Consider the following 72,089-nt stretch of genomic DNA (forward strand, 5'->3'; position numbering starts at 1 on the left):
TGTTTAATATGTTACTATTGAGATACCATTATACAACCATTTGAGTATTTGACCCAACTTTCACCTACTCAGGTTCGTTAAAGCTATTCGATGATGATAGATTTGATCCAAAGTGTTCATATTTCAGACTTGTAATTCATGTTATAGGAATTGATATCATTGTATACGAAGCATTTGGAATGAAAATATTAAGTGCCATGAAATTCCATTGGATGAGAATAATATAATATGCAACAAACAAGATGAAAAGACAATAATCTAATCACTAGCTTACTGCATAGTGTTTAATATTTTCCCATTAAAGTATCCCACTAGATGTGAAGGTTGTCATTGGATTCAAGTCTCACGAGCATTTACTCTTTTTTATTATCAAAAATATGAGAATCCATTTACCACTCATAATAATTAATTTGCATTAGGTGAGGAAGAAGAAGATAAATATTTTTTTATAGTTTCATTGATCGAAGTCTTCTATTGATTGTTGGGATTGATTAAATCACAATGATAATATGTGAGGGATTTAATCTCTCCCCGCTCATTTCTGTAGAGTTGGAACTCCTCTTTCACAAATAATTATTACAGAAATGAAAAATAATAGGAAGAAGAAAGGGCTTAAGACAAGACTAGGCCTTAGGATAAATAAGAAAAACAAAGGACATCAAATAGGACTAGGGCTTATATATTTACATAAATATGGTATACATTAATACAAACCTGAATAAAATCATGAATGTTTATTGGATACTGAATCGAGATATATCCTTCAAAAAATATATTGACTATTCATAAATTGCAGTTTTCAATGCTATTTCTTTGGGTCATTTTGTAAACTGGTCTATAAGTGTCAAAATATATGAATATCCTTTACAAGGATTTGGATTTATTGGTCTAATGACATTGAAATCCCTATTAAGGGATTTTTGAGGTAAAAGTTGGGCCTAAAAACAAAAAATTTAATAAGAAAATCAAATTAAAAAAAAATAAAAAAATAAAAAATAGAATGTCATCTATAAGGTGAAATGTTTTGTGAAGGAAACTATTTTTTATTATCTTTTTGGCTTAACTCCTCATAGTTTTACACAAATGTCAAGTGTAGGAACCCATTGGATGTTATGCCACATATAACGAGTACACATTTTGCATGTTTTTTAGTATATGCGCACCAAAAAATATTGTAAACACATTAATGAAACATGTCTCTTTTGAATAACATATGTTTTAATGTATATTCAACATTTTTTGGTGTGGATCTATTCAAAAGTATGTAGAGTGGATATTCTTTGAGTATGGAATTACATTCTACATCCAATAGGTTTTCATGCTTGATACTTGCAAAACCTATAAGGAGATAAGCCGAAAATACAATTAAAATGTTTAGTTTTTTTTCTTTTACTTTAAAATTACATAACTCTTATTTTATTATTTTAATCGTTAATTTATCATTTTCCTTAAAATGTCCATTTTAGATCTCAAAATTCCCATAATAATTGTGAAAATGGGTTTTTCGGAGAAATGGGTTTCAAAGGCATTTTTCTTCATTTCATTTTTCTTGAAAATTTGTAGCAAGAAAGACATTTTTTGATTATCACATAAGCATCTTTAAATAATATCGACCATTAAACTAGTTAAGATAAATTTATGAATACTTACCAAAGGAGAAAAGTTTTCACTACAAACCCCTTCATGTGATTCATGAATAACCAGTTGATATTTCCTAGGATTCAAAAATGTTAATAACATTCCATCAAAATTTATTTTGAATAAAATTCCAAAACTTAAAAAAATGTTATTGCTTTTTATTTTAAATGTGCTTCTCTCTTTTGGAGCTATGGCTACTAAGAATTGCCTTGATTTTAAATAAAAGATAATATATTTGTACTAGACATGTTTTGTAACAAGTCCGTATAGATAGTGTTTCCTGCAGCTTAGTTTAATTATTGAAATTTGAAATGTATGAACCATCTCCTACATTTAAACAAGGGCTACAAAGTAGGGTAGCTAAATTGGTGATTACTTGTTTTATGTAAACCATGAGATTCAAAGCCATGTGGGCCGAACCAACAAAGAAAATAAACATTCTTAATTCATAAAATTCATATATATCATTACTTAGACACATCAATTAAGCAAACAAGTTTTAGATTCCTTATATTGAAATTTGCTCTCATTCTCTATATATGAATTAATAATACCTAATATAGTTGTTAGAATAATGTTTTTAGCAATATTTTTAATTTCCAAGTTAAGAGTGTATTTTTTTTTAAAACTCCAATTTAATTAGTATAATAAATATTTTTATTTATAGTATTTTTGTGAATAATAGTGCGGAAAGATGTTTTAATTCATTAAAAATTAAAAAGATATTTTTATTCATTCAAATTAAAAATAAAAAATAAAATAGGAAACTTCTTTAATATATGAAATAAAATAAAATAAAATAAAACTTTAATTTTAAGATTACAACCTAGTTGTAAATCAAATTGATGTATAATAATTTTTTATTGGCTAAAAAATAATAATGTTTTCATAAGACTTTTACTACATGAACTTTTTTGGACAAATGTATATAGCCACTTTATTACATGATAAGAAATTACACTAACTTTCCTACCCTAACAAAATGTTGTTTTTAATACTTTAAATGAAGTCGACATTAGATTTTAAACTTCTTTGGTGTTTTTTTGTAAAGAAAGAATTCATATTTCACATATGTTTCTCAGATATCATGAAGTATATAGTAAAAAGAAACAAAACACACTCCAACTAAATTCAAATCTCCTTTCCTTAAAAATAATTCTCCTTTCCACGTTTAAAAAAAAATTAGATGTTCTATGCTTTATATATATATCTAAATATCCAAATTATATTGTTAATTACTAGAAAATAAATTTACCAATAGGTGAGGTAGTGCCAAAAATATGTTTCTATAAACAAAAGGGAGAAACCAAGATAAGAATAGCTTTGGAGTAAAACCAAGATATAAATATCTCTAGAGTAGAACCCAACCGTTAAAATTGAGTTAGGTTAGTGGTGGTAAACTAGTAAACTCCAACCACTTTACTCCCTATAATAACATAAAATTTCTTTGAGGAGTGAAAGTATTGCCATGGAAAATATTTTTTATAAACTAGACTATTGTATAAAAACTATAAAACTATTGTAAATGAACTGAATATTCTTAAAACAACTTCACTAACGAATATTTTATTAATATAAATTTAAGCTTTAAGGAGCCGAAAATTTCAAATCAATCTCAATCATTTAAAAACTCATTTTTTACAAACATGTAAAGTTAATGAGTAGTAGTATTCCCCTTGTGTGTTGATTTGTAACAGAAACCAAACAAAAAGTCTTTATAATATTCTTAAACCCATTAAAATTAATTTAAAATTTTATAAAGTGAGAAAAGGTATATATATTTATTTACCATTAAAAAAACAAACTCATTAAAGTTAACTTAAAATTTTATAAAAGAAAAAAAAAAATATATATATATATATATAAATAACAAAACAAAAAGAAACCAAACCAAAAAATCTTTATAAGATTCTTAAACCCATTAAAGTTAATTTAAAATTTTATAAAGTGAGAAAATGTGTATATATTTATTTACAATCCAAGAAAAACAAACCCATTAGAGTTAACTTAAACAAACCCATTAAAGTTAACTTAAACTTTTATAAAGTGAGAAAAAATATATATATTTATTTACAATAAAAAACAAAACAAAAAATAACACTAATAAATTAGTGATACGCGTGTTCATTCCGATTATAAGCTAATAATTACAAAGATTTTCCTTTAGCTTTAAGGCACTAAAATATATCCCAAAATATTATAGTTATCTTAAGAGCATTTTTAAAATAGTTTAGAACATTTAATATATTTGTTTATTTGTTTAACAACCTTCTGTATATTCTTTACATCACTATATTTTATTAAAATTATTATATGTTCATATTGTGGGTTGTCGATGCATAAGAGAGCACAGGCTGCCTGCTCTGTATTCTGGTCTCCCCGTGCCTTGAAAGTTGAAAAGCAGATTAAATGAATGCAGATAAAGCTGAATCTATGACAGTGTAGTGGAGATTTACGACCAAAAAAATAAAAAATAACAACAATAGTAAATTAGTAATACGCACGTTCATTACAAATATAATCTAATAATTACAAAAAGAATTCCTTTAGCTTTAAGGCACTAAAATATATAACAAAATATTATAATTATCTTAAGAGTAAGAGCATTTTTTAAAATATTTTAGAACATTTAATATATATATTTTAACAATCTTATGTATATTCTTTACATTACTATATTTTATTAAAATTATTATATGTTCATATTGTGGGATGTCGATGAATAAGAGAGGACAGGCTGCGTGTTCTGTATTCATTCTAGTGTCCATCCACCTCCTAGAAGTACATGAAAAATAGACTCCAACAAAGAAGGATCAAAGGATACTAACGGAAGTGCAACTGGAGCAACAATTGAGCGAGTATCCTCATATCTACCAATCTATGAAGACACCAAGTTGTTTCTAGACAAGGACATCAAGCTGAAATGGCAAGAGGTCAATGATGCATTTGCATGCACTTTTGGGGAAGACCTTGAGGACCGCCAAGTATATGTGAACATTCACAAGTCTGGCTTGTACCGGATTGTATGCAGATACCCTGCATTCTAATGTGCGGACATGATACATTGGATCGTCTTGCACACAGATCCTCAGAAAATGACTTTGAGCAGCGTCAGCGGGATGAAGATTGCAACCTTATGGGCACACGATTATGATGAGATGTATCAAATGTTGGAGCCCGTGACTATCATGTAGACTCCCTTCAACATACTCAGCTGCAGTGCCAACTCTAGAGACATTTTGAAGAATTGGGTAAACGAGCCAGCTAGATTTAGGATTACACCTAACTAGATATATAAGACGAAGATACTGTAGAAGGAGTTTCAATTCTTGGTCATATTTTCATGTCCACTGTGTGGCCAAGAAAGAACAGAAACCTTCCCACAGACTTGGGTGATCACGCTGGGCCAATTGGTCAGAGAAGGAAAACCATGTAACTAGTCTGGCATGTTGGCTCATGAGTTGAAGGAACAGGTAACAAGGGCTCGACAGTTGCTCGAAGGTATGAAAGCAGAAATATACATGTCCACCTATATCTTGGATGAAATCTGTTCCCGACAGGAGTTCCTGGGCTTGAAGTGGGCATGGTCACCGGTGGAGACTTTTGTGAACACTTATTGTAAGTTGTTCTTCGATTGTAGCTTCAGAGGAGTTATCACACGTTTGTCTGATCATTTTGTCACCCCGGTTTACAAGATGATATTCGAATAGGATCCACCCTGCATGTCGAAGGCAACAATGGAGGCACTGATAAACATTGTTGATTGGTATGCATCATCATCCGACACTTTCATACGAATGTACAATGCAGAGAAGCTTTCGCATTTTCTACAGAAATTTTCCTTGGACATACTAATCGTGCAGGAAGTAGCATATCACATCTCGGCAGGATTGACAACTAGATTGCACTAGAAGAAGAAGGCACCTTGGCCCGCTCTTCCATTGTGGATTGGGTTACACGAGATCCAAATTTTCAAGTAAGTAGATGTCGAAGCAAAACAGATGAAGAAGTATCCATTCGACCTCCATAGTTACAATCCATATGACCCACATTATCTTGTGAAAGATCACTGCGCGAGAGTACAGTTCAACTGGATCCACGGGGCATGCCATTCGGTGGAGGAGGACCCATGGAGATATTGTTACAACTACTCTAGGCCCAATGAACTGGTCAGCTTTGTTGTGGAATGGTTGGTGAAGCAGCGTGAAGCATCATCTCAGAGAGCACTAAAAGCAACAGAAGTAAGTGTACCAGTGCACGATAAGGGAAAGAGGAAGATTTTTTATTGCATGGAGGAAGAGCAAAGCTGCAAGTTCCGAACAAATGCACTTGTGGAGAAAGTAGCTATGGATATAGAGACAAAGAGCCAATAGTGCAACAAGCGAATCACATAAAGGAAGAGGGAGAGGAGAAGAATGGAGGAAACAGAGAAGGAGTTGCATAAGTTGAATGAGCAACTCCATAAGGAACAAGATTTGTGCAAACAGGAGAGGGAAGTGCAGCATAAATAGGTACAGTAGGTGGCGCAACATGTGCAAATGGATGAAACAATGCCCGTACAAGTAGTGGACTCATTAGAATAGCTGGCATCAAGTAGATAGGGTGAACCATCGCAGGAGCAGGACTTTACTTGTGAGATAGAGCAAGCACTTCAACAGTTGGATACCAATATGGAGCAACAGGAATTGGAATAGGACATTGACCTTATGCCTCATCACCAAGGGGTCGAATTACTTGCTTCACTGCATCCAGAAGATGAGCAAGTCTCAAGCGACCAAGGAGGCATTGCGTTCCTTGGAGATCAGCCGGAAGGAGAGATGCACAATGTCTCATTCGACGCGTCTCAACATAGAGTTGTGCAGTCTCAAAGAGTGTCGACTCTAAATGATCATACATCTCCTGTGCAAGTTGAGGAACAAGTGATCATGTCTGATGTGCACAAACATCTAAAAGCCTTAGCCAATGCTATCAGAGTGTATGCCGAAGCCACTAGATTGAGTGTTCGCTTTTTGATAGCTGAGAATGAGTGAATGGCTAAGGAACTATAGATGGCCAAGCAAGGAGGAGAGTTGGTGATAGCATCCGCCCAAGATGAACTGAAGAAGAAAATACTAGGTGAAGTATTGTCCCTTGACATAGTTATGCGAACGTTGTATTTGAATTTTGGTGTCGTGCATAAGCTGTCCATCTCAATGGATGGCAACAATGATGTGCTAGAAGAGCACGTATCTTAGCGAACTTACATGCCATTGCTGATTACATGCAAACATGGACGATGAGATACAAGGGAACCTCGCTTCACTTGCCTAAGATGAGGGATTCTAGAGCAGTCAAGATGAAGGCACGTATTGGGAGTCAGATCTGGAACTATGAAGAGATCCCACAGCTCATCACTAGTCTACAGGTTTCCCATGCACATGTATTCAAGAGTATGGATGTTGTGGTGCACGCACATGCGATCCCATCTATTGGGACTCTCACCCATGCGAAGACAAAGGAACAGGTCCAAATAGATCTTGACTCGTACTTTGACGAGTTGATGCGCATTGCCACCAGCCCAGACTTGCCCATCAGTGCAGACATCATGCACAAGTATGTTGCTGACCTGACCACATTGAAGACAATGATACACATGCTTTCAGACGATTTGGAGAGAGGAGCCCGAGTAGTGTACCCAAATGCTATGGAGGCAAGAATCAGGTTCTAGAAAGATGTCACCTTGGAGCACACGGACACCATCGCAAACCACTGATCTTGGCATCAATACGCTACTGTTGATCATAATGAGGATGTTGAAGAGTTGGACTTCCATGGTTGTCTAAGTCATAGTGATGTCTAGCATGGCTTTCTCAAGCCATTTTGTCTCACATTGGTACATGTGCATTGTAATGTAACTTCTTGTCAAGTGTAAGTCAAGTGTCGATAGTTGGATGTAACAGTCATAGAGTAGATAAGGAGTCATGAGGGTAGATGAACTGTTAGAAAGGGGAATGTCAAGGGACACCCCACCCTTTGCTATAAATAGTCCTTCATAACTCATTGTAAAGGCTTTTGGTCAGCCAAGCTTCTGATAAGACTATCTTAGAGAGAGATTGGATAGTATTTTAATGAGCCTTGGCTTCCCCACTGCACAGAGCTAGTATATCTCTTTGGAGGAGCAGGCGGTTCTGACTGTAATGTTCCTTTCTCAGAAATAGAGGTTGGACATGGATGTATTATATGACTGGAACTTACACTTCTTAATATAACAAGATCCAACACGTTTCATGCATATGTTGTATTGTATTCTATGTTATCTGGTTTACTCTAAATGATATATGTATCTATTTACTTATGCATGCATGTGTAGCTATCTATGTATGTATGTATGAATCTTTCTGAAATGTGTTTTTGGTTTAACCATCACTTTCGATTGCTAGCTAACTTGCCTTCATGTTGTGATGCATCTTTTCTCATGTGTTCCCTTCTTAACTCCGTGCTATCACAGGTTTCCAAGGGGTGCACCCATCTCAACCCCCGTGTGTTATAACCTCTCATGCACCTTCCTTGGCTCACTCCATCTGTTACACCCTTTTTACCAACAGAGTTATCTTACTTGCCTCTGTGCGAAATCGCGATGAAGGCATTACCGTACGATCCATTACCGATACTCCTACACCAAACCGTCCGAGGTATAATTTGGACTTCTTAGTGGGGAGATCCCTTGATATGTTGGTGTGTCCAGCACCGTCAACAAATGTATATGTTATCTAGTAGTCTTGAAATTGATAATGAAAAATATTAATCATAGATAATAAGTTAATTATTAATTTATTGTGTTTCCATCTTGTCTATTGGATGAGAATAATGTGATATTTAAGGGACAAGATAAGAGGTAGTAAGCTAATTATTGACTTAGTGAGGGGTGTTTAATATGTTACTATCGAGATACCATTATACAACCATTTGAGTATTTGACCCAACTTTCACCTACTCAGGTTCGTTAAAGCTATTCGATGATGATAGATTTGATCCAAAGTGTTCATATTTCAAACTTGTAATTCATGTTATAGGAATTGATATCATTGTATACGAAGCATTTTGAATGAAAATATTAAGTGCCATGGAATTCCATTGGATGAGAATAATATAATATGCAACAAACAAGATGAAAAGACAATAATCTAATCACTAGCTTACTGCATAGTGTTTAATAGTTTCCCATTAAAGTATCCCACTAGATGTGAAGGTTGTCATTGGATTCAAGTCTCACGAGCATGTACTCATTTTTATTATCAAAAACATGAGAATCCATTTACCACTCATAATAATTAATTTGCATTAGGTGAGGAAGAAGAAGATAAAGATTTTTTGATAGTTTCATTGATCGAAGTCTTCTATTGATTGTTGGGATTGATTAAATCACAATGATAATATGTGAGGGATTTAATCTCTCCCCCCTCATTTCTATAGAGTTGGAACTCCTCTTTCACAAATAATTATTACAGAAATGAAAAATAATAGGAAGAAGAAAGGACTTAAGACAGGACTAGGCCTTAGGATAAATAAGAAAAAGAAAGGACATCAAATAGGATTAGGGCTTATATATTTACATAAATATGGTATACATTAATACAAACCTGAATAAAATCATGAATGTTTATTGGATACTGAATCGAGATATATCCTTCAAAAAATATATTGACTATTCATAATTTGCAGTTTTCAATGCTATTTCTTTGGGTCATTTTGTAAAATAGTCTGTAAGTGTCAAAATATATGAATATCCTTTACAAGGATTTGGATTTATTGGTCTAATGACATTGAAATCCCTATTAAGGGATTTTTTGAGGTAAAAGTTGGGCCTAAAAAAGAAAAATTTAATAAGAAAATCAAATTTAAAAAAATAAAAAATAAAAAATAGAATGTCATCTATAAGGTGAAATTTTTTGTGAAGGAAACTATTTTTTATTATCATTTTGGCTTAACTCCTCATAGGTTTACACAAATTTCAATTGTAGGAACCCATTGGATGTTATGCCACATATAACGAGTACACATTTTGCATGTTTTTTAGTATATGCGCACCAAAAAAATATTGTAAACACATTAATGAAACATGTCGCTTTTGAATAACATATGTTTTAATGTATATTCAACATTTTTTGGTGTGGATCTATTCAAAAGTATGTAGAGTGGATATTCTTTGAGTATGGAATTACATTCTACATCCAATAGGTTTTCATGGTTGATACTTGCAAAACCTATAAGGAGATAATCTGAAAAGACAATTAAAATGTTTAGTTTTTTTTTCTTTTACTTTAAAATTACATAACTCTTATTTTATTATTTTAATCGTTAATTTATCATTTTCCTTAAAATGCCCATTTTAGATCTCAAAATTCCCATAATAATTGTGAAAATGGGTTTTTCAGAGAAATGGGTTTCAAAGGCATTTTTCTTCATTTCATTTTTCTTGAAAATTTGTAGCAAGAAAAACATTTTTTGATTATCACATAAGCATCTTTAAATAATATTGACCATTAAACTAGTTAAGATAAATTTATGAATACTTACCAAAGGAGAAAAGTTTTCACTACAAACCCCTTCATGTAATTCATGAATAACCAGTTGATATTTCCTAGGATTCAAACATCTTAATAACATTCCATCAAAATTTATTTTGAATAAATTTCCAAAAATTAAAAAAATGTTATTTCTTTTTATTTTAAATGTGCTTCTCTCTTTTGGAGCCATGGCTACTAAGAATTGCCTTGATTTTAAATAAAAGACAATATATTTGTACTAGACACGTTTTGTAACAAGGCCGTATAGATAGTGTTTCCTGCAGCTTAGTTTAATTATTGAAATTTGAAATGTATGAACCAACTCCTACATTTAAACAAGGGCTACAAAGTAGGGTAGCTAAATTGGTGATTACTTGTTTAATGTAAACCATGAGATTCAAAGCCATGTGGGCCAAACCAACAAAGAAAATAAACATTCTTAATTCATAAAATTCATATATATCATTACTTAGACACATCAATTAAGCAAACAAGTTTTAGATTCCTTAGATTGAAATTTGCACTCACTCTCTATATATGAATTAATAATACCTAGTATAGTTGTTAGAATAATGTTTTTAACAATGTTTTTAATTTCCGAGTTAAGAGTGTAATTTTTTTTAAAACTCCAATTTAATTCGTATAAAAAATATTTTTATTTATAGTATTTTTGTGAACAATAGTGCGGAAAGATGTTTTAATTCATTAAACATTAAAAAGATATTTTTATTCATTCAAATTAAAAATAAAAAATAAAATAGGAAACTTCTTTAACATATGAAATAAAATAAAATAAAATAAAACTTTAATTTTAAGATTACAACCTAGTTGTAAATCAAATTGATGTATAATAATTTTTTATTGGCTAAAAAATAATAATGTTTTCATAAGACTTTCACTACATGAACTTTTTTGGACAAATGTATATAGCCACTTTATTACATGATAAGAAATTACACTAACTTTCCTACCCTAACAAAATGTTGTTTTTAATACTTTAAATGAAGTTGACATTAGATTTTAAACTTCTTTGGTGTTTTTTTGTAAAGAAAGAATTCGTATTTCACATATGTTTCTCAGATATCATGAAGTATATAGTAAAAAGAAACAAAACACACTCCAACTAAATTCAAATCTCCTTTCCTTAAAAATAATTCTCCTTTCCACGTTTAAAAAAAAAATAGATGTTCTATGCTTTATATATATCTAAATATCCAAATTATATTGTTAATTACTAGAAAATAAATTTACCAATAGGTGAGGTAGTGCCAAAAATATGTTTCTATAAACGAAAGGGAGAAACCAAGATAAGCATAGCTCATGAGTAAAACCAAGATATAAATATCTCTAGAGTAGAACCCAACCGTTAAAATTGAGTTAGGTTAGTGATGGTAAACTAGTAAACTCCAACCACTTTACTCCCCATAATAACATAAAATTTGTTTGAGAAGTGAAAGTATTGCCATGGAATATATTTTTTATAAACTAGACTATTGTATAAAAGCTATAAAACTATTGTAAATGAACTAAATATTCTTAGAACAACTTCACTAACGAATATTTTATTAATAATCTTCCTTTAGCTTTAAGGCACTAAAATATATCCCAAAATATTATAGTTATCTTAAGAGCATTTTTAAAATAGTTCAGAACATTTAATATATTTGTTTAACAACCCAACAACCTTCTGTATATTCTTTACATCACTATATTTTATTAAAATTATTATGTTCATCTCGTGGGTTGTCGATGCATAAGAGAGCACAGGCTGCCTGCTCTGTATTCTGGTCTCCCCGTGCCTTGAAAGTTGAAAAGCAGATTAAATGAATGCAGATAAAGCTGAATCTATGACAGTGTAGTGGAGATTTACGACCAAAAAAAATAAAAAATAACAACAATTGTAAATTAGTAATACGCACGTATTACAAATATAATCTAATAATTACGAAAAGAATTCCTTTAGCTATAAGGCACTAAAATATATATAATATTATATTATAATTATAGCTAAGGCACTAAAATATATATAATATTATATTATAATTATAATTATGATGATATTATAATTATTCCAAATGTGGTTGACAATGTGCGGATTATAAATGATTATGGCTCCTGTAGAAGCAGGTGGTTGGCGAATTTGAGATATTAATTTGAAATGGGAGTAAATCAATTTGGCGTATTGTGCGATCAAGAGTTTGGGTAGGAGGTGTACACCGTTTTTTAATGTTCCAAACTCGGGCAGCCTGCCCACTTCAATCAACGCGATGCCACGCCAACATTCACCACTATTTATGTTTTGTTGAACTAATAAATTACCCCCGAAAATTGATGAATTAATGCGCTGACAACTGACGGCGATGGTACGAATTGTAATGATATCGCAATAAAATTCTAACGAATAAAAATGAAAATAATTAAATTAAATTATTAATAAATAAGTAAATTAAACTATTAATAAATAAAATGATTGGGCCTGGAGTATGCCCTAAAACTGCTTCTGCTTGGCTAAGAGCTCGTCTTACTCGGACGTAAGGAAACAGGTTAACGGCCCAAGACCCAGAGGCATCTGGCAGGAGTGAAAGCTTGCTCCCTTACGGACCACCAGCGGGTTATTTCAGGTGGCGTGGTTTTCCTTGATAATAGTGATGTGTCAACTGACATTCGCGGATAGCAGCCAGAGATGGCTGTCCTCACTGTTGGTTTGACAAACTGAGTTTGATAGGTTTTTCCACCTTTTGAAAAAAAAAAAAAATAAATAAATAAATAAAATGATTGCACTTTTTTATGAGAAATGTTGAGGTGGTAAATCATTAATTACTTTAACTCTATCTAGATATATACAACATGACACATATAATAACAAAGAATAAGATCTACTAGTAAAGTCACTTGGACTATGACCCTATTGTATTAATTTCAACTAAATTTTTACTTCATATTTTATGTTATTGTATTATTATTAGTTAAATTGTTGCTTCATACTTCATGGAATTAGACTATTAATCCCATCAAATGCATACAATTTGAAACACAAACAAACAAAGACAAATTGCTAAGCCAACCAAATACATGTAAGTTGAAACACACAAGTTAAAAATACATGTAAACAAAGGAAGAACAAAGCACAAAAAAACCAACAAAATGTTATTCTACTTGAAACACATTAAAAATAATTGCTTTGCAAACAAAAAATATGTACTAAACAGTGTCTTTCATCTTTATCCTTCTTTTTTGTTAACAACGTCAATGACTCTAACCTCCGTAATTTTCTTCTTCACATTTTTCTACAACTCCACATCATAACAAGTTTCACAACTCTTCATATGATGTTAAATGACTAAAGTGTTTTACATCTTTTTGAAAAATGTTAGATGACTAATAGACCCAGCAAATGCACCTCCACTTCTCAATGCCAAATTTTAAAGCATGAATCTCAAAATTTCCGGTCTACAATAGAAGAGATATATCAAATGTTTAAGGTGCAATAGAGAAGATATAATAAATATTCAAAGTGCGTTAATATTATTGCAAATCAACACTGAAATTTGATAATTGATGTTATTAAAAGACTAAAATACAAATTTATTTAAGCCACTTAATTTTCTTTTACTTAAATTTTTAATTTTAATCAACTCTAATCTCAAATAAACATATTATTTTATCACAATATTATTTGTAAGTTTTACAAAACACAAACAAATATTATGCTCTTTATTATTACTTTCAAATATATTTTTTCATATAAATACTAATACACAATACACATACTAAATCACTTTTTTAATATTTTTGAAATAAAAATATTTATTTATTTATTTTATTTACTTGACATTTCTCACTTTTCAAATACTTCACCAACTAAAAGATTGAAATTTGATTTATGAAGGACATTGAAATCAATTGTTTTAAGTACGATCTTCTCATAAACATTGCATTTTACAAAACAGTATAATAAACTATAGCAAATTCCACAATGTTTTCAAAACCTACTGCATTTATTACAAGTGTCGATGCTGTGGCACGGAATAATAAACAAAGAATCTTTAAATCAAACTCATTCATCTTTCTAAGTTATATATCTATGTCTCTGCATCGAATTGAACACTGAAAAGCATACTATGAATCAGACGCTTTAACTTCTGGGTTTCCTATAACTGTTGGTGCACTTGCTGTATTAGTGAGAGTTGCTGTTAAATGCTAAATACGTTACACACTAACGAGGGCCTAAAGACACGGTTATTGAGCCGTGAGATGGATCAGGTGCCGATGATTCAGAGTTAGAGGTGGCATTGGAATTCGTAGGCCTGCTTGTTGTGGCCCTATCTATGAAATCTGGCTGCGTAGGTTGGACTGGAATATCGCCATCGTTGTTTAGCATCCTTAAAACATGTGACATCGCTGGCTGCGTCGAAGAGCCTTGAGTACAAAGAAATGCAATTGAGATTATTTTGAGCACCTGTTCTCTTGAGTACTGTCCCTCTACTGTTGAATCAGCAATATCCAAAGCTTCATCCTGTTCGTACTTATTCCAAGCCTGCACCATCATCAAGTTTCTACTCTGAAATTTTATGCAAAATAATTTTGTTGTAATACTCAAACCAAATTATCTGATAAAAGATTAATTCAAAGAGAGACAGAGACGCACCCATTGGAGAAGAATCTGCAGAGGCTCTGGCAGTCTATAATCCAAGCACTTTCTCCCACTCACAATCTCAAGAACAACAATCCCATAACTATAAACGTCAGCTTTTTCTGATAATTGCCCATGGACGGCATACTCTGGAGCAGCGTAGCCTCTGCCTCATAATAAATTCATGGAAGGAACAATGCTGTGAGACTCCTTATAAAGAGGAGCTGCTGAGAGAAATTAATAAATGGATTGCACAACTTACCTTGTTCCTCCGAATCTGCTGGTAGAAACATGGGTTTGGTCATACGGGAAGAATCTAGCCCATCCAAAATCTGCTATTTTGGGATGAAATCTCTCATCTAAAAGTATATGTGCACATTTCATATCTCTGTGTATAATGCGCTCATTAGCATCCTCGTGGAGATATGCAAGGCCTCCAGCTGTGCCCTCTATAATCTTTAAACGATTTTCCCAACTCAAAGGATTCCTTATCTCTCCTGTAGATCTCGAAAAATATATTTGCAAGCTCCAATACAGATAATATTTGAATGCTTCAATACATGTGATTGAACCAATACAATTTTTTTTTTTAACGAACAACTTGAATCGCTAAAACCACAGCTTTAATGAGAACAACTTACCAAACAAATGCTTGTCAAGACTGTTATTTGACATAAATTCATAAACCAGCAAGCGTTCATGCCCTCGCGTGCAACATCCAAACAAACGAACAAGACTACGGTGACGGACGCTGCTGATGAGCCTCGCTTCTGTGAGAAACTCCTGTGCGGCTTCAGTAGTCTGATGCCTTCCATTCAGTTTTTTAATCGCAACTTCCCTCCCATCCGGAAGTCTTCCCTGCTCGTCTAAATCGTTAGAATCCATCTGCAAATAATCCATATGATTGAACAGACTCACAAAAGGCACTTTTGATATTATACCTTATAAACTTCACCAAATCCTCCTCTGCCAATTACATTGTTTCTTTCAAAGTTCCCGGTAGAATTTTTCAGAACCTCGTAATCGGAAACCTCAAAGCTTTCCTTAACCGCAGTTAGGTTGTCATCTGCACACAGTATTTCTCACAACGATTTGTTGGTGTACATGCACCTAGATTAGCTCTAGTTGTTGGTGTACATGCACTTAGACTAGCTGTGTTGGTGTACATGCACCTAGATTAGCTCCAATTAACTTATTGCTGACATGTGGCACATGTACACATTAACATAAGATAAAACACACTTAGCTTTAGTTAGCTTTAGTTATTGCATGTACGCTTTTATGTATTTATTCTAAAACTAATATTGTAGAATCAATTTTTTTTTTTTTTTCTCAATTCTTGCTCGCTTCCTTCCTTCTCTTGCAAGCTTGTTTATTGTTTTGCAGATCTAGATCTGTGTATCTCAAAAATCTTACATGGTATCAGAGCATAGGGATTTGTAATCAGTGCACAAGCAATTTTATTTGCAGGTTCAGAAGATTGAAGCAACAACAAAGAATGGAGTCTAAATTGGAGTTTCCACAATCGGCAATTCTCACTCCATATGATTATTTCGAATGGAAGCCAAAGATTCAACTTCATCTCAGAAGTAGAGGCTTATTTCGAATAACCATGGAAACGGAAGTTGAACCAACATCGGCAATGGAGAAAACAAGATATTTCAATCGCATGGACGAGGCCTTCGGCATCCTATGTTTATCTATTTCTCCGGAACTGCTATTTCATGTTGAATTATGTTCAACTCCAAATGAAGTATGGAAAATTTTGGAAGGATTGTTTGAAAAACAGGATGAAATGCAAGGTCACATTTTCGAAAATGAGTTAAACTCATTAGATCCGAGAAACTTTGAGAACATTCAAGATTTTTTCACAAGGTATAAAGCCTTGTTGGTTCAGCTGAAAGGATGCGGGATCGACAAATCCAAGCAAGAAAATCAGTTGATTCTTTCCATTTTATCAAAACTTGGTCCAGAGTATGCAGTATTCGTCTCTACATTCCACACAGTCAGATCTGCAACTAGTGCAGATTGGAAGATGCCCTCACTGGATTCTTTTATTCAGTCTTTGATGCATGAGCAAGATAAGCTCATCAAAATGGGCACACTTAAAAATTCCAAAGCGCATGCACTTACTGTGCATGCAAAAGGAAAGGGAAATTCCAAAGACCATCAGAAAGGAAAAGGGAAGAAGGATCTTGATCCAAGAAAGGGAGGACATCCCAAACCCCCTGATGGATCATCTGGCTCAAAGGAAAGGAAAGGTACGAAAGGGCAATCAATGTGCAATTATTGCCACCGTGGTTTTCATCCTGAATCTGCATGCATGAAGAAGACTATAGATCTTATGGCGTAGACACTCCAGCAACACAATCTTGGAGACCACATTCATGAGAATGCTAGGAAGAAGTCTGGAGAAAAAGCACCAGATCCAAGAGGTAACGGGCATGTTTTGATTGCTCTTCATTCTGCACCACAAGAATGAATCATCGATTCAGGAGCTTCACATCATATGGCTTCTTCAAAGGAATCCTTTTCTTCTCTACATGCATACTCAGGTCCTCCCATTCTCATGGGGGATAATTCTGCAGTTGCAGCAACTGGACAAGGAAGAGTGCAATTCGAAGATGGAAGTTTTGAAAATGTCTTGCATATTCCAAGGCTTTCTATGAATCTTCTCTCAGTGTATCAGATGACACACATAGGCAGCGGAAGGAAAGTGGAATTTACCCCAGATTCCGTAAGCATTTATGACATGCAAACCAATTTATTGCGTGCCTATGCCTATGCTGCATGCCCGCCACCACCTGTTCAATGCGCTTCCAAGGACTGCCATCTCACAAACTATCACGGCCTCTGGGAGGGTGAAAATTCCTGCAAGGTCGCAAATGCCGTTTTCCCCAAAACTGAGGATGAGCTTCTCCAAGCAGTTGCCGATGCAGTAAAGAAAGGGAGGAACATGAAAGTTATAAGTGCTGGATCTCATTCCCTCAATCGCTTCGCCTGCCCCCGAGGAGATGGAGGGGTTGTTATCAGTACTCGAGATTACAATTCTCGTATCATGGTGGACGAGAAATCTCTGACTGTTACCGTTGATGCCGGGGTAGAGGTGAGGAAACTGCTTGATACGCTTGCGTCAAAGGGTCTTGCGTTGCCTCAAACAACCGACTGGGATTTTATTTCCATGGCCGGCATCATCAGCACGGCAGCCCACGGGAGTGGACTGTGCGGTAAGGGCGGTGGAGTCCACGAGTATGTGGTGGGCATGAGCCTCGTTGTTCCTGCGCCTGCAAATGAAGGATATGCAAAGATCCTCCATTTGAAAAACAACGACGAGGATCTGAAGGCCACGAGAGTGTCTCTGGGAGTACTGGGGGCCATCTCACAGTTGACGTTTAAAGTGGAGAAAATGTTCAAGCGGTCGGTCACTCTGGATCTGAAAGACGACTCGGATCTGGAAGAATCGTTCGTGAGCTTCGCTAAAGCCCATGAATTTGGGGATGTAAGTTGGTATCCTTCTCTCCATCAAACCGTGTACGGTATCCCGGATAGAGTACCTGTTGACGTCTCAGGAAACGGGAAAATTTCCAACCCAGCCTTTCAACCGATGACAGTGCAATCTGTTGTGCAGAGTAGGAAAATCGAAGAAGAGATCTATGCGAGGAGAGACAACGGTAAGCTCTGCAACATATCCAAAATCCAAATAACCCAAGGCGTGCAGACGGGAAATGGATATCTGAATGACGGGCTAACGTTCAAGGGATACCCGGTGATTAGCCACAACCATCTCATGTAGGCTTCATTTGGATGCCAGGACAATCCCGGCAATGCTTCATGCCCATGGAAGGCAAAACAGTTGAGAAGTAACGACACCATTGATCGCAAGTCTACTTCCGGTTATGTACTTAGTTTGGGATCCGGCCCAATTTGTTGGTCAAGTAAGAAGCAGGCTGCCATTGCTTTATCATCAGCAGAGGCCGAGTATAGAGGAGCAGTCAATGCCACTATTCAGGCAATTTGGCTACAACATTTCCTATCTGAGCTTGGGATTAGTGTCCATCATCCAACTGTCATCTGGTGCGATAATCAAAGTACGCTAAAGTTTTGCAGAGATCCAGTGCAGCGGCAGCGTACCAAACACATCGAGATCCACATGCACTTCATTAGAGAACTCATTCATGATGGGATCATCGATCTTCAGTACTGTCCTAGTTCCGAGCAGATTGCTGACATCTTCACCAAGACTTTCACTGAGCAGAAGTTTCGATTCCTGCGAGATCGTCTCGGGGTGAAGGACACGACTGCCTAGCAGTTGTCTTTTCTCTACTTTTGCATTATATTTTGAGGGGGGGTTTTCTTCCCACTGGGTTTTCCCTCTTTCCTCCTTTCTAGACATTGTATATGGGTACCTAAAATGGCCGTGTTGCCGGGACTCATTCATTTTGCATCACACTCACCTAAGTTATGCTTAAGGGGGGGTGTTGGTGTACATGCACCTAGATTAGCTCCAGTTAACTTATTGCTTGCATGTGGCACGTGTACACATTCACATAAGATAAAGCACACTTAGCTTTAGTTAGCTTTAGTTATTGCATGTACAACTAAGCTTAACTTAGTTGCTTTTATGTATTTATTCTAAAACTAATATTGTAGAATCAATTTTTTTCTTTTCTCAATTCTTGCTCGCTTCCTTCCTTCTCTTGCAAGCGTTTATTGTTTTGCAGATCTAGATCTGTGTATCTCAAAAATCTTACACGATTAAATAAGACCAAGTCAAAAAAATCTGGAAAATGTAGTTTGGAAGCCCTAGGGGAGGGACGCCATTACCTGTGCGCCCTCCCCTCCACCTGGCGGACGGGCACGTTGCAGGCACGTGGCCTCGTACGACACCACGCCAACTCAATCCGCCACCTGTTAAGGAACGTGTCAAGGGTTTAGGGTTTATTTAACGAGCATGGAGGGGCTCATTTCCGCCTTTACCGCGCGATGTATGCTCCGACTGTGGGTTTTCTGTTCGGGTCTGGTGGTTGTTCGAAGCCCTCCGCCGATGATGGCGCGGGAGGGCTCCATTACCTGTGCATGAGGTCCGCCATTGTTGAGCTCATGTCCGCCAATTGCTGTTCAGCCAGGACCGCCGGTGGTTTAGGGTGGTCCGCCATTGTTGAGCTCATGTCCGCCAATTGTTGTTCAGCCAGGACCGCTGGTGGTTTAGGGTGGTCCGCCATTGTTGAGCTCATGTCCGCCAATTGCTGTTCAGCCAGGACCGTCGGTGGTTTAGGGTTTCCTGGGTGGTTGTTTAATTCGTGCTATTTGCTGTTTGGGGAGGAGCCAGTACCAATTTACAGGTAATTGCAAATTTCGGTGGTATTTGTGTGGTTTTTTGGGTTTTTTTCTTCTGCATTTGCTCATTTGTTAATTTTTTCCAATTGTTGCAGGTGTGGCAGGTCCGGCGAGCACTGGAGAAGGTCCGCCGAATGTGTGGCGAGCTCTGGACTGATGGCTTCTATCCGGTAGGATTTTTATCCTACCAGCCATTTTCTGAAGTGTTTTTCAACACCTCTCACCGTGTGTTTCTCAACACCTCACCTCGCTTATTGGAAGTTTTGTTGTAGCTTTTCGGTGTTAAGGTCTTGTGCTTTTTTCGGTGTTAAGGTCTTGTGCTTTTTTCTGATATAATGGTAGCCCTCTGGTTTTGTTGAATGTATAATTTATTAGCTGCTTTGTTGAAGGGTTTAGGGTTTTGGATTCTAATGGCAGCTTGGTTTTGGTTGCCATCTCCAAAGCTTGCAGCTAGTGTGAGACTCGGAACATACGGAAATGATGTTGTAGCTTTTCGGTGTTAAGGTCTTGTGCTTTTTTCTGATATAATGGTAGCCCTCTGGTTTTGTTGAAGGTATAATTTATTAGCTGCTTTGTTGAAGGGTTTAGGGTTTTGGATTCTCATGTGTATATTTCTTAATAGGAATTGTAAATGCTCTTCCGAGGCCAAGATATGCTATTTTTACTACACCTCTTCGCGTATCCACCAGGAGATTGTGAGGCTTCAGGTCCCTGCCATATTATAGGCTGCCTTTCAATATTGGAGCATGAACAGAGAATGTTTCAACTGCCTTTCGAGCTTCTGTACCATTCCATATAATTTAGGCATACTTCATGAATTGTAAGACTCCTAAGCCGGTGGTGTTCTAAGTTGTTTGCTTGTAGGAAGTTTGTCAGACTGTCTTAAGGTGGCTAAGCTGTTTCTAGGGTTCTACTGCGTCTAGTCTTGTTCTGAGGGTTTGAAGGGAGTTATACAGATAAGATGGTATGCGGATTCCTTCCTAAGCAGGTATTGGAATTGAACCACTAGTTCTTTGATATCATGATTTGAACAAGGTTACTGCTACTAATTTGAATACATCTTATATGTGTTAACACTATCATACCTAAGCTTTGAACAGTGTTAATTGAGTACCCCACTAGTTCTGTCCAATAATGATTGTTGTTGTATTTTATTCTTATCGCTAGTTCTGTCCAATAAAGATTGTTGTGGGTAAAGTTACACTATCATTACATGGATCTTCTTGAAGCGTGGTTGAGCTTACGAGTAGTCTAACTTATGACTACTAGATTGTTTCACTTTCTTATATTCTTTTTTCACAATATTTTGGGACCTTAACGCATGCTCTAGGATGTTTTCTTTTTGTTTTTCCACCTTATGTTTTCTATGAGATGTAAGGTTGTTTGCTTGTAGGAAGTTTGTCAGACTGTCTTAAGGTGGCTAAGCTGTTTCTAGGGTTCTACTGCGTCTAGTCTTGTTCTGAGGGTTTGAAGGGAGTTATACAGATAAGAAGGTATGCGGATTCCTTCCTAAGCAGGTATTGTAAGGATTCAAGGTCTAGTGTTTCATTCCAAAGATCTAGCTTCCTCAGTCCTTCTAAGCTAATGTCTCAGACCATCTTCAGATTGTCTCTGTCCTTCTTCGGAATGTTGGTTTGCTTCTTGAAGGATACTAGAGCCTATGGTGTAAGCAGCTTACGTATTATTCATATATTATGATAGCTTGTTTCTCTGTATTGGTTACTAGTAACCACAATGCATAACCTTATGGACAGTGTTCACATAATCTACAGGCCTTAATTACGATAAGCTCTTGTTCCTGTATTAGTATAGCTTGATTACAGTGATATCATAACTCTTACATATTACTGATATAAGCTCAATGTAAGGATATGGAATATGAAGCGTATAGTCTAATCACTTACACGGGATCAATTGATGTACCATATATAATTGACTAAGCTTAAACTCCATATTAGTAGAAGCTGTAATACATTTATACCTATAACTATTTCATGCATATGGCTCTGATTCCCATTGAATTGATTACAATGAGTACTCTTATTCAAGCATTGTGTTAGCTTCTCACTTCCATGGGACTAATCTGATGAATACCGATATAGTGCTTGCAGTAGTTTGGGTTAGGTTCCTAAAGACTATCTCCCATGTTTGCCTATGCCATTCAATTTTGTCTATCACATGCATTTTGTTCGTTTCCTTGGAAAAATACTTAGCTCAATTATTTTAGAACTATATATGACTACATATTTGATTATATTAAAATCAGATTTGTTGGATTTATTTACTTATTTATGGTTGAGAATTTATTTGCAGCTCCGTGTCTTATTATCTCAGTGTTTCAGGTTTTCTTCAACAAATTTAAATAATAATTACTTCAAAAATGAAGAAAATGACTTCAAAGAGTCCAGTAGTTCCAATTGTAACTCTTTATGATCTTTGTGGAGTAAATATGTTGTGTAGGCTTTAAGTTTAGTTCAGTTTTGGTTTTGAGCTATTGTTGTGTATTAACTTCTTTCTGTATTCAATAGAAGATGGATGTGTTTGAGAGTTGGGATATTTTACAGAAGTATGTGCTTGTAGGTAAGCTTACTTAGATCTAGGTTATTCTTTCAAAGTTGAAAAACTGCTTACAGTGGCCTGCTTTCTATGATACTTGTTGACTGCAATGAATAATTAGATCTAAAGCATATTGCTACGGTGACTGCATAAATACCATAAGACAATAATAATAAGCCCAAGACCACTGCACATTGACCATAAGAGACTAATAAAGTCATATGTTTTTCTGTTGGTGACTTTCCAAGTGTTTATCTAAGGTCTGGTATATGTTTTCTGATATCTGAAATATGCTTTTCGAGATCTGGTGTACTTGTTTTAGTAAGAAGAAATCAATTTGCTAAGGTTTAATATCCATAAGAAATCACTTATCAGTGTTGGGAGCATCATTTTGAAGCTAATGGTGAAGTATTAAGTGATTTATTTTGTGAAATATAGTTCATCTTTGCAGTGGAAAAAGATGCCCCAAGACATAATATGAATTGACATAACAATTTCAAAAGGGAAATAAGTATCTAAGTTATCATTGTAGTGTCTTTTGTGGACTGATATCATTTGTGCTTAACTCGCAAATAAAACTACTTTACAACCAACCAAGCTGCTGTTGGCTTTTCAATGTAGTGAATGCATAGCACCATAATGTTGTTAGTGTTTCAAAGCAATAAAACAACCTAGGTTGTAAGCCAGAATGTTTTTGTGACAAGAAAAAGACACAATCCATCCAAAATCCACATCATAATGTGGTTACAAACAAAAACATATGACACCCCTATTCTTTATGGCCCTGAGAATCTTGAGTGCCAAAACTCCCCGAGTTACCTTCTTGAGCCAAGTAGGTTGGCCTACCTGTCAAGGGTTGATTAGGAAATGGTTGATTGCTGCCATATGATTGACTCCAATTTGCAGCTTCCAACCATGGAGGTATTGAGTACCCATACCTCACATTTGCACTACTGGTCCCTGCATTAAGTGGAGGTGTGTAATGAGCATACATAGAATTGGCACCAATTCTGGTAGGAATAAGGCAAGTGGGTAAACCCTCAGTAGTATAGTGAGGCACTTGAATGTTTATGAGATCTTGGAATAATGGTGTATTATCTGCAATGGAGTCCAATGAGTTTGAAATAATTCTGGTTTCATTAGCTATTCTTGTATCATTGTCAACCATATTGATCATCCCTTGTTCCTTTTCAAGCATTTGTTGTGCCTTTCGTTTTTCCTTTTCCTGTCTTGCCATTTGCTTTTGTTGGTCCTTAATTTGCCTTGCTTTATCTCTTTCAATCTTTTCATCTGCTCGATGTTGTGCGGCAACAATCCTTGCTGCCTTCTTCTCCTTGACTAGATCCTTCTTTTTCTGTTTTAATTCTTGCATTTCAAATTTCTTTTTTTCAGACTCAACTAACAGGGTTATATAGTCCTCTGAGGTGAGTAACTGTGAGCTTCGGCCCAGACGAAGACTACCTGGTGCACCTTGCTTTTTTTTCATTGATACTCTCTGTACTGGTAGCTTTAGGAATTGTCCAAGTGTCTTCTCCACCCCTCCCACCTGCATGTCATTGCTTGGTACTTCCCTTCCAGTTTCTGTTGGAACTGATTGAACTATATCATTATCTTCATTTGATGCCTCATTATGTCCTTCATCTTCTTCCATTGATATATTGTCCACAAAAAAATGAACAATTTCACTGTTCAATTCTGCTGGTTGTGAGGGCATGTTCATGCTTTCTTCATTGGTTGCTGAGACACTATGTGCATTCATATTGATCATTGCTTCTGCTAGCCATGAAGGTGGGGTTACTTGGCTTGGCAATGTCAATTGGTCATTGTCAACTGCATGTTCAGCAATAACATTAACAATATCAACAACAGGAATTTCATGTTCTTGACTTGGTGGAACAATCTCCATGTTACTGCGAATTTGTTCATTGTTATATTGTGTTTCACATACAGTTTCATCATCTTCAGCATATAAGTGTCCTTGAGACAAGGAAATCATATTACCAGCTGCAACAACATCATCTTGGTCATCTACTTCTTGCACTTCAACACCTGTTTGGGCATTCCCTTCTTCCTGACCATCCACATGAAACGCTTGGCTACAACCAGTATCATGCATGAGAGCATCATAGTTCAGTGGCCAGATTCCTGTCCTCCTAAAGCCAGCCTTGATATTTGATGGTGTCAAAGCCCTTTTAAAAGCTTTACTTGCAAGCTCTGCTAGCTCAAACCTTTTCACCTCAACCCTTGGATTCTTTGCCATCCATGCAGCACGCTCCGACCTGAAATAGTTCTTGAAAGGGCCAAACACACTAACATCAAGGGTTGCAGTCTATGAGTGGTATGAGCTGGCAATGTCAATAGGTCGATGCCTAAATTGTTTGCTTCCTCAATTGTTTGTACAGCCATGTGGCTCCCATGGCCATCTAATATCAAAAGGTGTCTGTTATTAGGCGAGACGCCACCTGGTACCGATGCAGCAAAGTGAAAAAGCCAACTTAGAAACAGTTCTTTAGTCATCCATGCATGGGGATGTGCAGCCATGCATGCACCTGGTTCGCAGTTCTGTATATAGTTTTTCAGTTGATTTTTACCTTTGAATAGATAAAATCCTAGGATTGAAGTACCAATTGCATTAACACAACATAAAATAGTTATCCACTCCCTGCTCTTGGGCAAAATCTTTGGCACATTTCGGCTCCCTCTCTTGGCAATTACCCGCATGCCACAATTCCTCCCTGCCTGTAAACCTGTTTCATCACAGTTCCATATATGGTCTGCTCCATAAGAATGTTTATCATAAGCACTAGAAAGTGTGTCATAGAATTTTTGCACAACTGCAGGGCGCAAATTTAATGCTCTGTCTCTGTCAAGGCCCTCAGCAGTACGCAATACAAGTTCTGGATGCCTTTTTTTAAACCCAAACCACCATGATTTACCAGGAAACCCATCTTTGAATGGGTTTGGCCTCCCTTGACAGATTTGAGCAACTGTTGATTTGAGTTGTATCAACTCTAGCCCATGTCCCAGTTGGGCCATCTCTTTACACCACTCAACCACCTCGGCCTCCTCATCCTCAGTCATAACTGTAAGAGGCCCTCTACGTTTTGTATGAGTCAGTCCATTTATCCAATAATGTATTGATGAGGGAGGAATACCATGTTTTTTTGCAGATGCCCGAACTGAGTATCCATTAAACTCTATGTCGTCAATTGCAACTAACATTTGTTCTTTTGTCCATCCTCTTATAGCACTGATTTTTTTAGTTGAGCTTGCCCCTTGGACTGTTGTTGATGGTGGTTCTGTGGCTGATGGTGTGTTAACATCAGCAGCTGTCACATGGTCATCTTCAACAATGTTCCCTGGTGCATTGCTGGCATCGACATCAGCTGGCCTGTCATCATCGGACGATGTGCATCGCAGCTGCGCACCCCTTGTCACTCTCCTGCCACTTCTCCTTGTACGAGCAGAGTAACTTCCTTTTGCCATAGATGCAACAACCTATAAAATTATTGCATGCATTTAGACATTAGAATATATGTTAAATTATGCTTTATTACTTCTGCAAAAATTATCCCTATGAAGCTGATGATCGAATAATTCCTGTAAGCTAACCTTCAATTCCTGTAAGGTAAGCAACAAATAAGGTCAACAAATAAGGTCAACAAATTATTACAGTTTTAAAATAAAATTAAACATAAATAGATAGCATTCTTAAATTTTCAAGGCTAACAAAAGACTTACACACATGAATACCATTTTGAAAGAATTCATACCATTTGTAACTTACAACACTAGGTAGATCTTGAGATTAAGATTTTTTCTCATCTGTGATGTCAGAACAAGTTTTTACCATGGTGGTGAACTTGTGCTTTTATTTACATTATTGGGACTTTCTTTCTCTGCTTAGCATATTTGACTACAAAAATTTAGGTAGATAAGATGTTTTCTCATCTGTGGTGTCAAAACAAGATTTTTACGATGGAGGTAAACTTGTGCTTTTATTTACATTATTGGGACATGTCTTCCTCTGCTTCGCATATCTGGTTACAAAAACTTAGAAATGCTTCCCACTTGACTGATATGGAATTTGTGAGTTTGATTTTAGTTTTTCATGTAATGTCTAAATGAGTCTTTTTCTCTATCTTTACATAATTTCAAAAGAGTTGAAATTATTGCTTCAGTGCTTAGTATTTTATTGGTGTTTACCATGCTTACTGGAAATTTGGATTCAGTGCCCTGTTTTGATTGTTTCCTTTACAGTTACTCTGTCTCTTCTTTCAATTAATTTGTCCTTAGGATTTTTGAAACAAATGGCTTGCATCTCCTCATATTACTTCACCGATAGTTCACTAAAATCCTATTTAGTTTGTTCCATGTGCTTGTTGCATGAGCAAAAATAAGCGCGACCTTTGTAAAATGTGACTGAACTTAAAATTCGGCTGAGAGGTCTCACTTTTCATTATATTTTGATATATAAGTTCACGGGGTTTCTTCAGTATCTGTTTTTTTCTGGTATACCACTTTTGTTGCAGTTCCAAAATCTTTGCAATTCTAATATATATTCATAACATGACCAAGTGTGAAATAATAATTCTTACGCCAGGAGAACTTAAACTAGTATTTCTGAAATTGGCACCTTTAAAGTTTTGAGTTTTGCAGCTATGGCTTAATAGCGAGCTGGATTACTAATGTAGCCCAAGTATTTTTAAACTTAAAAACACCTGTTTTATTAAGCAGACTTAAAATCTAATAGCATCTTGTCCTCTTATTTGATTTGCTGTCTTTCTGAGCAAAATGTTTGATAGCTTACTGCACTAATTTGTTTGTAATCCTAGAAAAAATGATCTATTTTAGAAGTCTGAAAGTTGAGCTTACTGTACAGTGTATTGTTTCATATTGCTTTTGTTAAGTTGGTCCAATCAAAATGGACACAGCAGGGCTTTCGTTGCGCTTACTGTACAGTGTATTGTTTCATATTGCTTTTGTTAAGTTGGTCCAATCAACATGGACACAGCGGGGCTTTCGTTGCGGAGACCCTACCGTGTATAAAGGGTTATCGGGAATGACAACAGGATGAGGAACGATGTTTAGAAGTTTCCCATTGAAGAAACTAGGAGAAACGATGTTTAGATGTTTAGAAGTTTCCCACTGTATTCAATAGGTTAACTGTATAAGCTAGAACACATACATAAACTCTGTATAAAAAAGGTTAATTGTAACTGTATAGGTTAACTGTCACCACCCTATGGACAGAACTGTAATGTAAGAAATCTGATAAATGAATGGACAGAACTGTAATGTAAGAAATCTGATAAATGAAAACAATGAAAACATAACTGTAACAGAACTGTAATGTAAGAAAAATCTGATAAATGAAAACAGAACTGTAAGAAGATATAACTAACTTGAATATATTGGCCACTGTTTTGTGATGTTGTCTTCAAGTTTGCTGAATAGTTTGAAAGCATAAGATGCAACTTCAACAGTGGGTGGATTTGTTTTATAGTTTTGGGGACTTGATTTTAATTGGTGGACATGGATGCACATGGATTGCAATGGCTTCATTTTGAATGTGTGGTATGGATTTAATTTGCTGTGATCTAATGGTTGGGAATTGTTTATTTGTTGATCCATGTGCTTTGATTTGTTTTAATGAGAAATAGAATGAGTTGGGTGTCATTTATTGCAGTTATTGGGTCTGGGTGTCATTTATTGAACAAAGTGGATTTAATTGTTATTGGGTTGGGTGTCATTTATTGAACAAATTGGATTTAATTGTTATTGGGTTGGGTGTCATTTATTGAACATAGGGTGCTTAGTTGTTGAACAACACAGCAGTTATGGCTGACATACATTCCTTTTGTTATGTGCAGGTAGGCATATTTATTTGGGATGCAAAGTTGGAGTTCTCATGAGTGGGGGTTGAAGTGACTGCTGTTTTGTACTTCTGGAATAGACCAGTTTGGAAGCCTTTATGGCTCTAGCTGTTTTCTACTTGGGTCAATATGTTTTGCAATATTAAGTAGTAAAATACTATTTATGGACAGTTGTGGGCCCAGTCAATGTATGGGTGATTTTTGGACATAATTTAAAACTTATTTATACATAATGTTATTTATTTCTATTTAAAATTTGGTTTCACAAGTCTTAATCACTGGTGGTTTGGTGGGACCAGTATTATATCAACTACTGGTCCCTACACAAGAATAGGAATCCCTCCCCTAATAATGATGATAAATCACCTGGTCGACTGTAACTCTTCCATTGTCTACTTCGTCGACATAACAGTACGAAACACACCACCGCAGCCAGCACTGCTCCGCCAATGCTGACTGACAATTTGGCCACTAATTTTGATGACGAATTCCCCGAATCCGAAACAAAAACAAAAAAATCAAGGGAGATATTATATGCGAATTAAACCGCAAATAGTTGCAACAGATTTAGAATACCCGTACGGGAAGTCTGGTTATAAAACATGTAAGTTGAGTAGCGCATAAAACAGCCCGCCTCGAGACCTCGACCTTCGAACATTGGGGGACATGTGAGTATCCGAGTCTGAGCTTGCATCAAGCATGCTTGGCAACTAAGATTGCTCAGTGAAGGCCAACACTGAGCGAGACCATATAAGGAGTCATCAATGGATCCAACGGCATAACCATTATTTTTAGAAGCGTTGGTTATGAGTTGTGTGGACAAGTCCTCGACTCTTTCAAGGAATGTCTGTGAATCGCTGGAATTTGTTGCGGCACAATAAACATAGTTCCCACCGTCCACATCCTGAGTATAAAAGGTATTATTCTCATAGCGGAGAAGACAACCGTCCAAATGAATCCGAGCACCATTAGCTTCAGGACACAGTGCTTTTGCATGTCCCGCCGCTTCCTTCACGCACCGGGAACACTGGCTTGCGTTCAAATACTTGTGGCACACAGCAAGACCATAGACAGGATCCGTTTTGCCAGAATCGATTTGCATTGAAGTAGCGAAGCCATCTGCAGAGAGATTTAAAAAGAGGGATTGCAAAACATTATCGAGATTGTCTGTAAACGCTGTAGCATTAACATACATGTGGGGGCTGCACCCTTTGCCCACCAATTTAGACTGGGGATCGTCGGCTGCAACACCGACTGCAATCATGATCGCCGCCATTATAAGCAGAAGTTGAAAATGAGCAAGTTCTGCCATCAGTCCAGCCAATACTCATTACCATTAAAGTCAACTTTACTGTCAAGGCAGACTTGAATGAGGGAGACGATCATTTAGAGAGGGGAAAACAACCTTCAAGTAGCATAATTGATTTTTTCTCTCAGATTTGTTTATCTGTGTTTATGGTCAATATTGAGACATTGAGTTGAGATGTGGAAATGATGACGGTTTGCTTGATAATTAAAAATAAATATGTCTTATGATTTTAAAAATTATCTTATGATTTTAAAAATTAACGTGGAACTAGTTGGTCAAAATTGATGGCCTTCGGCTTTGGCGGAAGAAGAAAAGAAAAAATAATTATTTATCACAAATTATTGATTTGAATTTATCGTCAGAGCTCATTAGAATAATGATATTTTAGCTTTTGTCGTTATCGTCAGAGCTCATTAGAATAATGATATTTTAGCTTTTGTCGTTTCGAGATGATATTATTTAATTAACCAAAAATAAACCTAAATTAAAATTATTAGTTTGAATTCATCATAAAAACTAATTAGTTGAATTTTTAGTTATGATGTAATCAATACTCATTACCTAATCAAACATTATTAAATATTTAATTTTTTATATTATTCACCATTAACTATTAATTTATCACAAAAAAATTTAAAATTTTATATTATTTAATCAACCAAAACTAAATATAAATTAAAATTATTTGTTTGAGTTCATCATAAAAACCTATTAAAAAAATAATTAGTTGAAATTTTAATTATAATATAATCCATACTCATTGACTAATCAAACATTATTAAATATCTAACTCTTATTTTGGTTTTTTTCATATTTGTTATTCACCCTAAACTATTAATACAACACAAAAATTAAAAAAAAAAGTTAAGAAATTTATATTAACTTTTAAAACTATTTTTAAATTTATAAAAGATTGATCATTATTTTACTCAAAATATTTAAGATTATCAGCTTGAGAATGACTCAATACAATTGAAATTGATTTTGGAATATGATAATACAATTCAAATTGATTTTGGAATCTGTTATTGAAATGGTGCGTGGGGCAGGTGTTTGATGGATGAGTGTTGATTGTTTTCGTCCATGAAAGGACTTATTACTAACGATGTTGACGGCGACTCGATACCAGTGAAATCAAATCAAATGTAGATTCTAATGTTGATATGACGCCTGATATATATTAATTAATTAAATTGTTTTTATCAAAATTGATTATATCTATCTATATATATTAATTAATTAATTATTGTTTTTATATGGAAAAAACAAAATAATTTGATGGGACATTTTTTTGTATGGATGAGTGCATTTAATTTAGTAGGTAATTATAGTTGTCATTATGATTTTTATTATTTTACTAAGAATAATATTAAGTAAAGGTTTTTTTGGAAAAAATTATATAAGAGAAATTTTTGGCTTATTCTTTTCGAGCCAACAAGTGTGATTCATCATAAAAACAATATTTTTATAAATATCACAAAAACTCAATATATAAGAAATGTGACTCATATTACTTTAACTAATTTTTTTTTTATTTACAAATATTTTACTCAATACATTATATAAAAATAAATATTTAACTATAAAACTCTAATATAATTTAAATTAACACTATAATTATAATTATTTACAAAAATTAAACTTTAAACATATGATACTTTTATAAAAACATATCAAATAAATAAATCGTAAAACGTCTATAATTTAAATTAACACTATAATTATAATTATTTACAAAAATTAAACTTTAGACATATGATACTTTTATAAAAACATATCAAATAAATAGATTGTAAAATGTCTTTCTCACCAAGAATGCATACGAAAAGGAGGGACTTGAAAATTTTACAACTCTCACAATGACACAAATATGATGTGCGTACATTTTTCCTTGACTTAATATGTTAATTACTTATAGTAACTTTACATAAATAAATGTTATTGTTAATAGTTGAGATATGGAATAATATTATAATGTTATTAAATTGTTTTTCTTAATATAACTCACTCTATTTTAAATGTGATATTAAATAATCACAAATTTTAAAAAATATTTAGTCTGAATTCAAATTAAATTTTTAAATAATTATTAATTAAAATAATTATTTATTTTAGGTTTTTATATAATATTTTAAATTAGTATATATTTATTTTAATTTTCACTAAATTTAAACAAAATAGAACACTTTGTACTGTAAACTTGAGGAATGATTTTCATATCGAGTGGTTTGATTTTTTGAGTTATGATTTCCATATCGAGTGGTTTGATTTCTTGAGTTAAAATTATATATATATATACACGCCGAGTCCATATTAAATATGAAGGAATATATATACTTATCTTATAGACATAAAATAAAATAATTAATACAATGTTTTAATTATAATTTTGAAAATGATTAGCATTTGTATATATATATTCATCTTATAGACGTAAAATAATTAATACAATGTTTTAACTATAAGAAATTATTTATTTTATTTTTGAAAATGATTAGCATTCCTAACATCATGGGCATGAAGTTCAATTTATCACAAATTATTGACTTGAATATAACCTAAAGGCCCATTAGAATAAAGGGATAATTAGAATAACAATATTTTACCTAATAAAGGGATAATTAGAATAACAATATTTTACCTTTTGGTTGTAGAAAGATGATATTATTTAATCAATCAAAACTAAACATAGATTAAAATTTTTGGTTTCAATTCATCATAAAAGCCAATTAGAAACATAATTAGTTGAATCTTTAGTTATGATGTAATCAATACCCATTGCCTAATCAAACATTATTAAATATCTTTTTTTTGGTTTCTATTGACCATAAGCTATTAACAAACAACAACAAAAAGTTTTGAAATTTTTATATTATTTAATCAACAAAAACTAGACATACATTAAAATTATTAGTCTGAATTGATCATAAAAACCAATCAGAAAAGTAATTAGTTGAATTTTTAGTTATGATGTAACCCATACTCATTACCTAATCAAACATTATTAAATATCCAACTTTTGTTTTGTTATTTCTTTTATATTGGTTATTCATGGTAAACTATTAATACACGACAAAAAAAATTATATTAACTGTTAAAAACATTTTTAAGTTTATAAAAAATTAATCATTATTTTACTCAAAATATTTAAGATTAGCAGCTTAAGAATGACTCAATACAATTGGAATTGATTTTGGAATGTGATGTTGAAATGGTGTGTGGGGTAGGTGTTTCATGGATGAGGGTTGATTGTTTTCTTCCTTGAAAGTATTTATCACTAACGGCGTTGAGGGCAACCCGATAATAATGAAATCAAATTTAAATTCTAATATTAATATGCCTCCTGATATTTAGATTGTGTGGTGTAGGTATTTGATGGATGGTCAATCATTCATGAATAGATGAATTTTGGGGGTTGCTCTGTCACGCCCATGATTTATTCATGCGATGTGCGATGATTTGATGTGATGCACCCTTGGTTAAACATGACGAGTTGGCGTGCGACAAGTCGGTGGGCAACGAGCAAGTGGAATGAGTTGGAGAGCGACGAGTTGGGCGCGACGAAAGATGCAACGTTCGGACGAGTTGGCATGCTACGAGCCAACAGAGAGATGGAAATTTGGCTAAGTGTCAAACTCATGGTAGGTGACCTTATACGGAGTATGATCGGGTGAGTGGACCCGGCGGGGCGACGAGATGGGGAAGCCGAACTTTAGTGGGGGCATGGGCAACTGAGTTGGAAGGTCGGCCTGGGTAAGTAGACCGACGTTGTAGCCATGGAGGATGGTATAAATAAGAGGAGGACTCATGGTGGAGAGAACAAAATTACCACAAGAAAACCAAAGTCTGCTTGGAAGTGTGAAGTGGGAGGCCATATGAAAGGGCTGAGGCGCAGGTGGTGTTAGACTGAAGTTTCAAGGTGAGGATGAAGTAGAACCGCAGAACGCTGCAAGGGCAAGCCACAGGGCGAGTCTGCCCACAGGTGGTTAGAGTCGGGTGAACTGGGCAATGGGTGAGTTGATGAGCGGGCGGAGGACGAGAAGATGGAAAAACGAACCAGGTGAGTGGGTAGGCAAACCGGGCGAGCGGGCAGTTGGTGAGATGGCGAGTTTGGGTGAACGCTCGAATGATAAGCGTGGACGAGCTAGGGTGCACCCACACGGCAGTGTGACAAGCTGGGTGGGTGACCAGAGTTAGGGTGAGGCCGCATGACCGCAAGCTGGGAGAAATGAAGAACGAATGAAGTGCGACTGGGTGGCGAGTTGGGCACGGGCAATGAGTGACATGACCTGTGACCGGGTGAATGAGAGAGTTGGAAAACACGACCTGTAGAACGAGGAAACAATGGAGCTACACGGTGAGGTCGGGGAGGCAACATGGTGAAGTGTTGAGTGGTGGGAAAGGCTGCACGATAGGGCGATCGCCCTGGGCAGGGCTACACAATAACTGTGGGACGAGCTGAACGGTGCTTGAGGTGAATTTCTGAAACTACAGTTTGGCGTTGTTTTGGCCAAAGATATTTTGTGGTTGCCTTGAGAGGCTAATTGTATATGAACTTGCAAAAATATATTGTTATATTATTTTGGGAAAGATCTTATCAGGGAGTTGCCCCTCCCTTAAAATATTAAGTGTGCTTGTATACTTTCATATGTGAATGAAGTCAAAATGAATGTTTCCGCTGTGTATAATAACTGATGAATGCTTAGTGAAGCGAAAATATTCTAATTATTGGATGTTAGGTGTAGTCCACACTCGAAAGTATTGGTGAAAAGAAACTGGGTGGTGGTGTTGCACCTGGCTATGAGTGGCTGAAAGACTACCACCAGGATAGGGGCGAGACAGTTGGTATCATATGCCCGAATTCATCGGGAATCATTGTAGATTTGAAGAGAAGCTGATCCCACTATCACTTTGTGACAGCCAGTGTCAGAGGCCTGATTCAGTCGAACAATATTGCAGAAGTAGAGATTTGCACCTCTACACTTCAGACAAGTAGTGACAGAGGATATTGATTGGTTTATGGTCTATACTAGACTACAAAGGAAGCGAATGGCAGAACGAGTAGAGGAATATCAAGTCCTGACGAGCGAATCTAGCAGGGATGCTGAGACAAATTTCATGGATAAAGTGTTGGATTGAATGGAGGAGCTGGCTTCTGAAGTAACTTTAGTGAAAGCCAAGAATGGTGAAATTCGGGATGGCTACTCAAAGTTGAAAGAAGAACTTGATGACCTCAAGGTCCAATACAAGTATACGTAATGGTTGTATACACAAACAAAGAAGGAATTCAAAGAGATTGGAGTTGCAAGGGACCAAGGTTTGGCAGAAATATTGAAGTTGCAGAATGATCTTGGAGGTGCTCGAAATGAGATAGCGGTTTTGAAGGAGGATATTGGGTAGAACTCTGGTGGAGGAGTGGCTCATGTGAAAGTTAAGGAACCTGATTCTTATGACAGGACGAGGAGTGTGAAAAATCTTGGTAACTTTCTATGGGACATGGAGCAATACTTGGAACATTTGGGGATGAATGATGAACAGGCCAAAGTTAAAGTAGCTACTCAGTTCTTGAAGAGGGATGTTAAGATGTGGTGTCAAAGGAAGATGGACCAGATTGCCAGTGGCAATGTTACAAAGATCACTTCATGGGATGACATGAAGAAGGCTTTGCAAACTCATTTTAGTCCACAAGATGAAACATGGGATGCAAGGATGAAGATAAAGTATATAAAACAAATAGGGAGACTACAAGCTTATCAGCGGGGATTCTCAAGTGCTGTTTTGGAACTTCCTAACATGGTGGAAAGGGACAAGGTATTCAATTTCATTATAGGATTGAAGCCCTAGTCATGCAATGAGGTGAAGAGGCAAGAGATTAAAACACTTGAAGAAGTGTTTGCAGCTGTTGATCGCTTGGTAGAACATTATGATGAAGGAAACGAAGAGAAGAAGAGAAAGACTGACAAGCTGAAAGAGATGTCTACAAAATAAGAGCCTTCAAGATCGTTTGACAAGATGAAGATGAAGAGGCCATTGAAGTGTTGGATATGTGAAGAACCACATACGGTGAAGAATTTTTCTTCAAGACCAAAAGTGGCTAAGATAGCACAATCTAATGCGAAGAAGAAAGATGAAACTTCCATTGGGGTTATGCAGATTCTAGGAGTTGTAGTGGCTACGGAAGCGATCTCACGAAGATATTGTGAGAGAAACCAATTTGAGTATGTTGAGATAAAAATTGGGAATGGAATTTTTCTAACTATGGTGGATATTGGTGCAACTAACAACTTCATGAAAGAAGATACTGTGAGAAAGATTGGACTGAAGTTTGTACCTGTTCAGGCACAAATGAAGGTAGTGAAATTTCCTCCTAATTCTTTGATTGGTGTGGCTCAAAGGGTTGATGTGATACTAGGTGAATGGGCAGGGAAGGTCAATTTCAAAATGGTATGGATATATTACTACGAAGTTGTGCTGGACATGGAATTTATGAGGCAATTTGAAGCTATGATAACTCCACATATGAGGAAGTTGTACATTTATGACAAGCAAGAGGATGTACATATTGGTGTGCCAACCATGGGAGCTACAAAGGCCGAGCGTAAGTTGACAACAATGAATGTGGAGGATGTCAAGCAAGATGAAGATGTCTATACGAGGTTATCTTCTATGGAGGGAAATCTTATGGAACAATCACAGGTGATTCAGACATTGTCTGATAGTATCTTAGATATATCAAGCAGACTAGAGGCAATGGAGAAGGATGAGGATGCTAGGCCGAATGTTCAAATGGAGGATCGGGAAGCATACTTGCAGAGATTAGAAGTGGAGGATCCTAATAGATGGATTGAGTTGATAAGTGAGGAAGAGGGAGAGCCTTTAGGCTCCACTTCCTCCCCATCTTCTTAGATTATCATGGAGACGAGGCTCATTGTTAGCTGCTCATGGTAGTGAGTCTCCAACATTGTGAGTAGACATTTGGGGTGAGATAGACACATATTGGCAGACAGTGTGCCATGATGAGTCATGATGATTTTGGGGCATGCGTTCTTATGGAGGCGACGTATGGTTGGATTAGCTACCCAACTAGTCACCGACATGAGGGGTACTAGCCCATGATTTTTTTCAGAGTTTGGAATATCTATGGCATGAGGTAGGTCAAGGGGTGGACACATCTAGATTACCCATAAACACATTTGTGTGGATTGATAGTCTTGGTGATGGTGGTTGACAGGATGGGGTTTTCAAGGATGACAACCATTTAGTGTGGAGTATGTCACACCCATGAGTCGTGTGTGCGATGAGTTGGGACGACACACCCTCATTTAAATGCGATGAGCTAGAATGGGACGAGTAAGTGGGTGACAAGCTGGTGCGAGGAGTTGGAGAGCGGTGAGTCAGGTGTGATGAATGTTGCGACATTTGGACGAGTTGGCGTGCGACGAGCCAATGAAGAGGTGCAAATTTGGCCAAGTGTGAAACTCATCAGAGGTGACCTTATACGTAACACGGTTGGGTGAGTGGACTCAGCATGGCGACGATATAGACAAGTCGACCTTGAGTGGTGCCATGGGTGGTCGAGTTGGAAGGCCAACCTGAACAGGCTCACCCACATTGTAGCCATTGCAGATGGTATAGGTAAGAGGAGGACGCATGGTGGAGAGAACACACTTACCATAATTAAACACAAGTCTAGTTGGAAGTGCGAAGTGGGAGGCCATATGAAGGAGCCGAGGCGCAGGAGGTGCAAGACCGAAGTGCCAAGGCGAGGATGAAGCAAAATGGTAGAACACAACAAGGGTGAGCCATAAGTCAAGTAACTGGGTAGCTACAGGGTGTGTAGCCGGGTAGCCGCAGGGCGAGTCTACCCACGGGTGTTTAAGGTCGGATGAACCGGGCGAAGGATGAGCGGGTGGATGACGAGCTGATGGGTGAACGGATTGGGTGATTAGGTAGGCAAAATAGGCGGTCGGGTGGTCAGTGAGTTGGTGACTTTGGGTGAACGGTCGAAGGGTAAGCGCAGACGAGCTGGGTGCGCTCGGACAATAGTGCGACAAGCTGGCCGCTTGACCTAAGTTCGAGTATGACCACACGACTGCGAGCTAAGAGAAATAGACAATGGGTTAAGTGCGACTAGGTGGCAAGTTGGGCACGTGCACCGAGTGACACGATCTACGATCGAGTGAATGATAGAGTCGGGCAACACATCCTATGGAATGAAGAAATAATGGAGTTGCACAGTGACGCCGGGCATGCGACACAGTGAAGTGTTGAATGGTGGGCAAGGACGCACAGTAGGGCAAACCGCCCTGGGCAGGGTTGCACGACAAGTGTGGGCCAAGATTAACGATGGTTCATGTGAATTTTCGAAATTATAGTTTGGCCTTGTTTTGGCCAAATATATATTGGGGTTTCCTTGAGAGGCTGATTGTATATGAACTTGTAAAAACATACTGTTATATTATTATGAGCAAGCTCTTATCAGGGAGTTGCGCCTCCCTTAAAATATTAAGTTTACTTGTATTGTATACTTGCATATGTAAATGAAGTCAAAATGAATGTTTCCGTTGTGTATAATAACAGATGAATTCTTGGTGAAGTGAAAATATTCCCTGGGCAGGGTTGCATGATAAGTGTGGGCTGAGCTTAACGATGGTTCATGTGAATTTTCGAAATTACAGTTTGGCCTTGTTTTGGCCAAATATATTTTGGGGTTGCCTTGAGAGGTTGATTGTATATGAACTTGTAAAAATATATTGTTATATTATTATAAGCAAGATCTTATCAGGGAGTTGCACCTCCCTTAAAATATTAAGTTTACTTATATACTTGCATATGTAAATGAAGTCAAAATGAATGTTTTCGTTGTGTATAATAATAGATGAATTCTTGGTGAAGTGAAAATATTTTAAGTATTGGATGTTAAGCGTACTCCACACTTGAAAGTATTGGTGAAAATAAATCAGTTGGTGGTGCCGCACCTGCCTATGAGCAGTTGAAAGACTGCCGCTAGGATAGGGGCATCACATGCTCGATGCCATCGAAGTCATGAACTAGCTACCAATTAAAGGGATCAATATGAACACCATCAATCTGAGGGAGACCAAGACACGTCATTAATAGAACATGATTAAAAGTATAGGATTGGATGTGAAAAAATCAATCTGAAGGACACTAAGAAATAACATTCATAGAATGTAACTAGAAATATGGTTTCAGGCATGGATTCCAATATCGAGAATGTGTCGACAGTATGCAGGGTATTCGATGTTGAGATGGTATCAACATTATGTGGGGGAGCTTTTTCTTCTATAGTAAATTTACATCCATAAATGTTATTGTTAATAGTTGAGGTATAGTATAATATTATATTGTATATAAATTAGAAAGTTATTTTTTATATAACTCACTCTATTTCATAATCGGTAGTGAGAATAATATGGATCTGTTGAGCATGGAAGTATACATCACTTGTCATTGGAATGAGTTCCAAAAATTACATCCATTATCATCCAATGGATCTCGATAGTTGTGAGTGATTTAGAAGTCACCACCCTGCATATTTTTCACATAGGGAAATGCCTTATGACATAAATAGGAAGCCACTTATATATTCCAAAATATTCCATAAATGGATGCAAACAAATAGTAAATGAAAGAGAATACAATCTCCAACAAGGCTTTGATGATCAAATGATCACCCTAAGCATTGAAAAACCTATTTGAAATGTTTGGATGAAATTTGAAGTAAGTGAAACATAGAGATGGGAAAAGGAATGAGGTAGGAGAAATCCAACCTCATCGGGATCAAACAATCACCTAGAGACATGAGGAATGACCATAAGGGGAACTACAAAAAATAGGAAATTCTAAATTTGGGAGGATGGAAATTCCCTTGCCCCACCAACCCTCTCACCCACAAACTAACAAAAGATAACACAATATGCAACCATATAAGAGGAACGAGAAGAAAAAATCCAAATACACTTGATGTAATTGTACAAGAGCTATGAGAGAAAGGACCCAAAACACCCTCGATGCAATCATACAAAAGAGGAAATATGAAATGTGACTGAACCGAATGAAAGTGTTTACAAAGGATGGAATTCTCATTCCACAAAAACAAGATTAGCTATATAAACACATACACATTGATTGTGATTATAAGATATTATTCTTTATATAGACTTTAAAGTAATTTTATGGTGCAGATGAGTTGGATTTTGTAGCGTTTATTTCTCATTAGGTCTTAAAATTTCGTGGGGAAGGTTTGAGAGTGGGTGTCATTTTCTAGGGACAAAACCTATTCCAACAGGCGTCCAAAAAATCCTTGTGACAACATTCACTTTTGTGTGGATAGTTCTAATATCATTATTTCATCCAAACTCGTAACATTCCCATTTATTTGGATAGTTATCACCTCATTCTTTCATCCAACATTAAGACTCCCCTTCCAAGAAACACATTAGAAATAAAAACTTCCATGAAATCAAATATGGGTTTTAAAATATTCAAAAATTCAGAATGTTGATAATTTATATAATTTATGAATTTTATTTTTTCTTTCTTTTTATTGCCTTGACTTATGGATGATCTAAAATTTGAATCTAATTGTTTACGTACTACTTCATAACAAAACTATTGCCAAATAAACTATCCTATGAATCAATTTTTGAATCAATTTGTGAATTCCTTCTCTGTGCTTGGTAGATGGTGAGTTAGGACGGATCTAGGATGGTATTTATGTAGTTGACATTGAAATATGTTATTTATAATTCATGTTCTCCATATTAAAATGTTAAAACATGCCCTCTCATATTTTTGTTTTTCTTGTATGCATATATTTAATTATTTTTATTAGTAATATTTTCTAAAATATTATACATCAAATTCATATTAATCATTAAAAAAATTACAAATATCTCTTATACATTAAATTATAAAGTAGTGATTAATGGAATAATAATTATCTCAATCATACTCTCTTTATATATGTTTCATGTTAAAATCTTTTACTCAACATTTTTTATTTTTTATTTTTAATTTAAATTACCTTATTTTTCTCTTTATTAAGTAGATATAAAAGTATGTTATTTAATATGGACATTGAAATACTTCATTTATGGTTTATAGTAAAATATTTTTTGTTCTTTATATATATATATATATATATATATATATATTAAACTGAACTTAGAATAAACTAGTACAACTGTAATTGATATAGTGGAAGACTTCATTTGTATCTACCATTGATAAATATATAACAAAAAAAACTACCCTTAAGAATCTCAAGTCTCAATAAAAAAGAGAAGTGTTGAAGATTTTCTATCTTAGGCCCTTAAGAATCAATCTAGGTTGTGAACCGATCACCATCGACCCTTAGGTTGAAATAGGAAGTCATCCACCTAAGTTGAAATAGGAATTCTTTGGCTAATTACAGAACATGTAATATCAACAATAGTATTTTCTGTCATCTCCATATTAAGTAGTGAAGAAATTACATTTCTTTTTGGTAGTAAAAAGTAAATTATTATATTTTATTCATCTCTATATTAAATAGTAAAGAAATTAGATTTCTTCCGTGTACTAAAAGTAAATTTTTTTTTTCGTTACTTTATATCTTTATATAAAATTATATAAAATTAAGGTGCAATTTAAAATATTTTATATCTTTATATAAAATTCCATAAAATTAAGATGCAAATTAAAATATTTTAATTATGATTAGCATTAATTTCTTTTTTAATACTATTTTTAATTTGTTAATTTAAATTATCATTTTATAATTTAACCTTATTGGAAAACCTCTCTCCCTACAAAAAAAAATAGTCTATTTCCAAATTAAAAAGTAACAATTTTATAAAACTAACTAAGTAGTTAGTTAGTTACTTAGTTAGTTTATATATATATATATATATATATATATATATATATATATAAATATAAATTAATTAATGTATTGTGTTGTTTTATAATATTAATATAAAGATAATTTTTATAATATTTGTTATTTGTCAGTATATTTTTAAGTTCGTGAGTGGAAAGAGCAAAGTAATCTGATGGGAGATTTTTTAGTATGAATGAATGCATTTAATTTACTAGGTAGTTATAGTTGTCATTATGGCTCTTATTATTTTACTAAAGCAAAAAATTTTGGTAGAAATCACATGAGAGAAATTTTTGGCCAACACTTTTCAAGCCAATAAGTATAATTCATCATAAAAACAATAATTTTATAAATATCATGAAAACTCAATATATAGGAAATATAAATCATATTAGTCTAACTAATTTTTATTTTTTTTAACAAAATTTTACTAATTACATTACATGAAAATACAATATTTAACTATAAAACTCTAATATAATTGAAATTAACACTATAACTATAATTACTTACGGAAATTAAGCTTTAAATATGTGATACTTTTATAAAAACATATCAAATAAATAGATTGTGAAATGTCTTTCTCACCAAGAATGCATACCAAAGGGAGGGTCTTGTAAATTTTCCAACTCTCACAATGGCACAAATATGATGTGCGTACAATTTTTCTTGACTTACTATGTTAATTACTTATACTAAAACTTATAGTAAATTTACATAAATAAATGTTATTGTTAATAGTTGAGATATGGAATAATATTATAATGCTATTAATTTTTTTTATATATATAACTCACTCCACTTTAAATGTGATATTAAATAATCATAAATTTTATTATTTAGTTTCATTTCAAATATAATATTTTAAATAATTATTAATTAAAATAATTATTTATTTTAAATTTAGATATAATATTTAAATAGTATATATTTATTTTAATTCTCTCTAAATCTAAACAAAATAGAACACTTTTTTAGTGTAAACTTGAAGAATGATTTCTATATGGTTTGATTCCTTGAATTTTTTAATTTTTAGTTTTTTTTTTCCTCCTGAATATGGCTACTTCTATATTAATACAAAAATAATTTACACCGAGGTCATGACCTCGTAGAGCTAGCCCAAAAATGCGGCATGATTACAAGCTGTATGCAAAAATCCAGTTGAGTATTGCCCTCAAGAACTGTAGAGAGCCTGATCATGATTAAGGCAAAAATACAGAAAACCCCATAGTTGTACTTGGAATTGAGAATTAAACCGGAGCTATGCGACAACCAAAATAGTAAAACTAGACTTGGTAGCTGTGACCAGCTACGCGACAACCCATTACTGAAAACAGAGGTAACTGTGACTGCGACCGAAACTGAAAACTGAAGGCTAGCAGAATGCCCCTTTCGTATGAAAAACTGGCAATATGAGCTAATGCATATGTCGTAATATCTAGGACAGTGATGAGTGAACCTTCTCGAGCTTGCTGAAGTCCAAGAAAACCAGAAAGAACCAACCTGTTTAAGCATCAGGAGAGGGATCAGGCGGCTCCTCGGTGATGTGGCATCCATACTTGTAATCATCGTCGTCATCAGAGGAGCCCGCCTGATTCTTCATGCTTTGAGAAGCTTTGCCTTTGCCAGAGCCTGAAGCTTTGCTTTGTTCGAGGTTTGTCTGGATGGGGCCTGGTCTGTCTTCCACCGGCCTGTCCGTAGTCACTCTGAGGGAACCAGCCTCTTGACCTGAATTGAGCTCGCTAAGCTCAATGGTGACGTGGCCATAAAGGAAGAAGTGCCATGATTGCAGGGGAATCGTAACTGAGCGGCGTTAGTCATGGATTGGAAGGAGCTCGATGCTATAATTTGCAATCCTTTACTCCTACCCCATCCACTCCGAGTAGTTGGATACCTGTTTGAGCGGAAGTCTGGGCAGGAGGTTGAGCAGTCCGTCATGGAGGAGACAGCCTGGTGTCCAATTTGCCCTCGAGAGTTACCTCTTTTGCAGCTCATTCACTGCCGCAGTTTCGGCATAGCTGGAGGAGCAGGGTGATTTGGGCTTCTTGGAAGAGGATGGAAGCAGTAAAGGATGAAAACAAACTTGGCTTCAGCGCTCAGGGCAGCAAGCGGGTGGCAAGCAAAAGAGCAGGTGAAATAGAGGATGTCTTGTGGGCATAGCCAGAAGCTCCTCTAGTGAACCAAAGGCTGGTTTACTCCAGAGAGAGGACGAGAGCAAACCGCTGCAACTGCAAAGGAAGAGGAACTAGAGTGGAGGGGAGAAACGCGATTATGGCAAGTTGATAGTGCCATGATCAAGAAATTAACCGGCAGAAATGGATGTACTGGCGTCATTAAAGTCTCATTAATCTGGAGCAGAGGAGGAGTTATGACCGAAGCTGTGAGAGGATGTGCGCCCATCCAAACCGCAAGCTATGTACCTGTGCTGTCATCAGACACCCGGATCCGGGAGGTTTGGTTCCTTGATATATATATATATATATATATATAGATACTAAGTCCATAAAAAATATTTAGTTTCATTTCAAATATAATTTTTTAAATAATTATTAATTAAAATATTTATTTATTTTAAATTCAGATATAATATTTTAAATTAGTATATATTTATCTTAATTCTCTCTAAATCTAAACAAAATACAACACTTTTTTAGTGTAAACTTGAAGAATGATTTCCATATCTATATATATATATATATATATACTAAGTCCATATTAAATATGAAAGAATATATATACTCATCTTATAGACGCAAAATAACTAATACAATGTTTTAGACGCAAAATAACTAATACAATGTTTTAACTATAATAAATTATTTATTTAACTAGTCTAAACAGGCACATTTAGTATTGAGGTAATAACAATTTAGCATAGTCTAAATAGGAAGATTTAGTATTGAGTCAATAACAATTGAGCATAGTCTAAATAGGGAGATTTAGTATTGAAGCAATAACCTAGGTTGAAATGATATAAGTTCTAAAGTGAGCAATTGCTTTTTCCAAAACATAAGCTTGCTTTTCCAAATCTAAATTTTTCAAATCATAATAATGTATTCTTTTACTCACAAACGAATTTGGTAGTTCCTATCATATCATATACTTTTAAGCAAAAGGGTGGTGATGGTTTCTTGTCAAACAAAGGAATAAAGTATGAAATTTCGTTCAAAATCCAAATTTCCTAGCACTGGGTTGTTGATATTACTTGTTTAATTTTTTTAAAATCCATTAAAAATTATGATTAGTTTTTAATAGTTTGTTAATTATAATAACAATTAAGAGATAATTTAAATTAAATTTTCTCATAAAATTTATTTTTCCAAAAAATGGTTGCATTCGTTTATGAGAAGTTTGAGGTGGCAAATCATTGATCACTGTAACTCTATTTAGATATATACAACAATCACACGACACATATCATGACAAAGAATACGATCTACTAGTAAGGTCACTTAGACTTTGACTATATTGTATTAATGTCAACTAAATTCTTGCTTCATATTTTATGCTATTGTATTACTATTAACTAAATTGTTGCTTCATAGTTCATAGAATTAGACTATTAATCCCACCAAATGCAAACTTTAAACACAAATAAACAACGATAAATTGTTAAGCCAACCAAATACATGTAAGTTGAAACACACAAACTAACAAATGCATGTAAACAGAGGAATAACAAAGCACAAAAAAACCAACAAAATGTTATTGACTTGAAACACATTAAAAATAATTTCTTTGCAAACAAAAAAATATGTACTTAATAGTCTCATTCATCTATATATTTCTTTTTTTTTAACGACTTCATAGACTTTAATCTCTGTAATTTTCTTCTTCACATTTTTCTACAACTCCACATCATAACAAGTTTCACAACCCTTAGTATGATGTTAAATGACTAATGAATTTTACATCTTTTTGCAGAATGTTAGATGACTAATGAACCTAGCAAATGCACCTCCATTTCTCAATGCCAAATTTTAAAGCATGAATCTCAAAATGTCCCCTCTACCATTGAAGAGATATATTAAATATTTAAGGTACAATAGAGAAGATATAATAAATGTTCAAAATGTATTAATATTGTTGCAAATTAACACTGGGATTTGATAATTAATGTTATTAAATACCTAGAATACAAATTTATTTAATTAAACTTCAATATTGAGTGCCACTTAATTTTCTTTTAATTAAATTTTTGATTTTAATTATCTCTGATAGAAAAATATTATCATCTATATTCTTCTTAAAATAATATTTTTTATTAACACTAACACATAAATCTCAAATAAACATGTTATTTTATCACGATGTTATTTGTAAATTTTACAAAAGCGTAAAACAAATGTTATGGTCTTTATTATTACTTTCAAATATATTTTTTCATATAAATACTAATACACATACTAAATCACTTTTTTAATAATACACAATAGACATACTAAATCACTTTTTTAATATTTTTACACTAAGAATATTTATTTATTTACTTGACATTTCTCACTTTTCAAATACTTCACCAACTAAAAGATTGAAATTTCATTTATGAAGGACACTGAAATCAATTATTTTAGGTACGATCTTCTCATAAACAATGCATTTTACAAAACATTATAATAAGCTATAGCAAATTCCACAGTTTTTTCAAAGTCTACTGCATTTATTACAATTGTCGGTGCTATGGCACGGAATAATAAACAAAGAATCTTTGAATCAAACTCATTCAAGTTATATATTTATTTCTCTGCATCGAATTGAACAATGAAAAGCATACTATGCATATGACGCTTTAACTTCTGGGTTTCCTATAGCTGTTGGTGCACTTGCTGGCTTTGGTGAGAGTTGCTGTAAAATGCTAAATACGTTACACACTAACGAGGGCATAAAGACACGGTTGGATTGCCGATGCCGTAGAGATGGATCAGGTGCCAGAGAGGGCTGTATTTTGTACTCTGTATCTCATATTAGGGATGCTCTGCACATTTGATGTGTATGATGCGCTCATTAGCATCCTCGTGGAGATATGCAAGGCCTCGAGCTGTGCCCTCTATAATCTTTAAACGATTTTCCCAACTCAAAGGATTCCTTATCTCTCCTGCAGATCTCCAAAAAAATATTTGCAAGCTTCCATACAGATAATATTTGAATGCTTCAATACATGTAATTGAACCAATACAACTTTTTTTTTTTAACGAACAACTTGAATCACTAAAACCACAGCTTTAATGAGAACAACTCACCAAACAAATGCTTGTCAAGACTGTTATTTGACATCAATTCATAAACCAGCAAGCGTTCATGCCCTCGCGTGCAACATCCAAACAAACGAACAAGATTACGGTGACGGGCGCTGCTGATGAGCCTCGCTTCTGTGAGAAACTCCTGTGCGGCTTCAGTAGTCTGATGCCTTCCATTCAGTTTTTTAATCGCAACTTCCCTCCCATCCGGAACTCTTCCCTGCTCGTCTAAATCATTAGAATCCATCTGCAAAATAATCCATATAATTGAACAGACTCACAAAAGGCACTTTTGATATTATACCTTATAAACTTCACCAAATCCTCCTCTACCAATTACATTGTTTCTTTCAAAGTTCCCGGTAGAATTTTTCAGAACCTCGTAATCGAAAACCTCAAAGCTTTCCTTCACCGCAGTTAGGTTGTCATCTGCACACAGTATTTGTCCCAACGATTAAATAAGGCCAAGTCAAAGAAATCCGGAAAATGTAGTTTGGAAGCCCTAATAGTGATGATAAATCACCTGGTCGACTGCAACTCTTCCATTGTCTACTTCGTCGACATAACAGTACGAAACACACCACCGCAACCAGCACTGCTCCGCCAATGCTGACTGACAATTTGGTCACTAATTTTGATGACGAATTCCCCGAATCTGAAACAAAAACAAAAAAATCAAGGGAGATATTATATGCGAATTAAACCGCAAATAGTTGCAACAGATTTAGAATACCCGTACTGGAAGTCTGGTTATAAAACATGTAAGTTGAGTAGCGCATAAAACAGCCCGCCTCGAGACCCCGTCCTTCAATCATGGGAGTACACTCAAGTAAAAGATTCCGAGTATCATTCAAGCATGTTTGGCAGCTATTGTTGGAAAGAGAAGGCCAACATTGAGCGAGACCATATAAGGATCCGTTGAGAGAGCCAGGGCTATTTGCAGACGCGTTCGTGATTAGTTGCGTGGATAAAGCCAGGGCTATTTCAGAGAATCGCGGATCACTGGAGTTTGTGCTGTACAGACAGTTGGAGGAATTCCCAGCGTCCACAGCCTGACCATCGAAAGAAGAATCCTCATAGCGAACGAAACAACCGTCCAGATAAATCCGACCACCAAGAGATCGGGAACAGTATGCTTTTAGTTGAGTAACTGCTCCTGTAATGCATTTGGAGCACTGGCGTGAGGTTAAATACTTCATACACACTGCAAGAGCATAGATATTACAATCGTTGTTAGAAGCATAAAGTTGTGGGGTAAGATCTGAGCTGAGGGATGCCAAAACAGAATCCCGATTGCCACTGAAAGCTGCGAACATTGTACCACTAACGTTTTTGGGGTTGCACCCTTTTCCCACCTCCAACTCGAACACCGGATCATTGGCCGAAAGGCCTACTGGAATCATAACTGCGACCATAATGGCCAGAAATGGAAAATGGGCAACTTCGGCCATGCAACCAATGTTTGAGACACAGGGGCTGCTTATCTCAAAAGCTGCCGGTGTGTTTGAATATTGAGGCAGAAACCGAGTCTGCTGGTACTGTAAGACTACTGGATGACAATGAATCCAGTCATGGAACAATGTTTGAAACTACTTGCAGTTCCACAGCAATTTCTTGCAGGATTTTAAGAAACATTTACAGGACACTATGAATCCGCGGAACAAGAAGCTGAGTCTTCGGGGTGTCGAGACATTGACCGCTGGTCAATATGGATTTTCAGTAACAATGGCTGGACAATATGAATCCACGCAACTAGTTGATATGTTACAACGTTCAGGCAATTCTGGCCCGCTTTATCGTCGGCGTGTTGAAACATTGACCACTTGATAACGAAGAAGCTGAGTCTTCGGCGTGTCGAGACATTGACTGCTTCTTACAACGAAGACGGCAACTAATAACTGCCTGCTATCGGGCCTTGAGTATTAACATTTTATAAAAAACAGTTGTTTTTTTTGGTGAGATTTTTTTGTGTCAGACAAATTTTGGTAAAAAAATTTGTGGTCAAATTTTGATTTGTGTTATTTAAATTAATTTTTTGATTGTATATATAGATTCAGCATGCTGAAAATCTCTATGGCATTTTTATTGCACAGTATTACCCATCAAACTTGTGATTTCAATAAATTCCTATCAGATTTTAGAGAAATTAAACTAAAAAAATCTACCCTAAAAACTTCAAAAAAATCACAATAAAAACAACTCCATACATAAAACCAGGCTATTCATCCAAAAATCCATTTGAGATGTGGGTGGCTGAACAAAAATCCATTTGAGATGTGACTGGCTGAACATGCATGTTACTTCATGTTATCCAATGGCTCGAGAAGGGGAAAGCTGTAATTAATGCAATAAATATATGTAGCCTTGAAGGCCACTTTCTCACTCTATTTCAAACTGGACCACTTTCTCACCATATTTCAAACTCACAAGTTCGTGGGAAATTTGCTGGTCACTGTCTGTCACATTGTTGATGCTCTTCGTCCCCTTCGCGTTGATTAATCTCTTCGCACCTTCCACCAATGCGCAGGTTCCTGTCCCTGCTCCCATGTCCGACAGTAAGGTCTTGCCCTCGCCCTTCCATTTTATTTCCAGGTCTGTTATTTGTTAACGGGGAATTCCAAGTCGATTTTGTGAGATCTGTATTGGGACTGCAATAACGACCATTTTTCACAAACTCAGATTGTGGCAAACCAAGTAAAACACAAAGGGATACAAGTTAAGAGTGAGGATGCCAAATAAAGCACAAACTGATACAAGTTAAGAGAGAGAAAGTTGGATTAGTTCAGGAGACCATCTATTCGGGATTTGTGCATATGGTTTTCTCCTCCTTTAATAAAGACGGTTGGTTTCGACCTGGTTGACCGGTGTTTTAACTGGACTGTTAGGTTTCGACCTGGTTCATCGGTGTTTTAAATGGACTGTTAGGTTTCGACCTGGTTCACCGGCGTTTTAAATAGACTGTCGGTTTCGACTGTATGTTAAAAAAAACCATTTTCACACAGAAGCCACATCTGAACTTATCAGAGCCAGGTTTATATCATGCGCCACTCTTATGAGTTGTGTGTAATTAACAATATTTTATTAGTTATTCGCATAAACTTAGAGTTCACGCTTCCCTTCTCGGCTCGACAATCCACAGGGTATTTTCCATGGACGTTTATTTAAGGCCTGCATTACCTCACCTCTAGTCAGAGTCCAGAATTAGTTGTGAAGAATTAGTTATTTAATGAATAAAATGACGATGATGAGATTAAGAATTAGTTATTTAATGAATAAAATGATGATGATGAGATTCTAGAATTAGATGGAATTAGTTATTTAATGAATAAAATGATGATGATGAGATTAAGAATTAGTTATTTAATGAATAAAATGATGATGAGATTGAGATTGTAGAATTAGATGATGATGATGAGATTAAGAATTAGTTATTTAATGAATAAAATGATGATGAGATTGAGATTGTAGAATTAGATGATGATGATGATGAGATTAAGAATTAGTTTGATGATGATGTTGATGATGATGATGATGGACCTGAAAAATAGATGATGGGTCTATCGGACCTGAAAAACAGATGATGTCAAACATTGGTCTATCGGACCTAAAAAACAAATTATTTATTTAAGATTTTATTCCTATGCTCAAAAATAATTTTGACATTGTACAAGGCTAGGAAGGTCAATATTGTAACAAAGATTGTGAAACTGAGATCTAGCCATTATAAACTAGCCATTATTTATTTACATAAATAAAAATTATTTATTAATAATATTTAATTATTATTTATTAATAATATTAAATTATTATTTATATATTATCTATGAAATTATAAGAACAAATTTGTTCATAAAAATATTATAGTTAATAAAATCATAAACATATTCTTATTAATTAATAAATAAACTTATTATAAATAAATAAATACCCCAATAAATAATAATATATATATAAATATAATATTTATGAATTTTTAGTTATATAACTCAAAATTGGCCTTTTAATTGTTTGTAAATATTTGAAATTATTCATTAATAATAATAAACCATTATTTATATATGATTTATTATTTCATATATTATTATTTTATATATATGAAATAATAATAATAAGATATTTATAAATAAAAACACAAAGGTTGAAAAAAAAATTAAAAAAGGGGAGGGGTAATAACGAGGGAAAATCAAGAGGAAACAACCATAATCTAGCTCTTACTCAGTTTCCACCCATCATCCCTATTGAGATTGATTGAATGCTTCTCAATCTCAATCGCCTCTCTTAGCTTCCTATGGTGGAAGTGATCAACCCTCGCAATGACCTTCGCATCCTCAATGCAAGCATGGTGCTTATATTTCTTTGCATGCTCCGCAAGAGCTTATCAACACGATCGGTTATGCCTGATGTCTGTTGCATGGTCTTGGATTCTCTGTTTAAGAGAGCAGTTGATTTCCCTAATGTAGGGAATCCCACAAGAACTTTAGATCGAGTAAACCCCTTTCATGTCTTTAGGGTCTATAGGGTCTATAGGATCTTTAATGGGTTTGAGAGAATTTCTAATGGTAAAAAGGGGTTTGAAAGAAGAAGAAACTTTATTCCTCTTAAGAATATGGGCAATCTTGTCAGTGGTCCCCTGGATAAATGGGAGCTGCACCTTAGAGATTGGGTCATCACGAGGAGGTTTAACCCTCGATTCTTTATGGGCCCTTTGAAAAGCTTTGAGGCCTTGAGATCTGCTATAGCCATTATTTTCAAAAACTTTAAGAAGATGAGATTTTTCCTCTTCTAGGTGTTTCTCATTCGAAATTCTTAAAGCATAAGTGGCTAGAGTACTTAGAATCTTGAATTTTTGTGCTAGAAAATGATGAGAACTGGAATGAAGATATTTCTCCGTGTGAGTTTTTTGCGAAAGACTCAGTGAGAAAGGGAACCACCATTCATTCTAGAGAGAACCTGACGTTATGGAAATGAAGACACCCATTCACTTCAACCTCCATTGTGAATTTGATGGAGTCGTATTGAGAATTAAGATGGTTAAGAAACAAATTCAAATTTTCGCATCCATGAGGCCAAACGACACACGTATCATCAACAAACCTCTTCCATTTCTTAGGACGAAATTGGGTGGAGGCTAATTCTTTAGTCTCAAAATCTTCCATGAATAAGTTAGCAACTATAGGGGAGAGAGGAGAACCCATCGCTACCCCATAGCATTGTTCAAAGAAGTCACCGTCAAAATTGAAAAAGGTAGAGGTGAGGGAGTGGCCAACTAATTTGGTAGTGTCATTGTCAGTGATCCGATTTATGACATCAATGGCCTATTGAATAGGAATATTGGTATAAAGGGAAACAACATCAAAACTTACTAACAAATCACTAGGATCCAGCCTAATATCCTTCCATTCTTTAACAAAGGAAGCAGAGTCCTTAACAAAGGAATTAGCATGACCAATAAGAGGTTTGAGCCTTTGAGTTAAGAATTTAGCTAGAAGATACATAGGCCCACGTATTGTATTAACAATAGGTCTCAGGGGGACCCTAGCCTTATGAATCCTAGGATAATAATAATTATAAAAATTCAAATAATAGTTATAATATTAATGCTAACCATAATAATAATAATAATAATTTCTCTTCTCCTTTTAAAATTGTTATTAATATCTCTAGTAAAATTTCTAGTCAATCCGTTTTTAACCTCTAAAATAAGGGTCTTAATTTTGCCCTTGCCCCTAATAAGAGTCCCATGAATGACATTATTTGTAACATTGAATTTGGTATCAAAGACCTTCCTGATAATGATAAGAAGGTTATCAGGCAAGACTATGCTATCGGTCTTAGGAAGGCTAAGCCTCCCAAAAGAAACATTAGCAAAGATGAATTTCTTGCCCTTAAAGCTCTAAAGGAGAACCCCAACATTGTCATCCATAAAGCTGATAAAGGCAGAGCTGTCGTCATTCTTGATAAGAGGAAGTGATTTTCATCCTCGATGTTCATATTCTCACAGAGATGGCAAATCCTTTCCATCCATGGTGTTTTAGGAACTGCCCAATGACCTATTTCACTATGGATCTCATGAGAGTTCGTTCTAATCTTAGCTATATTAATTTTATTCTTTGAGCTAGTTAAAACAGAGAGATACTTTTGATCTTCTAGGGTGGGGTTGATGACCTTCTTATAATATCTTAATTTTCTTTTAGCTGCTAAATCTTTCTCACACCACATTTTTTCTTTCAACTTAGAAGTAACAATATTTTTAATGTTATTAATGTTTTGCAATGCAACATTATTGTCGATCTCCCAATGGTTTAACCAGGCCCTGGTGTCTTTATACCAACCTCGTTTGAGCCTTAGGTGGTTTTGGCTGGAATTTAAAGCTAGCTTAGGAAGTCTATGGTCTCCTATGTTATTAAGTTTGTGCTTGTACAACAGAAGCCTAAGCATAGCTAGGCTCTCGATAGTGGAAAAACCCACTTCTATAAGGAGAATAAGATAGGGTGTATATCTTTTAATTTTGAGGTTATACGTTATAAAACACTTTTGGATTTGGTCAATCTTTCTCCTGGATTCTCTAGAGATGCTGCAACCCAAAACCTCACATCGATATAAGATAACAGGAGTGACTAAAGTTTCAAAGAGGAACTTCTTTCTATCCCACATTACGAGGTTTTCCGTTTTACAATTATTTTCAAAACCAAAATAAGCTTTACACCCCCCGTTAATCCTTTTCTCAATGCTATAGTTCCAATTGAGCTTGTGATGAATATCAATTCCTAGGTACTTGAAGAAGAAATTCCTCCAATTTACAATTTTCATACTTAAAATTAGCGTAAGTTTCCTTCTTGGATTTGATGATCATAACTTTTGTTTTGTCAGTGTCAACAGTCATACCCATGGTAGAGCAGAAATCCTTCAGAAGTCTAAGTTGCTTATCAAGATCAGATGGGCACCTTGCGAGAAGAACAATATCATTAGCATAAAGAATAAGGATGATGACTATCCCAGCTAAGATCATCCCAGCACAACCTACTTCCTCTAAACAACCTTCTAGCTTGTCGATGTAAATGCCAAATAAGGTAGGGGAGAGGGGGCAACCTTGTTTAACTCTGGTATTACACTTAATATCTTTCGACCACCCCTCATTGCTCTTTAACTTGGCAATTACATTATCGTATAACCTTATAGCATCATCTCTCAACTAGAAAGGAACCTTTTTGACTTCTATAACTAAAAATTAATAAATATTATATTTATATATTATTATTATTTATTTATGATAAGTTAATTTATTAATTAATAATAATATATTTATGATTTTATTAACTATAATATTTTTATGAAAAAATTGTTATTATAATTTCATACATAATATATAAATAATAATTTAATATTATTAATAAATAATTTCTATTTATATAAAAAATAACCGCTAGTTTATAATAATTAGTCTTTAATTAAAAATTAATAAATATTATTTTATTAATTAAATAACTAATTCCTAATGGATAATTATGGACTCATGCATCTTTTCTATTTATTCTTTAGGACAAATGAATTTTTTCACCTTTGTCCCGAGGATGAACCACATTAGTTGGTTCGAAACGTCAACCAAATAATAATGATCTGATTAATCCAAAAGACATTTTTTTCTTACAATATAGATCACAAAAACCTAAGATCTAATCAAAAGTAATTTTATTTTTTTTAATATATTTTTTTTCAAAAAAATTAATTTAAATATAAAAAGTTTAAATTTATTATAATTATTGTCATTCGCCTATTATATGATTTTCATGATTCAAATATTTATTTTCATTTTAAGGTATTCTTCTTATTATTTAGTGGAATCCTCACTAGATGTTGTTTTATTGTTTTTATAAAGTAGATTTATAGTTTGATATTTAAATTTAAATTAAATTATTTTTTAATTCATTAATATAAATAAGGTTTGATATTATTGTTTTGCTTAGGTTATTACTATTTTCCAAGAATTTTATATAGATAGTCATCATCCTTCTTCTCTATGCTGATGATATTATTCTTCTCGCAAGGTGCCCATCTGATCTTGATAAGAAACTTAGACTCCTTAAGGATTTCTGCTCTACCATAGGTATGACTCTTAACACTGACAAAAAAAACTTTATGATTATCAAATCTAAGAAGAACAATTACGCTAATTTTATGTATGACAGTAGTAACTTGGAGTAAGTGTCTTCTTACAAGTACCTAGGAATTGATATTCATCACAAGCTCAATTGGAACTATAACATTGAGAAAAGGATTATGGGGGATGGAAAGCTTATTTTGGTCTTGAAAATAATTGTAAAATGGAAAACCTCATAATGTGGGATAGAAAGAAGTTCCTCTTTGAAACTTTAGTCACTCCCGTTATTTTATATGGATGTGAGGTTTGGGGTTGCAGCATCTCTAGAGAATCCTCGAGAAATATTGAGCAAATCGTTTTATAACGTATAACCTCAAAATTAAAAGCAATACACCCTATCCTATTCTCCTTATAGAAGTGGGCCTTTTCCCTATCGAGAGTCTAACTATGACTAGGCTTCTGTTGTACAAGCACAAACTCAATAACATAGGAGACCATAGACTTCCTAAGCTAGCTTTAAATTCCAGCCAAAACCACCTAAGGCTCAAACGAGGTTGGTATAAGGACACCAGGGCCTGGTTAAACCATTGGGAGATCGACAATAATGTTGCATTGCAAAACATTAATAACATTAAAAATATTGTTACTTCTAAGTTCAAAGAAAAAATGTGGTGTGAGAAATATTTAGCAGCTAAAAGAAAATTAAGATATTGATGATGATGATGATGATGATGGTTAATGTCCGCTGAGACCAAATAATGGTCTATCGGACCTAAAGAAACAAATTATCTATTTTGATTTAAGATTTTATTCCTATGCTCAAAAATCTTGGAGAGAAGCCTCCCAAGCTCACTATAATTTTGACATTGTAAAAGGCTAGGAAGGTCAGTATTGTAACAAAGATTGTGAAACTGAGATCTAATGTGGTTATACGTGAGGCACTCTAAGAGGAAGTGGTTTTCATCCTCGATGTTCCTATTCTCACATATATGGCAGATCCTTTCCGTCCATGGCGTTTTAGGAACTTCCCAACGACCTGTTTCACTATGGAGCTCATGAGAATTCGTTCTAATCTTTGCTATATTAATTTTCTTCTTTGAGCTAGTTAAAATAGAGAGATACTTTTGATCTTCTATGGTGGGGTTGATGACCTTCTTATAATAACTTAATTTTCTTTTAGCCGCTAAGTCTTTCTCACACCACATTTTTTCTTTGAACTTAGAAGTAACAATATCTTTAATGTTATTTATGTTTTTCAATGCATCAATTTCGTTGATCTCCCAATAGTTTAACCAAGCCCTTGTGTCTTTATGCCACCCTCGATTGAGCCTTAGGTGGTTTTGGCTAGAATTTAAAGCTAGCTTAGGAAGTCTATGATCGTCTATGTTACTGATTTTGTGCTTGTACAACAGAAACCTAAGCATAGCTAGGCTCTCAATAGGGGAAAGACCTGCTTCTATAAGGAGAATAGGATAGGGTGTATTACTTTTAATTTTCAGGTTATAAGTTATAAAACGCTTTTGGATTTGCTCAATCTTTCTCCATGATTCTCTGGAGATGCTGCAACCCCAAACCTCACAGCCATATAAGATAACAGGAGTGACTAAAGTTTCAAAGAGGAACTTCTTTTTATCCCGCATTACAAGGTTTGCTATTTTACAATTATTTTCAAGACCAAAGTAAGCTTTCCACCCCCCATTAATCCTTTTCTCAATGCTATGGTTCCAGTTGAGCTTGTGATGAATATCAATTCCTAGGTACTTGTAAGGATACACTTCCTCCAAGTTATTATTGTCATACATAAAATTAGCGTAAGTGTCCTTCTTGGATTTGATAATCATAACTTTTATTTTTTCAGTGTCAACAGTGATACCCATGGTAGAGAAGAAATCCTTAAGAAGCCTGAGATGCTTATTAATCCTTGAGGAGGTCATCAACCCCACCCTAGAAGATCAAAAGTATCTCTCTGTTTTAACTAGCTCAAATAAGAAAATTAAGATAGCCAAGATTAGAACGAACTCTCGTGAAATGGGTCAATGGGAAATTCCTAAAACACCATGGATAGAAAGGATCGACTATCTCTGTGAGAATATGAACATCAAGGATGAAAATCACTTCCTCTTAGAGTGCCCTGCATACAACCACATTAGATCTCAGTTTCATAATCTTTGCTACAATACTAACCTTCCTGACCTTTTAGGATGTCAAAATTATAGCGAGCTTGAGAGGCTTCTCTCCAAGCTTTTTGAGCATAGGAATAAAATATTAAATCAAACTAAATAATTTATTTCTTTAGGTCCGATAGACCAAAGTTTGGTCTTAATGGACGTTAACCATCATCATCATCATCAATAGATTTATTAAAATTTAAAATATAAACTTTTAACTATTTTATTTTACTTTTAATACATTATTATATTATATTAATTTTACAAATTTTGATATATTAATTTATAAAATAAATAAATATTATGTAAATTTATAATATATTTTATTCCAATAAATTATGGGAATAAAAATGAAATATTCTTTATAGTTAAAGAAAGATAGATTGGAAAGAAATATTAGAGAGAGTTAGCATTAGACAACTTTTTCTTTAATTTTGTAATTAAGAGAGATGGAATAAAAACATAATAATAATATATAATATATAAAAGTCACAATGTATAAATATTATAAACTAACCTAGAGTTGGAGTTGAACATGGATGGTCTCGTAGAATATGTGTGTACATCAATTAGAGCTATGGTTAGATTTATTGTGTGTGTTTTATCATAGCTATAGTAAGGAGTAGCCCAAGCAGCCAAAAGAGTTCGAGTTGTGGAAAAAAGCTTGTGGTGTCACTAGCTCAACTATTGACCATATGTTGAAACCATAGTCACAGTAGTCATTTAGTTTTTTGAGTCCCGACAATTCGTCTAGGCTTTGTCTATTGTATGGCGAGGGGAGAACAAAATCAATATGTATAAGATTATGCACCTTACATAAAAGTCATTGTATGAAAACCTAACTACACAAAGCAAGAAGTTAGGAAATTCCTTGGCGCAACCATATTCTACTAGTTACTAAGGTTCACAACCCTGTGAGGAAAATTATGACTTTTGGAAAAATGAAAAATGTTATATAAAGAAATTATAGTGCAAAATATAGTCATATGCTCCAAAAATTGAATGACATGGGTTGCTACTGTTGTGAAATCCTAGGAGTTGGAAGTTTAAATGATTTTTCTTATTATGAAATTAACTTGTGATGTTTTCGTTATTAATATTAGATATCTTAATTATTTTTCCTTATCATCAAAATTAATTCCAAACAACAAAAGAAGAGAACACAAGATATAGGCATGCTTCCAGGGAAAAACCCCCCTCGAGCGGAAAACCCAGTCACAAATTCTTCCTTCAGTAAATGCAAAAGATAAGACGACCAGGACCCTTACAATCTAGACCGAGAGCACCTCCATCAAGTCACCCTTCTTCCTTTCACTGTGTTAGCATTGAATACTTTCCATTGAGTTTTCACTGAGACATCATCACTGCAATATCTTTGAGGTCATATCATTGTAATAGAAATGATAGACTTCATTTTTGTGGTGGCACCAAGCCCACCATATTGTGGTTACACCAAGACAATATAGGCACCGGGATTGTAGTATGTGATAACATCAAAACGTAGGAGCACCAAACTGTGGTAGACTGAATAATATGTAAAATTGTGATAGAACTGAGGGTATGTCTCACTAAGATATGAACTTCTCACTATAAATAGCACTGAAATTGTCTTTGATATTTCACCGAAAACTTCCTCTGAGATGCACTGAAACTTCCTCTTTATGATCACCAAATTTTTTCTCTGAAATTGTGAGTTGTGAGTAGTGTGTGAATATCCCATGCTTGTATATATAGAGGTTTTCCCATCCTAAATGAGCCGACATGAATCATGAAGAGTTATGGCTTTGTTTTGGCCTGACATAAGTTCTCTTCACAATTATTCTTTTGAGGCCGAATTTGAAGAAACTGATTTGAGGAATTTGATGAAGAGGCCGAGTTGATGACTTGTTGAAGAGGATGACCTAATGGAGGAATATTTGACCCAATAATAAATGAATTTGACAATAACCTAGAGCCTAAAATGGAGGTTTGACCTATAATTGACCCAAGCATGAAACCCATGCTTTAATAACTCAATTCAAATTAATAATAAAATTATTTTCACTTTCTTTTGACAAATATATTACATTTGACTCAAGTACAATAATGAAGATCGAACCTAGTTACATTTTTCAATACTCCCTCTTAACTAGGGAGGTATTCATATTTACATATAACCAAAGAGGTACATGGAAGATCTCAAACCACATCATATACAAACAAGTTTAGGCACCGTAATGCCATGGACTACATTCCTGAAAAGGAAAACCTATCCATTGGTCTCCCAATAATTTATGCACCACAATGCCACATACTAGATTCCTAACTAGGGAAATCTATCAAGGTGGGACTAAGATGGACTCAATTTTTCAACCTCTCTAGGTACCATCAGGCTTACTTTCTAACCATCAACCCAGGGACCTAGGCGTGTATCCATGGTCAAAGATCTATGACCACACCACCCTCCCTACCGTGGGACCTAAATACAAATTGTCGGCTAGATGTCCTCCCAGGAAATGCTTCACTGACAAAGCCTCTACTTGATCTAGCATATCAAGGACAATAAATCTCTCCCAATCAATTTGATTGATAAACCAACATGCTATCAAAACCTTTGAGAGATTTAAACACAACCCCAATCAACAATATACTTTCACATATTCATAAATAAACATTAACCTTTAGGGTTTTCCTAATGTTTCTTCTCAACATGATAGGCCTATCTACTGAATATTTCTTTTTCAACTTCACATACAACAACATATCCTTCAAACTTCATTCTCCAATCAAAACTATGCTCTCCCTCTCAACCAGGGAGACTTTCTCTATCCAGACTCCCTCTTAAACTCAGGGAGATCTCTTCTATCTAGGATCCCTCTTAACCTAGGGCAATTAGCTTCTTCTTTTTCATCATTGGAGAATATTTCATGGCTTCCATAATTTTTACAGAGTCATAATCACCATTCATATCATGCTTATCACATCAACCTTTCTTTCCATCATCTTCATCACCTAGAAGATTGTGTACCTACAAAACTTATATAGCAAGTACAAACAAAACTATAGCAGCATGAAGTTAGCCATAACATAAATCTTATAACAATGGAAGAATTAGACATAGTCAATAAGAGAATATACTTCAACTTCTTGCCTAGGTTTATTTACAAACCTTAAATCACAACCACAACTCATCAAGATATCAAACTAATTATATCTAGGGTTTCAATATTCTTTCAATGATAGGACATGATCTTCCATGTAGAAAACCTTATCTAACAATATTCAAATTTCATATGTTAGATTCCCTAACATTATTTCATGTAAACCCTAGATTTTATACATGAGCTTCAATAATCAAAGCCAATAATAGCATAATCAACATCATAACTAGCATATAATAGGGTTTGATAAAAAAAAACAAAGATTTCTTATTTGCACAATCTCAACACTCACTATATAGATAGATTCCCGATTGCCATATCACACATACTAGATAATTTAACTACTATGAGGGTTTAGCTGCAAAAACTTATATTTACAAGATAACATTATCCTAGAACATCAAACTTTGACCGAGGCTCATTTCCAAACCCTAAGACTCATGAACATCAATAATTACTCATATCTACAAATTCATTATCACACATAAGCACATCATATGTTAGAAAAAATTAATATATTAGACATATAACGACCTAGACCAAGCTAGGGTTTCAACCAAATTAACACATACCAAGGGTTTAACTCCTAGAATTCTAGGGGATTTTGCTTATAGACCCAACCAAACCCTAAATATCTAGGGTTTCATAACATAACAAAGCACACCCAACTATTCCAAAATTTCAAAGGTTCGGGATCTCAGACAAACATCTTTCAACCCTAACAAGTTAAATTTCATGATCATACTGAAATCCAAAACATGACATCATCAATAAAAACTTCAAATAACATTTCATAATAACCCTAAGTAGGTTAGGGTTTCACACTTTTTCAGCATACCGTTAGGTTAGAGTTTTTAAGAGAACTTGTCTAGGGTTCTATAAAGTCAATTAAGAATATGAGGGGGTAGATTTATCAAGAGATAAATTACCCAGAATAAGAATCATTATGCTTCAAGACTACTAGACATAACAATATTAGTAATGTATCACAAATTTCAAAATAAGATAAATGTACCTTTTAAGAGGATTTATAAGGTGTATAGACTAAGACATACCTAGAGATGGCCAAACCTTATAAGTATTCCTTGAAGTTTTCTTCTTGTATTCAACCATGATCTATAATACATGCTCTCAAGAAAAGACATATGATACTAAGAACATGATTTAATTTCTTAAGTTAGATGGAATCCTATGGAGATCAACATATTCACTCTTTCAATCAACATTGGTATTTTGCTTGAAATCCTAGACTACTTGTAAATCCTAGAAGATAAAGATTAAGATTCTAATATAGGATTTTAGTGTGTTATCTAGGAACTACAATCTTTACCCTAGATTGGCTATAAATAAGAATTATATGAACCATAAGAAACTTATGGATATACGTACCTTTTGTTTTATGTACCTTTGATTTTATAGCTTATTAGACTTGTTGAAGGTGCATTTTGTTAAATACTTACTAGATTTCCATTGAGATGGAACCTTATGCTTGTGCTTGATATTTATTTAATGAGTGGAAGACTGATTATTTTGACCTTATCACTGTAACACCACTGAGACCTTATAAAGAGAATTGAACTGTTGTTACTTGTAATAATACCAAACTGAAGCCATTATGATGGTTTTGAACTGAGGTCATTGTAGTGGCACCCAAACTGTGATACTGAAGTAGCATCAAATCACCTTGTAATATCACTAAAATTCTAAAGTTCCTTTTTCGAATTTTTGAATATGTGATGCAAAGTCCTCACCCTTGTAACAACATTGAACCTTTCTTATAGTAATGTCACAATTGTGATAGAACCGAGTCTCATACGCCATATTGGTATCACTGAAATAACACCGAGTTGAGGTCATGTGATCCGATAATACTATGAAAGCACCGAGACTATGTTCATATGGTGACTGAGATAGCACCGAGATATGGAGACCTCTTATCTGTAACAAAACCGAGATATAACCAACCTGTATTCAATGTAAGAGCCCTGAAACTATGATAGCTCTGAAGTTTATCCATTCATCGCTTCAACAATTGTGATTGCATCGAGATTACTTTTGTGATAATCAAACTTTAATTTAGAGATAATCTGATTTTGTCACCTTGAGGAATACTGGAATCCTCCCTTTTATGTAAGGTGTTTTTAATATGGTAAATGAACTAGCTTATTGTAATCAGCTATCCATTCTTTTAAGATATGTTCTTGATCTTAATCTTCAATGTAAACAGGTTCCTTTTACTGAGAATAATTCAAAGGTATATAGGTGATCTTCAAAATTCCTTTGACCTTGACCATAGCTCTGATACCGTGTTGGGAAATCCTAAGAGTCAACAGTTTAAATGATTTCCATTATTATGGAATTAACCTATGATGTTTTCATTACTAGTATTAGATCTCTTAATTATTTTTCCTTATCATCAAGATTAATGCCAAACAACAAAATAAGAGAACACAATATATAAGCATGCTGCTAGGGAAAATCCCTCATCGAGGGGAAAACCCAGTCATAAATTCATCCTTCAGTAGATTCAAAATATGAGACGACCAAGGCCCTTACAATCTAAACTTGAGTCAAGTCACCCTTCTTCCTTTCAATGTGTTAACATCGAATACTTTCCATTGAGCTTTCACTAAGACATTGTCACTGCAATACCTCTGAGGTCATATCATTGTAATAGCAACGATAGACTTCATTTCTATGGTGGCACCGATCCCACCATATTGTGGTTACACCAAGATAATATAGGCACCGAGATTTTAGTATGTGATAGCATCAAAATGTGGGAGCACAGAACTATGGAAAACTGAACAATCTGCATTTCCTTAACTATGATAACACTAAGGGTATGTCTCACTGATATCCAAACTTCTCACTGTAAATAGCATCGAAATTGTCTCTGAGATTTCACTGAAAACTTCCTCTGAGATGCACTGAAACTTCCTCTCTGTGATCACTGAAATTGTTCTCTGAAATTGCGAACTCTGATTTACTATAATGCGAATATCCCAGGCTTATATATATAGTGGTTTTCCCATCCTAAATGATCTGACATGAATCATGAAGAGTTATGACTTTGTTTTGGGCTGACATAAGTTCACTTAATAAGTATTCTTTTGAGGCCGAATTTGGAGAAGCTGATTTGAGAACTTTGATGAAGAGGTCGAGTTGATGACTTGCTCAAGAGGATGAATTGATGGAGGAATCATTGACCCAACAATAAATGAATTTGACAATAACCGAAATCCTACAATGGAGGCTTGAACTATAATTGACCCAAGCATGAAACCCATGCTTTCATAAGTCAATTCAAATTGATAATAAATTTATTTTCACTTTATTTTGACAAATATATTACATTTGACTCAAGTACAATAATGAAGACCGAACCTAGTTACATTTTCCAACAGTTACATCGAAAACCACATTGGTGCTGAAGATGGAGTCAATGGTGTTGAAGTTTTCTGAATGAGCCTCCTTGTGATGAGAGCCACAGTGGTGTGTGAACACCCTAAGGGTGTTTACTCCAAGTTGTGAAATCTTGCCATAAGCAGGTGTATTTCCCCATGAAGTTCTAAGACATGTTATTTAGGCATGCATGTTGTGCATGAGCACATGATGACTCAAGCTTTGGAATGAACTAGCTAGATAGGTATGAGGGTGCCAGGTGTGCTCATACACTATTTTCAAGTCCATTTTTGTAAGACCGTAAGACTTTGATCATGCATACATGTCATGCAGTGGCTCATGGACTTATCAAGTTGTGGAATGGACCACTTGGATAGTTACCAAGGTGGCAGGTGTACTGGTATCCTAGCTTGAGGGGGGCAATGTGTGAATGTGAGATAGTTACCCATGTAGATAGTAACCTTTTTATATTTACTTTGACAGAGTGATCGAGACCATTTTAATCTCCCCAAATCGAGTCTAGTGGGGATATCGTTAGAGTATTTAGGTAAACTTGACTCGGTCAAATTACTGACGATTTTCGCACTCTAGGTTTATGAGAGCCTTATGCAACCAAATCACAAAACAAAAGAAAATATAGAGAAATGACTTGAAAATTAGCCTCTTCAAGGGGAAACCTCCTTTACATCACATAAATGAACAATTCTTAGATGATATAAATGACAATACATACTTGTTATAGATAGGAGTCTAAAGTGTCACAATATAATCAGAGCCTACATAACAATAATAATGCAAGGGCACAACAATAACAATAGTGGGCCTCTATGGGGCACAACAATAACAATATGGGGGATACATGGGCACAACAACAATAATAAGGAGATACACCAGTATTATAGGTACCTAACATGCCCCTATCCTAAAAAAAAAGTGGTGTCCTCAACACTTGAGTAGTTTTGGATTCTTTTGTATAAAATTTCCATCCTCCCATGTGGAATCTTTAGTAGGTAAGATCTTCCACTTAACGAGATACTCTATCATTGATCAATTTCGTAGTTTTTGGGTTCTTGTTTCGTTGACTGCTTTGGGCTCCAGTATTATTTTTCCTTCCTCATCAAGCTCTAAAAATATTTTTTTGAATTGGGAGCTTATTACCGATAACCTTCTTTAAGCATGGCACGTGGAAAACTAGGTGTACTCAGGAAGATGTAGGAAACTACAATTTGTGTGTCATAGTACCAATCTTTTTGTAACACCTTGTAAGGACCATAAAACTTGGGTGATAATTTATTATCCTTCTTAGCCTACTTGAGGGACATTTGTTTGTTTGGTTGTATCTGTAAAAATACCCAATCAACTATGTCAAAACTTCTTTCACTGCGATGTTGATCTGTCTATTGTTTGATTTGATTCTATGCCAAATTGAGGTTATCCTTTAAGAGTTGGAGAACTTGCCGGTCAAGTTTAGCTGAACTTGACTGAGTTAATTTTACCTGAACTACCCTAACAATCTCCCCATTAAACTCAAATCGGGGAGATTAAACTAGTCTCAAACACTCTAGGATACCAGTACACCTGCCACCCTAGTAACTATCCAATTGGTCCATTCCACAACTTGATAAGTCCATGTGCCACTACATGACATGTATGCTTTATCAAAGTCTTAAGGTCTTACAGAAATTGACCTGAAGTTAGCGTATGAGCACACCTACCATCATCGTATCTATCTAGGTGGTTCATTCCACAACTTGTGTCGTCATGTGCTCCTGTGCAACATGAATGCCTAAATAACATGTCTTAGAACTTCCTGGGGAAATACACCTATTTTTGCCAGGATTTCACAAATTGGAGTCAACACCCTTAGGGTGTTCACACACCACTGTGGCTCTAATCACAAGGAGGCTCCTTCACCAAACATCAACACCATTGACTCCATCTTCAGCACCAGTGTGGTTTTCAAATTAACAACCTGCATCATTCAATTTTTTGAGCATATGACTATATTTTGCACTATAATTTCTTTATTTAACATTTTTTGTTTTTCCAAAAGTCATAATTTTCCTTGCAGCATTGTGAACCTTAGTAACTAGAATAATATGGTTGCACCAAGGAATTTCCTAACTTCTTTCTTTGTGTAGTGAGGTTTTCATATAATGACTTTTGTGTAAGGTGATTAAAATTATACATATTGATTCTGTTCTCCCCTCGCCATACAATAGACAAAGTCGAGACTAATTGTCGGGACTAAAAAAACTAAATGACCACTGCGACTATCGTTTTAACATATAGTCAATAGTTGAGCTACTCACACTACAAGCTTCTTTCCACCACTCAACCTCTTTTGCCTACTTGGGATACTCCTTACTGTAGCTATGATAAAAACACATAATAAATCTAACCATAACTCTAATTAATGTACACACATATTCTATGAGATCATTCATGGTCAACTCCAACTCTAGATTAGTTTATAATATTTATACATAATGATTTTGATATATTATATATTATTATTTATCTCTCACAATTATAAAATAATTTTTTTCCTAATACTAACTCTTTATGATATCACTTTCCACTCTATCATTTTTAACTATAAATAATATTTCATTTTTATTCACATATTTTATTTTAGTAAAATATATTATAAATTTACATCATCTTTATTTATTTTATAAATTAATATAATAAAATGATGTATTAAAAATAAAATAAAGTGATAAAAAATGTATACTTTAAATTTTAATATATTCATTAATATCTATAAAATTTATTGAAAATATTAATAACCTAAATAAACAATAATATAAAATGTTATTTATATTAATGATTTAAAAAATAATTTAATTTAAATTTAAATTTATAAATTTAAATATCAAACTATAAATCTACTCTATAAATACAATAAAAACACATTGGAAGAGAAAAAGATGGTAGTCACGATTCTACTGTATAATAAGAAGAATAAATTAAAATTAAAGGAAATTGTTTTTTTGGGGTTTTTTCCAGTGGGTTTTTTTATGGATAACTTTTTAGGGTGTTGAATCCATATGTAAAGTTAAAAAATCAATTTAAATAACCCAAATTAAGATTTCACGATAAAGACAACTCCAAGTTAAAACATATTTTAAAGCATGAAAAACATATAATAACCCAACGACAATAATTATAAAAAATTAAAATTTTATATATATATATATTTTAATATTAAAAAAATAGAATTAATTTCTGTTAACTTCAATCCTTTGTGTGAGGCGTGAGGTAATTAATAGCGTTCCAAGTATTTGTGCGAAATTTAAATATAACTTTTTATATAAATATTAACATATTAATTTTAACAAATTTTCTTTTTTTACGAATAAAAAGAAATACAGGCCTTATATAAATGTCCATGGAAACTACCCTGTAGATTGTAGTGGTTGGGTCGAGCCCGGAAGGGAAGTGTGAACTCTAATTTTATGTGAATAATTAATAAAATATTGTTAATTATACACAACTCATCAGAGTGTCGCATGATAGAAACCTGGTTCCGATAGGTTCAGTGTTGAAATATTAATTTCAACCGCACATTTATTGCAGTGTGGTTTTGGCAAAACTACCTAGACTTCCCCGCACCACCTATTGGCAAAAGCGTAAGAAGGGCTCGAACACCCCGATCAATTGACACGCGTCCAATGTACAACTCCGAAACCACCAATTCGCCAGACATTAAACATCGTTTGGCTTGTGTGAGAGGTTGGTGTGCGAAATGCGTCCGATCAAGTCAACGGACATAGATCTTATTCAACCTGCGAAAACATTAGTTTTTGTTTTTACCGCCGTTTTTATTTAATGTATTTAATGCACTGTCATAGTCATAGGTAAAAGTTGGTAAACGTTTTTAATTTTATTGTTTTTTTAAATTTACGGAAGTATGGGTAAGGTATCGTATGTATGTGATATGTTTTGTTTTGAGGCGTTGACCTTTTAATGTAATTGCACACGGGGATAAAAAAAATATAGAGCACTGCACCGCGAAAGTGTGAGTATTGTAACAGGGGATGAAAAGAGGGCTACGACAGCAAAAGAAAACAACAAGAAATCCAACGTACAGCAGTGCGAATAAAATTGTGGAGCATATGCATTGAAATGCATTGAAATGAAATGTATGGTGTGGAAATGTAATTTTTTTTTTTAATTGAATATGTAATGTGAATGATCACCTGCTTGAATGTAATGAAAATTTCACACAGGGGTGAATGTGAAGGATTTCTTTTACAGCAGTAAATCCATGTAAATTTTTATTCTACAGCAGTAAATGTAAAAGCTTTTTTCAGCAGTAAAATGTGAATGAAGATTTTACACAGCAGTGTAAAAATCATTTGTAAAAGAGAGACAGAGTATTTTGTTTTGGTGAAAGTTCTTGGCGAATCCCTCTAGCAGAGGAAGAAATTTGTATCAGGCCTTTTATGAATTAATACAAGTTTATTATGGGTGTGAAGAATCTCTATTCTCAGAAATTTTATTAGCTTCCATGTGTTAAAGATCCTGTGGCAAAAACAGAGTACTTCCTCTGTTCAATATTTGTTTGAAATTACCAGAAATTTCCAACATGGTATCAGAGCAAATCCAGGCTCTTTGAAGGTGTAAAGAAGCTGAAGGAAGGTTCATTTTGTTGCAACAATAAATCCTCTCCAGCAAAGTGAAGTCTCAGGCAAAATGATCCAGGTATTTCTCAGACCAGTTTTTGTGTTACTGCTGAAAAAACAGTAAGTTTTTTTTAATATACAGTCAAGGATTTAGAAGCATAGCTGAGAATGCAAGGAATGGCTAGCACAAGCATTAGCATGGGCATGTTTAATACTCAGCTCCCACAGTTTAATGGGAAAAACTATGATTACTGGGCAATAACCATGAGAGCCCTGTTTGTGTCACAAGATCTATGGGAACTTGTTGAGGATGGTTTTGAAGAACCAGCAGATGAAAATCAGTTTAATAGATTAACTCAGGCAGAGAAGGATCTATTGAAGAGTAATAGGAAGAAAGATTCAAAAGCCCGTGTGTTTTTGTATCAAGCAGTGGACCAGAGTGTGTTTCCAAGGATAGCAGCAGCTAAGACATCCAAAGAAGCATGGCAAACCCTCAAGACAACCTATCAAGGCTTGGAGAAAGTGAAGACAACAAAACTACAGTTGCTGAGGAAAGATTTTGAGAACCTGTGCATGAAGGAGTCAGACAATATTGATTCATTCTTCACACATGTGATTGGTCTGGTCACACAGATAAGGAATCATGGAGAAACTCTTGAAGAAAGGAGGATTGTGGAGAAAATATTGAGGGTCCTACCCTCAAAGTTTGATGTGATTGTCACCACCATAGAAGAGACAAAGGATCTCTCAAACTTTTTAGTTGATGAACTTCATGCATCACTGATAACACATGAGTAGATGTTGAGTAGAAATGAAAACTCATCTCTAGAGCAAGCCTTCAAGACCCAGATGTCATTTGGAAGAGGAAGAGGTCAAGGCAGAGGAAACAAGAGAGGAAGAGGCAGAAGTCAAAACAGAGGTGGAAGGAACAGTCCAGGAAATGCTCAAGGAAGAGGCAGCAATACAAATTAGAACCAAGGCCGAGGCAGCAGTCAACAAAGAGGACAACATCATGCTCAAGGACAAAGGTATGAAAAATCCAATGTCCAATGTTGTTATTGTAAAAAATATGGGCATTATGCAAATGAATGTAGGAAGAAGCAGCTTGATATGAATAATAGATCAAATGCAAATATCACTAGAGAAAACATCAGTCAAGATAATGTGTTGTTAGCTTGTACCATGGCTGAAACAAACAGTGAAGACATATGGTTTTTAGACTCAAGTTGCAGCAACCATATGACAGGAAACTTAGCCCTGTTTTCTGCCCTAGATCAAAATGTGAAATCAGAAGTCACACTTGGGACTGATAGCAAAATTTCTGTTATGGGAAAAGGAGAAGTAAAAATATTTACAAAGAAAGGTGAAAGGAAAACCATAGCAGATGTCTATTATGTTCCTGGAATGAGATGTAACCTCTTGAGTATTGGACAACTTGTCCATAAGGGGTACAATGTTTTCTTTGAGAATGATGTATGCACCATCATGGATAGAGCACCCAGCAGAAGATGCATTGCTGAAGTGAAGATGACGAGGAACAGGATGTTCCCTCTCAGAATAAGGGCAGATTTGAAAAAAAAAGAAGTAATTGTAGCAGTTACTCAAGAGGCCTTCCAAAGCGTACCAAATGATGAAAATTGGTTGTGGCACTTGAGATTTGGGCATCTCAACTTTGGAGGTCTTAACCTGTTGAGTAGGAAAGGAATGGTAAGAGGATTACCATTGATAGAGAAACCGGACAGCCTTTGTAAAGGTTGCATATTGGGGAAACAACATAGAGAAAGTTTTCCATTAGGGAAAAACATAAGGGCAAAGGAACCCTTAGAGATTGTCCACTCAGATTTATGTGGACCGATGCAAACTCCATCACTAGCAGGTAACCAATATTTTCTAACATTCATTGATGATTTCACTAGAAAGACTTGGGCTTATTTTCTAAAGAACAAAAATGAAGTGTTTGAAAAATTTCGAAATTTCAAGGCACTTGTAGAAAATCAAAGCGGGATGCATATCAAAGTTTTGAGAACTGACAAAGGAGGTGAGTACATCTCCAAGAAATTCCTATGGTTCTGTAGAGAAAATGGAATACACAAACAGTTTACAGTTAGGTACACCTCGCAGCAAAATGGAGTAGCTGAAAGGAAGAACAGGACAATCATGGATATGGCGAGGAGCATGTTGAAGGCAAAGCATTTGTCAAATGATTATTGGGTTGAAGCTGTACATTATGCAGTATATATTTTGAATAGGTGTCCTACAAAAGCAGTGATGAACAAAGTGCCGGAAGAAGCATGGAGTGGGAGAAGGCAAGGAGTCACCCACATGAAAATTTTTGGATGTGTGGCCTATGCACACATTCCAGATCAGCTAAGGAGGAAGTTGGACAGCAAAGGGGAGAAATGTATTTTCATTGGGTACAGTGAGGAATCCAAAGCTTACAGGTTGGATATCCCATCCATCAAGAAGTTTTTTGTGAGCAAAGATGTTCAGTTCATTGAGGAGGAAGCTTGGGATGGAAGCATAGAGAAAACAGTGAACGTTAAAAGCTGTTTGTCTCATGATGAAGATGATGAGGAGATGGCTGAAATACATCCCCAAATAGCAGCGCCAACACAAGGACAACAAGAGACACCCTTGAGGAGAAATGAAAGTGCTTCTCCAAGCACACCACAAGGAGGAAATTCAAGTGCATCTTCAAGCACTTGCACACCAAATGAAAGAGGTAAGAAGTTCAAAAATTTAAGTGACATTTATGATGAAGGTATGAACTCCTTGTTTGCTTTGTATTGTCATGTTGATGACCCTATTCTTTTCGAAGATGCAATTAATGATAGGAAATGGATAGAAGCTATGGATGAGGAGATGAATGCCATAGAGAGAAACAAGACATGGGATTTGGTTGAGCTACCAAAAGGTAAAGAAGTCATTGGAGTTAAATGGGTCTACAAGACCAAGAGCAATGTTGAAGGAAAAATAGAAAGACACAAGGCAAGGCTGGTTGTCAAAGGGTACAAGCAGCAGTATGGGAGAGATTATGAGGAAACTTTCGCACCGGTTGCAAGAATGGAAACAGTGAGAGCAGTGCTGTCCATAGCAGCACAAAACAAGTGGAAAGTTTACCAAATGGACGTGAAGTCAACATTCCTAAATGGAGTGTTAATGGAAGAGGTTTACATTGAACAACCTCTAGGCTATGAGAAGAAAGGTGAAGAGCACAAAGTGTGCAAATTGAAGAAAGCTCTTTATGGGCTGAATCAAGTGCCAAGAGCATGGTACAGTAGGATAGATTCCTATCTACTGGAGAATGGATTTGACAAATGTGAGGGAGAACCCACTATCTACGTCAAAGAAAAGGATGGTAAATTGCTAATTGTAGTGTTGTATGTTGATGATGTGATTTTTACAGGTAATGATGACTACCTCATTGAAAATTTCAAATCAGTCATGAAAGAGGAATTTGAAATGACTGACATGGGTTTGCTGAGATACTTCTTAGGAATAGAAGTAGATCAAAATGAAAATGGAATTTTTATCTCACAGGCAAAATATGTAAATGAAGTGTTGGAAAGATTCCATATGCAAGAGTGCAAGGCAGCAATCACTCCCACAATAATAGGATTAAAACTCA

General features: G+C 34.9%; 3 protein-coding genes and 1 pseudogene across 3 annotated transcripts; 1 reads left to right on the top strand and 3 right to left on the bottom strand.

Moving 5' to 3' along the window:
- Nucleotides 1-14,309: 14,309 nt before the first annotated feature.
- On the bottom strand, nt 14,310-16,039 carry LOC149183014 (cold-responsive protein kinase 1-like). Its single transcript, XM_089414775.1, has 6 exons — nt 16,036-16,039; nt 15,759-15,883; nt 15,459-15,702; nt 15,080-15,314; nt 14,833-14,983; nt 14,310-14,721 (listed from the first exon to the last, which is right to left on the bottom strand). Exons 1-6 carry the CDS (start codon nt 16,037-16,039, stop codon nt 14,401-14,403), a joined length of 1,080 nt encoding a protein of 359 aa, XP_089270901.1. The 3' UTR covers nt 14,310-14,400.
- A 1,530-nt stretch (nt 16,040-17,569) lies between these two features.
- On the top strand, nt 17,570-19,763 carry LOC149183015 (L-gulonolactone oxidase 3-like; annotated as a pseudogene).
- Nucleotides 19,764-29,127: 9,364 nt separating this feature from the next.
- On the bottom strand, nt 29,128-29,898 carry LOC149183016 (cysteine-rich receptor-like protein kinase 2). The gene has a single exon (XM_089414776.1). The coding sequence runs from the start codon at nt 29,896-29,898 to the stop codon at nt 29,128-29,130; it is 771 nt and encodes a 256-aa protein (XP_089270902.1).
- A 13,391-nt stretch (nt 29,899-43,289) lies between these two features.
- LOC149183017 (G-type lectin S-receptor-like serine/threonine-protein kinase At1g61420) lies at nt 43,290-49,834 on the bottom strand. The gene is made up of 6 exons (XM_089414777.1): nt 49,431-49,834; nt 47,543-47,674; nt 47,324-47,448; nt 47,023-47,239; nt 46,764-46,877; nt 43,290-43,585 (listed from the first exon to the last, which is right to left on the bottom strand). The coding sequence occupies exons 1-6, from the start codon at nt 49,564-49,566 to the stop codon at nt 43,290-43,292; spliced, it is 1,020 nt and encodes a 339-aa protein (XP_089270903.1). The 5' UTR covers nt 49,567-49,834.
- Nucleotides 49,835-72,089: the final 22,255 nt, after the last annotated feature.

The sequence above is a fragment of the Pinus tabuliformis genome, chromosome 3_2 (genome assembly GCF_031772625.1).
Source record: "Pinus tabuliformis cultivar Carrire ecotype Pingquan chromosome 3_2, CPIR1, whole genome shotgun sequence".
In the NCBI taxonomy this organism is placed as follows: domain Eukaryota; kingdom Viridiplantae; phylum Streptophyta; class Pinopsida; order Pinales; family Pinaceae; genus Pinus; species Pinus tabuliformis.

What these genes read in the sequence shown, in the direction of transcription:
- LOC149183014 (XM_089414775.1), bottom strand. An exon ending in TCTTGACAAGCATTTGTTTG is followed by an intron (nt 15,315 to 15,458) that starts GTAAGTTGTTCT and finishes CGAGATCTACAG; the next exon opens with GAGAGATAAGGAATCCTTTG. An exon ending in TGCAGATTCTTCTCCAATGG is followed by an intron (nt 14,722 to 14,832) that starts GTGCGTCTCTGT and finishes ATGATGGTGCAG; the next exon opens with GCTTGGAATAAGTACGAACA.
- LOC149183016 (XM_089414776.1), bottom strand. Translation starts at nt 29,898, where the DNA reads ATGGCAGAACTTGCTCATTTTCAACTTCTGCTTATAATGGCGGCGATC.
- LOC149183017 (XM_089414777.1), bottom strand. Translation starts at nt 49,566, where the DNA reads ATGGGAGCAGGGACAGGAACCTGCGCATTGGTGGAAGGTGCGAAGAGA. An exon ending in ACTTGTGAGTTTGAAATATG is followed by an intron (nt 47,675 to 49,430) that starts GTGAGAAAGTGG and finishes TTTTTGTTTCAG; the next exon opens with ATTCGGGGAATTCGTCATCA. An exon ending in TCTTGACAAGCATTTGTTTG is followed by an intron (nt 46,878 to 47,022) that starts GTGAGTTGTTCT and finishes GGAGATCTGCAG; the next exon opens with GAGAGATAAGGAATCCTTTG.